Raw genomic sequence first — 71516 nt, 5'->3', positions numbered from 1 at the left:
AACATTTATGGACTGGCAACAACTAATGACTGCATTGTCTCTCAAGCATTACTGTGGTAACTCCCAGAATAAACTTCTCCATGATTTTACCAGGCACAGAAGAGAGATTGTTATCGCCAAGCTCTTCCTTCTTGAAAACTGGTCACCTTCCCATGGCCTGGGACCTTTCCAGCTTCCCACAAAACAGTTCAGGCAGGCACTGTTCATGTAAGTGGTCATGTTAATCAAGCAGGTAAAGAGAACATGAAACTTGGGGTCTTTAATGCACATCTACACTTCACCCCTGGCTCTGTTTGGCTACCAGTCTGTCACCTCTCTCCTCAGCAATGATCAGCCAGATGCTCTTTCCATGAGTCAGGAAGAGCCATGGCTCCTTGCCTTGAAGAGAGGATGGAGAAGCAACCTGAGTGCAGGGAATCCAAGCAACTCCCTCACTGGCAGCACCATGAGAGAGCACTTGTAGGAGCTCTTCTTGGCTAGTGATGATCCTGCTGTGTGTGGTGTGTGGGTGACTTCAGGAAGGTCACCAGAAGTAGACACAAAAATTATATCCTGAAAAAAGTGTTAGTAAATCCCCTCACATCTTTTTTGGTCTGGATTCAAGCTGGTCCTCCTGGCTGTGGGTCCCTGGTCAGACACTTTAGCACAGCTCTTTCATTTCAGTCTTCCTTCCAGGCATAACACTCTGGATTCAGACTCCTCACCTTCTCCCTGCCTGCCACCTCACTAAGCCAATCTCCTCTCAGTTTCATTCTTTAGAGGACACAATGATCAGCAGGTGAGAGAAAAAACACAAAACATTTGGCATGGGAATTTTTTAATTGCGTCACACCACTTTTAGAAAGAACAAGAGATCTACAATCTTCATTAACTGAGACTTTTGAGGGTGCTGTGCCCCTGGGCCAGACCTTCTTGGCATTAGAGGTCAACCAGCAGCTTTGTCTTCAGATTAGCTTACTTGCATGTGACAAACTTATATTATGAGTCTTAAATCTTCTCACAGCTAGTCAGAGGTGGTTCATTTTCTCCATGTATCCAATCAGGAAGCACATCCCTCCCTTCCATGTTGAGTAGGGGAGCAAAATATCCTCAAATTTATGATGGTGATCCCACATTCAACAGCATAAGAAAAATAACAGGCTGCATTAGCTCTTGTGAGGCAATGTTTTTGCAAGAGCAAAATCCTGTGACAAGGAACAACAAATTCAGTACTGCCTGTCACATCACCAGACAACAAAACTGAACCTCCTTTGAAATACAGCAGGTTAAACTGATTTCTCAAAATAATTAGGCTCTTCACTATATGAAAACCATTTTAATTGAAAAGAATTTAATTCAGCTCTTTTACCAAGTGTATTCTTGTGTTTGTTAAACTGGACACATGGGCATGTGGACACACCTCTCCTATAAATTTCATTTTGATCCATCCTTATATTCCCCTACAAAGAGATCCCAGTCAGAATTATGCTAATTCATGAGGACATCATGCAGAGATTATCTTCACTTTCTTGGAAAAAATGTAAATAAAACCTTTGTCCTTTGTAATGCGGTACATGAACATAAAGCAAATGATGGGCTAAACACATAGACCTACCCTGCTGCAAAGAGTAATAATCCCTTTTGCCATTCACAACCCAAGGAAGATAATGTTCTGCCATATCACTCAGCTGGTGAAAGGAATACATGGTTTTATCCACAATTTCTCAGTGATGATCTCTCAACGATGTGGCAGATTGTTTGATCAGGGCACTGGCAGGCTGACATAATTTCAATCTTGCAGTGAATGGGGGGTAAGTATAAAACCAACAGCACAAAACAGAGACTCTGCTCCCAAGCTGGATTTATAAATGGAAAATACAATGCTATGTGTAAGTTAGCATAGAAAATGGAGTTCATAACTTGGCACACATACTTTCAGATTGGTCACATGAATGTCCTTCTAAGAAATGTGCTACAAATTCAAAATGATGAACTCAACACAGACATTCATGGCTGATGTGCTTTGAGCTTTGCTATGCAGGAGGCAGGACTACAAAATCATAGCGGTGTCTTTAAAATCTATAAATACAGAGCTCGCCTTGTGATTAAATCATCACACACCTCCACGAGGAAAGGGACTTATTGTCTCCCCTTAATGGAGTGGGAAATTAGGCACAGCTCTACACCAGTCATAATTATCTTCTCCACCTATGGGTTCATAATGGCTCACTGTGTGGAAAAACTCCACTGTGCAAGCCATTCGTGAAAAAGACCATGACTCATTTTTAACCTATCCCCATGACAAAATAGCCCAAAATGTGTAGTTATACACATGCCCTTTCCCATGTCAGCAGGAAGGCTCCAGAGATGGGGATGGAAGGACAAATGCAGCCCCGGTGTGTTTCTAGGGAGCTGGAGAAAGCAAGAGGGTGGCTCTGTCTGTGGACCCTCCACTGTGCTCTGAAGGATGTAGATGTGTTCTCCCCTGAGCTGAGATGACCCCAGGTAGGGCAGGTAGTTCCTGGGCTACAAGCCTTGCAGGCCTTCAGACCAAGGCATGCTGAGAGGAGCGGTCTGAACATAAGGAGCTGCCTCTCATCATGAGTGTGAATTGCAAAGGGATTTTGTGCTTCACACCGTTATTTCTAAAGAGGGGAATGCTAGCTATATAATTTGTATTTCATATGCCAGGCCTCTGCAGAGACTCTGGATTCTCATCAGAAATGCCTCATAGAAAGAAAGCCTGCAGGGAAGGGCTATTTTACTTGCTTTTGAATTTTAATAGCAGACTATTTTGTACTGTTACCAGGCGCCTTGAAAGCATCTGGATTCTCTAGAGAAAAAGATCCCCAGGAGACATGTTCCATTTGTTCCTTGTGCAATGCTCTGTGGGGGGATGGTGGTCTATAAACTTCAGTATGTTCTAACCCTGGACTGGCCAAAAGTCATTTTAACTGGGTTTCACTTTGCCCATGTTAAATGTCATTGATGACTGTAGTCCATTTATCATGGGACAGACACAATGAACAGTGTGCTATGGCAAGAAAGAGCAAACAGTTGGTATGGGACAAGAGGTTAGGGATATTTGGCTAGAGGTCTTGAGTTTCTGAATTAGATTTTTGATGGAGAGTACTTCAGGCAGGAAGAGGTCTAGAGAATTACAGTACAAAGGGCTCTGGGCAGGAGATACCAGGCATTCCCCAGCTCTCCTGACCTGGAAAGTCTCAAATGAGAACCCATCTCTGTACTGCACTAAGTCCTGCCACCTGGGCAGTGCAATGAGCCTTAGATCTCCCCTGACTGAATGCAAATCATGTCGTAGTGGGCATCCAGTCTAAGCCAGTCCTTGGGTCTCCATCATCAGTGCAGGCAGCAGTGACATGTTCACCCCATCACTCAGCCACACCGACTTCTGCACTGCATCCTCTCCAACACAGCACCCTCTCCCCTACTGCCCAATGCTGCCCTCTACCCAGCCTTCAAGCAGTCTGTCCACCCTTGTCACCCATCAGATCCAAATGAGTGACCTGCCCCAGGGGTTTCTCCCTCAGTGTGTGCTGCAGAATGACAGCTCTTGTGTTGGAATGTGACCTCAGGAGGTGAGAACAGCTGCTGAGCTTGTGAAGTTACCATTTCTTTTTTTCTCCTGGAGCCTGCAAAGCAGCAAAAGGCATCAGTTCTTGTATGATCAGGAGTACAAATAAGGAATATTAACAGTAACATTGTAGACAAATTCTGCACTACAATACTAATACCAGGAAATCCAACAAGCTGTCTTAGCAAAGAGTAAACCTGAATCTTTAACAACTGCAAAGCTTTTTCTCCTCCACTAAACAGCCTTATCTAATTAATTGTCATCTTCCCCATGGAAGATGGGGGAAAAATATGGACTCAGAAATAGAAATAAAAGAAGGGTAAGTATAATGTCTTAATCCACTTGCAAAATTATAATCAAATTCAGGACTAGACTCTGGACCACTTGACTCCAGGCCAGTTCCTAATCCAACCTCAGCTGCAAGCTGTTTGCCTGGTGGTGCAGGAAAAACAGCACTGCTTCTGGGCTTATGTGAGTTTTGCTGCTAGCTAGAGGACTGCAGCCTCCAGGGTTGTCTAAACACCTTTTGCCAAAACTGAATGTAGAGTGGCTTATGCAGTTTTGCTTGATTTACTTGTTCCTTTGATGTGCAAGGATTTAGTGACATGCTTAGCAATACGCTAGCATGAGACTTGTTGCATAAAATCAAATCACTGCTGGGGCAGATGCTTCCAGATTTAAAAGCTCAATTGGTACCACAGACACGTAGCTGACTAACTGCAGGCTGTTTCTCCAGAGGATCAGCCTGTGGGGGCTTTTCAGGACCCCTTTTAGTCCCAAAACTGCAGTAACAAGGCCTAGAAGTCATCCTTTAAACCTCAAGGTGAATGTTTTAGGTCAGTAGTAGCTGATCTATAACATCCAATCTGTACCAGTGTCTCTAAAGGGCTGCTTTCAGCTCTGATTCATCAGCAAGTGTCACCCCTCTCCCCTCCCTTCACCTGCCAGCTGTGGACACGGCCAGGATGACCTAGATACTTGTCACCTCCAGGCTGGATTTTACCTTGACTCACAGTTTTTAAAACAAGACATGAAACAGATGGACAGATCCTAGCTGGTTCACATGGGAACTGCTTCATGCTCTGGGACATGTCAAGTGATGTTCAAGGTCCTCCACTGGTGATGGGCATGCTCCCACACACAGTTAGACTCTCCCAGTGACCCATCAGCCACCACCTGAGCCTGGGGACAGGGCAGTTCCCAAATCTGTGGATGAAGCATGTGACATCAGTAATGTCAGTGGAAATGAAGTATTTGAATAGTTGTTTATGAATATTCCACCTACTGCTGCAGAAGCTTAAACATCTTTCTCAGACTGCCCATGCCATCTCTCTCCCCACCCTTCCCCTCCTCTCCTCCCTCCCCCCCCCATTTACAATGAACTGGGAGGCAGTTCAGTTTATTCCCTAAAAAGCTCCTAGGAACAATTAGAGCTTGAGACCAAAGAAACAACACCCTCTTCTGTCCTTCATCCAGATGTGGGACAGAGACCAAGTGATCAGAAATTAAAATACTGGCTATTTTAGTTTCTCTATCATGAGGCGCTACAACAGGTCCTCAGGGCTGTGATCCTGCATGGTTCAAGTCAATAGGAGCAGAGAGCCCAGGACTGCTTATGAAGAACTCCCAGTAACTGCAGGTTATCACTACTTTTGAGATTATAAATTACACTGTGGGTAAAACAAAGGCAAAAACCGCAACCTCTGTAAGAAACAAAGTGTAAGCTTCTGGTCACTGACAAGAAGCATGAGATACATTTTCTAGTTTTGCAGTATCCGAAAGATTCAAATGGTCTCCGTATCTCCTCTGCTCTCATTTTGACAAGAACAAAATCTTGGACCATGCCTAAGAGCTGCAGGCACTGAAGATTGCTGGTAGGAGGTAGGTTTGAGAATTTTGTAATAAAAATCCTCCTTGTGAAATATTGTCACAGAATCTCCTATGAAACTATGAATAAATCAAACAGAATGTCTCCTAGCGTCCTGGCCTCTCCTACCTTCCCCACAGAATACCTTTGTACAGATCAGAGACCTGGTTCAGTTAATCATCAGACAAGGCCCATGTGCTCATGCAGAGCTCTCTGCTAGACCACAGCCTGAATCAACCTCCTTCATAGCATCCCAGGTACAGAAATCACCCATTTGGTTGACTCATGTCTCAAAAATCCATACCTTTTCTTTCTTGTTATCTGGCAAGGGTATTCCTGATAACAGAATCATTTCTAAGTGATATTTTTTTTAAAAAAATCACCCATTTCACCCTTTAGTTAACCATGTCAGTTATCTGACCTATATTCCACCAAGAAGTAATTTCTGTGCATGCTAAAACCCATCCATCCATCCATGCATTTATCCACCCTGTCTAAAGTATTTATGCCCATATTTAGGTGCCAATTTCCAGTTATCACAGAAATCCCCTCTCCAGGAACCACCTATCTCTTGGGAGCTCAGTTCTATGTCTGACAGTGTTGTACAGAAGCAAGTTGTTGGAGTGTGCTCCAGCTGCTTATACCTGTGACGGTTCCTGTTGGATTAAATAAGATGGATTTGGAGAGTACAAGCCAAGTATAAAACAAAAGGCATCAAGTAAATGTGAGAGAAAAAATAGGATGGTGATGATGGAGGCAGTGAAGCAGGAAAATGCACTCAAGTAACTCGGCACAAAAAGACGAAGATTTGACTTAAATACAGCATTTGTACATAATCTGCCAGATAAATAAGTAGGTAAAGAGTTATTAAAAGTCGTGAGAATGCCTTAGGGCACCCAACCATAAACCGCCTGGCACAGAAATGGTGCATGCCCGGGATTCAGAGCAGTCCTTGATGTGTGTCCTCTGCTGTCATCTAGTGTCAAAAGGGAAGAAGTAAACAAAATAGAAGGAAAATCTAGGTGAAAGAGATGCCAGTGCAAGTTGTGGCTTGGAAGAAAAAAACTGGGCATTTTGAACACCTGAAGCTCACTATCGGCAGTGAGGTCTCACCTGTACATGAAAAGCTAGTAGAGATATTTTTAAGACCTCTCTCTCACATTCCAGGGTGGATCTAACTCCTCAAGGATTGCCTGCAGCCAAAAAAAAGCTCTAATGAGTGTATACATCCAGCCACAAAGGCTTCACCATGCAAGGGTGCCATCACAAGCATTCCTGTGGGCATGCACCTAGGCTATTTTAGTCCAGTTCAGGATGGGACATCTTGGTCCCTAGAGGAGCTTATTTGTCTCCAACAGCTGTGAAGGGAGTGGGAACATCTCAGATGCAGACACATGCATGGCAGTGCTCTAGAGCTAGGCAAGATGACTGCTGTCCCTTAACTAGAAGGTGACTCTCACCTGGAGAACAGGTCAGAACTTCTCCTGAAACCTTGTTGTTCCTACCCTCATTTTTGTTGATTTTGCAGGGCAAAAATCTCCAGCTAGCCAGCCCTCACAGCAACTGATTTTGAGAAGAGACCATGACCTTCACACATAGCGATGAGGTCCTCCAGCCCTTCAGAAAAACATCCTGCATGGGAACATGGCCCCTGTAGGGACATGCAGGAGGCAGCAAAGAGCATAATCGGCAGCTGGGAGAGGCTGGAGGCAGGAAAAACTATCTGGAGTGAAAATGAGGCATGAGAAAAACAAGATCCAATGGTGCATACACAGAAGGAGACATCAGAAGGTCGGAGTTCAAATCCCATGTGTGACCTTGACCTTTTGTGTGATTTAGGACAAATTTTTTCACCAGTGCAGCCCAGTAAAACAACAGGATACTGGTTTCCCATGGGAACACTCCAAAGGCATTAAAGTTTGCGGGTATGGAACACCACAGTGATGCTGGGCACAATAGCCTACAGACACTCCAATTTAAAAGAAAACTCACGTTTCACCAACAAAGAGTTTGACTTTCTCTCTTTGCTTTTTAAATATTATGGATGTATGGTGGTTAGAAAACCCTAGGTTATCTCTTGTCAGCAGACCTGAAGCAACTGAACCTGAATTTTGCCTTTGTTTGCCTTTCCCCCACAGTATTTTCCAGCCGTGTTGCAAAAGTGTGTAGGAAACACACTGTCCCACTCTGCTGGTAACAAGCCCTCTGTTCCTTCTGTACCTCTACGAATCACTCCATTAGGTTCACAGACCTGCCGAAGGATATTTCAGGGATTTCATTTCAAATCTTGAAAATAAAATATTAAGTACAATCAATCATTCCTCATGACAGTTTCTTTGTCCATGAACTATTTCCATTTATTAGGAAACATTTATTTAAAGGCCCCAGTGTGTGGGAGAGGATAGATATTAAGAAAAAAACCCAAAAAAACCCAAAAACAAACAAAAATTTTTGATCCTAACACCAGAACATGGTGTATTTTTCTTTGTTTTCCTGTCAGAGTCACATATTTGAGCCACAGCCATGCCTTGAACAAGGTAGGAGCATTACTGATGCTCAACAAGGTCCCACCATTTAGGGCAGCACGCTAAGGGCAAAGACCCAGCTCTCACAGTGGGCAATTTTTTACTCACACAATCAGCAAGCAAAGCTTGACAAGAAGCCCTGAAATGATTGAGAAATGCCTTTCTGTGCCAGATGAGGTCCCAGTGTGAGCTCTAAAATGATGAGCTCATGCCAGGAGCTTAAACTTCAGGGGATCTGAAGAGCATGAAGCTCCTTGAGACTGGGCAACACTGGAGACCATACTGGGCATCAGGAGGGACACAGGCTCATGCAGCCGAACTAATTCCTCCTGCTACCCCATAAAGTAGAAGAAAACTAGCTGTCATTTCTGTCTTTTCTGGCAAAGTGGGACACAGCAGAAAAAAAAAGGCAACATTTCACAACAGAATATGGTACAGGTAGCTCACCTCAAGTAAATATGGCATGGATGAAAAATAAAAAGCACCCTGTTTTCTTGAAGCAGAGGCTGTCATGGAAATCCTGGCAGCGAATGGCATAATTGAGGGGATTCAGTTAGAAGTGACAGAAGAAAAGTCTAAGTTTCTTGGGAAGCATCAGAATTCAGAGATTAAACACACCTAGCAAGGATGAAGTCTGGGCTCAGGAACTCTTCAGCAGGTTGTGCCTATCCAGACTGGATGTAGTGCTATCTTTCAGTAAAACTAGAAAACTAGTAGCAGTACATCCTAGTAGCAGTACTAGCAAACTGGAGTGGATTTTCCCCATTAGACTTGCTGAAAGGGTGTAAGCCCTGCAGGACAATAAACATCACTGTGTGTTAGGCTACCATGGGAGAGATTCTTTGTAACCATGAAAGAGTGGTTGCTGTGGATGTCCACCATGAGGTTTGGCTGCAGAACCTGAAGAAAAAGAGGTAGAAGGGGTCTGTGTGCCCTCCCTCCAAAATGTGATCATGAAGGTCATGGCCACTGATGCACTCTCTCCAGGTCAGCATCCTTCAGTGCTGAAGGCTCAGGGAAACTCCATGCTTTCCATTTGATCAGAATTAACATTAATCATCTTTTTCCAAAGATGGATTTATCCTTTCCTCCTTGAAAGATCGCAAATCAGGATGCTCATTTTGCTCTGTTCGCTCATGGATATGCAAGCACCCTCCTCCTGGCACTCACTGATGAGGTTTATGTCTTAATTGGCATCCCCTAAACCACTCCAGCATGAGAACAGACAACCTGATAAATGTAAGAAACTGTCCTTCCTCTGGTGCCTTTTCCAGTGTGCTTCCCCTTCCAGACAGCCTGAGCTGTTTTATCACTTTCTCCAAAGGAAAGCACTGCCGAGTCCCCAAACCTCACAGCAGCAGGGCTCTGTAGATAAGGCAGGGAAAATATTTCACTCGCAAGGAAACTGTGCTCATCTCGCACTAACGTCCCTGTCCTCTGGAATCCAAGGCAATAATTACAGCAATTTGTAGATAATTATTTGTTAATTAAAAACAGGCTTTCTGGGTACAGTTACCAATTTCCTCCGCTGGCTGCATAGGGCTGCACAAGGAGACACTGGGGGATTGTCGGTCTCATAAAATCGTTTGCTTGCTCTGTTCAGTAAAAAAGGCCCCAGTGGGTCATCTCCCCCCTCTCCCCATATCCTGGCAGGTCTGATTAATTCTCCTAAGACATCCCCAATACAGATCTGTGCCTAGCTTTCCCTTGGTGATTTCCAAGGAAGGTGACTGCCGCATTCCCCCACTGCAGCCTGTTTTCTCAGCTAATTTAATGACCCTTTGCTCACACAGACTCATTTCCAGACACTTCTAAGTGAGTAGCTCCTAAAGGAATCGTGACTCCAAGCTGAGGTTGTGAACCTGAAAGAAGCTCACCTCCATCCCACGTTTATGTGAGTAGCAATAAGTAAACAGTGTGGAAATGAAGTTACAGCTGAGAACAAACTGAAGCCGCTGGTTTAAATAGTACTGTTGGGGCAATTATTCTGCCCTTCACTGGGCAATGTGGGGCTCATGGTATCTTCCCAGGCATAGTTTTCAGGCCAGCTGTGAGAAGAAGCAATGACATGATTTCAGATGTCCCCCACTAAATACTGGATCCACAAGAAGTGCATCTTGGGATGATGGTCCTCACACCTTGGGATGATGGCCGTCAAGAGGATTTTCAATCTTCTAAGTCTTCCTCTGTCTCTGTTTCTGCTGTGGAGCACACCATCTCCTGGTTCCACTACATCTACCATCCAGCTCCAGGGGAATTATTTAGCCCTGGAAGCAGGAAATTCACATTGCTCCTGATCTACTTCTGGATTGAGCTGGGCATTAATTTCAGATGACACTTCTTCTGTGGCACTAAGGAAACAGCTCATGGAGATCTGAGAGCTGGCTCTGGGTTCTACACAAAAATAGTACCAGCAGCATCATTATAATCCCTCATGGAAAGGAAAGCCCATGGGGAAGTATCATAAGAGGTGAAAGCTAGCAATGTCCTCCCCCTGGTTGCAGCAGAGCATCTTGGAGCCATAGTGACGAGGATAGGACAAAGGAATAACATGGACGTTTTGTCATCACGTGCCCAGAAGCAGATTGTTTCCATCTCCCTTAGCAAAACAGCTACATCAATGAGAACAAACCAGTGATAATGAGGAGGGGAAACAAATTAGGCTGTCAATATTCTCTTTGTGGAAAAAAATCTCAAGGTTGTTAGTCACACAGGGCTGCTTCGCCCCTCTAATTTTCTCCTGTACCTGGGCTTTCATGTTCCTCTCATCACCTTAGCGGCTCAGTGCCTGCACCATGTGCAGAGGAATCACAATTAGGCAAAGTGGCTGGATGTCATGATATATGGGACTACTTCTCTGCTTCAGCAGCACAGAAAGCTAACAAAGAGCTGGGATTAAACACTGGGTTAATTAGTACGTTTAATTAGTTCACAGTTATTAAATCCTTTCAGACCCTTAGATAAATGGTTCAAAGTACAAAACATTCCTTGGAAATGCTACTGTGTACTCCCCCCTTCTGTCTCGCAGGTAGGTGCAGGTCTGGGAAGCTGTAGCCTTCCTCTTGCTGCCTAATGCAGGAGTAGAGTCTCCACCCAAGCCTCAGTGGCCCAGCACCACTTCCTGAGAATACCCTTGAATCTGCAAGCCTGCCAATTTGCGAATTCACAGTTCTTTTGAGGGGGGATGAGGCAGTGCCCCTCTAATGTGGACAAGTTAATAGAAAGGAATAGTAATGGGGAAAAAAGCAGGGAGCAACAGTTTAACTCTGAGAGACACATACAGATTCAGAGGTTTGCTGTGGACTTAGTCACCCAGCGTGTCCCTTTCCATGTCAACTTCCTCTGTGGCTGCAGTAGACAAGTAAGGCAGCCCTGCAGGAAGAAAGAGCAGGAATGAGTGGAGGAACTTCTCACATAGGCTTTGGAGCATTGCCAGTCACTGTGCCAGCTGGGCTGAGGGACAGGAAAGGCTCCTTTGGGGTCCTGTTAGCAGTCTCCCATATTCACAGCACTCAGAGACTACCCCATTATTTCCATGTTCTTCCCAACAATCCATGCTACTCCACATCAGAGAGCTGCTAAGGTCCATGTGGTCAGCTGACCTCCAGAGAGCCCATGGCAGTGGCTGTTCTCATAAAGGATTTGTTTATGGCAGGAGAATCCAGTTTCTGAGATCACCTTGGAGACAGCCAAAGCATTTATCACTTGGATAATGCGGGGTTCTGAACAACACAGGTGCAATGAGCTCAGACTTTGGGCAGGCTGGAAAACTGATACCTATGGAGTAAAATCCGTATGCTTTTTTCATCATAGTTCTCTGGGAAACTGATGTTTGGGTCCAACAAAGGGGGTTATGACATTTTTAGCACCAAGCCTTTCTTTCCCCAGTTATTAATGGCTGTGGAGGTGGGCAGGGAATTCAGGCTCTCCTGCTGCAGGCCTAAATCCACAGGCTGAGAATTAATAGGGACAAAGGGCTACAGTAGATGTGGCTTGCTTAAGGGAGTTTGCTGAGGAAAAAACTAACAGTGCAAGGTTAAGCTGAGGGATATTCCTCATTGCATCAGGAAAGATATCCCTAAACAATGACTTACCCAGTACTTGCTTGTGATTCTAGTAATTATAAACTATTAGAAAGCAGAAAACAAAGGCTGGGATAAGGTACTGTTACTCAGCAAACTTACATTTTGAGAACAAGAATACAGCTTTTTGGAAGATAATGTCTCTCTTTTTTCCCCTGTGCAGTAGCAAAAGAAAGGTATTTAACCCTTCTAAAAATAAGTATGAATGTGTTTGCTTCCAGAGTCTACAAAATACGTCTGCATCAAAGCAATGTGAAGACATTTGGGAATGAAGTAGCTTATTTGATACTCATAAGAAACCATAGCCTAGGATTTTGTCTCAGAGAACTGGGCTGACCTTTTAGCAGCCGAAGATAGTTCTGAAATGACTTCTCATCAGTGAAAGCCCAATCTAACATCAGTTAAAATAAATTAAAAGCTATCACTGGCTTCTGCAGATATTGGATTAGACCACATAAAACCCACTTGAATGCTGGGAACCCAAGGAAATTATCATGGTAAATCTAAATTCTAGTGAAGCCTTACAGGCTTTAAAATATCTCTCTGCAGCTCCATTAAGAATGGGCTTCTACTTAGCTCATGAATAATTCACCTTTCTTTTTCTTCTGATAGTACTACTACTACAAACTAAGCCAGCACAAAGACCAACATTCCGGCCTCCACTTTTTGCTCACAGCAAATCCAGAGCATGTTTCCATTGAAAGAACAGTCCAGAGAGTAAAGGCCTATGCATAGAAACTGCTTCTCCTCAAAATATCTCTTCTGATTTCCTGTCATCCCCATAGAGCTAGGAACAGCTCTTCCCAACACTTTTTCATCTCCCCATTTCCAGTCATTTACCCTGTGCCATGGTGATAGTATGACTTCCAAAATGACAGGGTCTGGAAAGATTAACTTTCCTTTAGGAGCTAGTCCTTATCCACAGCTTTGTCCATCTCCTCCTGCTCATTTTTGAAGCATTTGATCTTCATTTCAGAATGGTAAAACCTTGTTGCAGAACAAACCAGCTAGCTGGGATAGCCCTACAGCTGTTTTCATAGGAAAAATTTTTGCTGCTTTACTAAAATAAGAGAGATGAAGAGTGCTGGCCAGTTCTCAGGAATCACTCTTAGCAACAGGAGGAATGGTGATCATACAGATTACTCCTTCAAGCCATTTGTCATTGCATCCTTTGTTCCAAATGCACTGCCTTTAACATGACCTCATTACACATCTCCCAGCCACATTCACCTTCAAACCTCTTTCCTTCTTCCCTCAATGAAGGACCATCTTAGAAGACAAATTCTGCTTCTACCAGAAACATCTACTAGGAACACTTCATGTCTTCTAAACCCAGATGTAAGTACAGAAGAACCATTATTTCTCATCATCCTTTTAAACCTCCCTCCCTGCAGACACCCTGACAACTGGTGTCCTGCTTCCCAGCCCAGACTGACATTACTACTCTGATCCACAAAGAGCACCAGCGCTCTCTGGAAAGCTTTTAGAAGGGCTCTGCTCTGCATGGCAAGGAAAGAAATCTACATTCACACACAGCCATGTCTTTCCCAACACCTGAAACATCTCCAAAACGCCCAGTCTATGTACCAGAGAGGAACAGTGCTGTGAGTCAGCTTCAGCACTGCATCAACACATATAGACCTACTCAAAGAACCTGAGATCTGGGGTTATCCCTGGGCCTATGGTTTGTGGTTCTGATGTTGCCAAACTGCTGGCTAGTGAGGACAGCATCCAGCAGTGAAAAGAAGATGGGCAGCTATAGAACTGAGGCCTTCAATGCTGAGATATGTGTGGCTAAGGGATTTCCATGAGCTATGCCATGAGATGTGTGGCTAAGGGATTCCTGAGGGCATGAAGACTGGGGTGGGGGGGAGAGGGGAGGGGATAGTTTATCAGGTGGAGGCCGGGTGACCTTCACCACTGCAGGAGCTGGAAGAGGGAGCAATGCTAAGGTGCCATGGTTCTGTTCCACCCTTGCGCAAGACCCACAGCCTTTGTGACCTCTCTCTTTGTTACTCTTGCTATCTCTCATTTACAGGGGAAGTGGCTGCCCCACCACCTATGACAGCAGGAACAGAAGGTTTGACTATGGTCTCACCTCCAACTCCCCCAAAAGTATAGTGATGCCATTTGGTCTTTAGAGAGAAGGACATTCAGCTGGATGAGAAAAGTTCAAGTCCAGTCCAAAAATATGTGAGGCCAGACTTTCCTGTGTTATGCCCTTGCCTTCAGTTACCCACAGGTGGTCCTGGAGCAGATGGATCTGAGGGTCTTACCCCTTTCCTGATGTGTTTAGACATTGTCAGTGGTGCTACCCTCTAATACTTCCTTAAGTTAATTGTTTCTTTGGCCTGAAGAGGGTTTTATGAGTCAAATAACCCTGGAAAAAAATATTCTGGGCACTATGGCAGAACAGGAGATAAAACCTATAGCTGAGAGTAGTAATAAATGCACCATCTGTGACAGGCACAGAGAACATGTAACATGCACTGAGCAGTCATTACATACAGGTTTAATTCTCACATTACACCAGGAGTTCCCTGAACAACAGAGCTCTAATTTCCTACCAATTTACATCCTGTATCTCTGCCTGACACTGCAGCAGTACCAGATCCTCCCTGCACTGTGATTCTCCAAGAAACCACATCACGGCAGTGTACCAACATACAGCAAAGCTCAATGCTGGCCCTTACCGGAGGGGATGGTTATTTGCATTAAAATAAAACTAATTTTCCTCACTCAGGAGTACAAAGACATGCATGCCCCTGTGTTTCTATCCAGCACTGAGGCAGTAACCCATGTGTGTCCAGGCAGTCCCCATGATTCCATGCAGTGGCACAGGGGACAGATACTGGAAAAGCTGTCCTCGCTGCCTGAGGATGTGCTTCTATCCCTCCCTCTACCTACCCTCCCTGTACCACTCCCCTGAGGTCTCCTGTCCTACCTCTCAATGTCTTTCTCATCCACCTGGTTAGGTCTGTGCCCCTGCCCTGCAGATCTAATTCCTCAGGATGGCATTTCAAGGCAGGTCAGAGCTCAGGTCAGGACTGGACCGGAGTGAAAACATCGGCTTACTTGAAGCAAAAGCAGAAATGAAGAAAGGCTCTGGCAAGCAGCTTTGGACTTTGAGGACAAGAGGCTTTTCATGCACAGATAAAAAGAATCACATGGGAAAGTCAAAGCCAGTCATCTACAAATATTTCCTCTCTCTTTCCCATGAGCCCAGCTTGTTTCTTCTAAATGCAGTCTCTTTCCAGCAATTCCTTTCTAACCTGGGACTTTACAGCAAGGTAGGGATTTGTCTCTACACAAGCAGTGTCACTACCAAAGCTGCCTCCTGGCCCTGGGGCATCCCACTGCTGCTCTCTTGTGTCACCCACAGTGCTCCAATGATCAAAGCACAGCAGTGAGGCAACCTCTGACCACAAGCACAGCAGGCATGTTCAGCTGCTGCCTTCCTGCAATGATGCTGCAGAACAGGACAGGCACGAATCAGGCAACTAGAGCAGCAAAGACTTTTGCAGCATGGGGAAGCAGCACTGACTTTACATTTCATAGAATCATAGAATGTTTTGGGTTGGAAGGGACACTTAAATATTAACTAATTTCAGCATTCCTCTCATGGGCAGGGGAGCCTTACATTAGACCAAGTTGATCCAAGCCCCATTCAACCTGGCTTTGAACACTTCCAAGGTTGAGGCAGCCACAGCTTATCTGGGTAGTGTCTTCCAGAGCCTCACCACCCTCACAGTAGAGGATTTCTTCCTTGTGTGCAATCTAAATCTACACTCTTTCATTTAAAAAACATTGTCTCCTATCTTTGCACTAAAGGTTTCTCTGTCTTTCCTGTAAGCCCTCTTTAAGTCTGGAAGGCTGAAGTAAGGAAGAAGCCTTCTTTTCTCCACGCTGAGCAGCCCCAACTGTCTCAGCCCATCTCCATAGCAAAGGTGCTCCAGCTCTCTGATCATCTTTGTGGCCTCCTTTGTACTCAGTCCAATAGGTCCATCTGTTTCCAGTGCTGATGAGCCCAGAGCTGGATGCTCCAGGTGGGGTATCACAAGAACAGGGGGTAGAATCCCCTCCCTTGCCCTGCTGGCCCCACTGCTTTGGATGCAGCCCAGGATACAACTGGCTTTCTAGGTTGCAAGTGCACATTTTATTGGTCACATTGGTCATGACCAATTTTAAGCCCACCTCTGATGCCAAGTCATTCCCTGCAGGGCTGGATGGCAGGGATGACGGCTGCTCCTCACCATCCACTCAGAAAAGCTGGACGGACAGAGGGGCATTAGCCTCAAAAAGAAAGAGGAGAAAAGGTTTATTCGTCAGCAAGGCTTGCAGAGCAGACCCAAGTCCTGCGCCTCTTATCAGGAAAAGCGAGGAATGTCGAGGAGCTATGGTACCTGAGAGAAGCCCAGGGGGACGTGAGAGTGGCTGAAGGTCCCCGAGAACCACCGCACGACATCCCCAGACCGCGCTGCCGCTGAGGTGGTCCCAGAGATCAGCAGGATCCCCTACCCCCGCCACGGGGATCCCTTGTATCCCAACACGGGATCCCTCTCGCCAGAGAGCATCCTCCCCACCTCGCGAGGATCCCACCCCCACGTGTCCCGTTAGGATCCGACGCCCCATAGGAGGAACTACATTTCCCAGGGCCGCTTGCGCCCGGGCGGCGGAACAGGTGGGCTGTGTGGCGCCTTCTGTTCCGATTGGCTGGCCGGGGGCAGCCCGAGCAGCCATTGGCTGGGCGGGCGGTCACGCGGGGCGGCGGGAGGCAGGCCGACTCACGTGGGCCCGTGCGGGAGCGGTGGAGCAGAGCAGGAGCCAGGAACCGGGAGTGGGCGGCCGGGCTCGGGCCGCGGGACTGGGGGAGCGGGCTCGCCAGGCCTCGCCATGCTGGGCGCCCGGGGCGGGTGGCGAGCCCTCCGCCGCTGCGCCTCCCTGCCGCGGGCCGTGCGGCTGCGGGTGCGCGAGGCGCTGCGGGCGCGGGAGCCGGCGGACGCGGTCATGGTGCAGGTGTGTGCCCGAGGTGTGCCCGGGATGTGCCCGAGGTGTGCCCGAGGCGTGCCCGAGGCGTGCCCGGGATGTGCCCGGCCCGCAGCCTGAGCGGGCGGGGGGAGACGTGGGAGCCCTGCAGAGCGTTTTGCTGAACTCCCACATCTCCTCTGCGGTCGTGCCGAGTCCCCCCCATTTGTTCTCCCGTGTTCTCCCGCTGGGCGTGCTCGGGCCGCTGCTGCGGCAGCCAGCGGAGCTTTGGAGTCCCTCGGCACATGCAGGGGAGCGCTGTCACTGTGATGGGTTGTACTGGACGTGGTCTCCACCACGCTGGCTTTATCACCTGTTCTGTTCCCGAGTGCGAGCCATTGACTGCGTGCTGTTGTTTTTAAAGCTTTTTCGTAGTTCTTCTGCTGCGTACATGCAGGTTTAGAGCAGTGTCAATAGAACCATTGATAACACTTCCACTGACGTTTGTATTTGGCTCCCCCTGTGAGCCAAGATAGCCTGGAATTAATGGACATTTTAGCTGTGGAGCACTTTTCATTGGCATAGTATTGTGTGTTCCCCTGTTTTCAGCTGTTTCCTCGCAGAGCATTGGTTGCACACATAGAGTCCCTGCTTCAATGCAGAACTGTGCAGTTGTCAGTATTTCTGGATGAATATAAAAAGGACTGGGGTACTTGGTAACAGCTTTAAGCAAAACTGAAAGAGGATAGATTTAGATTTATAAGATGGAAATTTCTCACTGTGAGAGTGGTGAGGCACTTGCCTAGGTTGCCTAGAGAAGATGTAGCTGCCCCATCCCTGGCAGTGTTTGAGGCCACAATGTGGCTTTGAGCAATCTGGCCTAGTGGAAGGTGTCCCTGCCCATGACAGTGGGGTTAGAACTGGATAATCTTTAAGGTCCCTTCCAATTCAAACCTTCCTGTGATACTTCTGACCCAAAAACCAGTTTGTAGCACACTGGTATTCCTGCTCACATATAGGTGAAGCCTAATAGGGTAGTAAGAAGCTCATCCAGTGTTGGTTCTTTTCAGATATAATTTGATGAGTAATGCAAGATAGAATAAACTGATGCTAAAATCTGCAGTACTGTCATTCCTCCTTTTTCGCTGTCCTCCAGACCCTTGCTGCTTTGCTTTTTATCTGTGCTGGCAAAGTGTGGGGGTTTTGTATTAAAATGGGCTAGAAATGTGATGTGGCTTAAATCCAGCCTTATAATGGCCTGGTTGTTGGAATGTGCAGTCCAGTCATTTCAGTCAGGATTGCCACTTTTATTGTACATTCATTCCAGTAAGGTGTGAAGTGGTCAAAACATTGCTGCCACAGCCTCTGCTGCTCCAATGTAATCCTGTGGTGTGCTCTTACTTCCTATTGCAGGATGCAAGACTTCTCTCCTTGTTTAGTAGTTCCCAGAACAGTGAGGTGGCAAAAAAAAGCTCTTGAGAGTGTGTCATGTTCATTTTTTTTTGGTGGGTTTTGTTAAGGAGTGTTTGTGAGGAGGGAAACTGAGGGAAAATGTCTGCCGTTATACATTGAATGTGCATCCATTATAACATAGATGGTGTGTTCTGGGCATTTCCTGGAATACAGAGAATAAGCACAACAGTTTCAGGCATCTTACTGCATGAAATATCTTTAACCATACAAATACAAGGATGCCCAGATGATCTTGTTTCTTGCATTAGTTCTTCCTTTTGGTGGAACACTGCAAGGGTGGTTTGCCCTGTCTGACTCATTAGATGCATGTCTTTAAAATCTTTCATGGTTCTTACATGGAACAAGCCTGTGTTAGTAGTCACTCTTAAAACTATAACATGCTTTACTTCTGGTGCTGTTTAATTCTTGGTTCGTTCTGTCTGGGTGACAGAAATAGATGGATTTGCATTGGTTTGTGTGGTATAAAATCCCTAAAGCACTTGCACAGTTTGAAGTCATTGGAACTATTTGGTCCCTTCCAGTTAAGATAAGGATGAAGCTGTTTGGAAAAGAGGCAGTTTAGTTGTTTAATCAGCATTGGTTTTGGTTGTTCTCTACCACATTGTTAGAAGAAGAGCTGGAAGGCCCCCAGCAGATAATTTTGCTTTGAAGGCCAGCTTTGTCTCAACTCTGGTGAGCTGAGGAGCAGCTATGGGAGTTATATTTTGGATGCTATTACTATTGCTTGCTGCAAGTAATTAAAATTCATATGTCATTAAAAAACTCAAATTAAGACGTTAGCCTGCACTGTACATGATCAGTTCTACTGTTTTGCTGTTACAAAGAATTTGGGTATTACTAGTTTAATTATTTTCATAAAACTGGATGAAGTATTTCTAAATTCTTTTCTTAGTATCTTTTTTTTTCTCATGGACTCAGTGAAGCAGTCTTGATTTTGAGTTGAAAGGAAAAACATCCAAGGCAATAATTTCTGGTTTTGTTTGCATGAATACGTAGTTTTTAATGTGAATCTATTGGCTGCAACATTGTTTTAGCAGTCCAGCAGTTTAGGGCACATAAACCACTAGTGAACAGATTGGAAGATTTGAAAGGTTGGAAGCTTTCTACAGGGTTACAACAACAAAACCGATACTGAAAACCATCAGAATGGTCTTGAGTGTATTGTAATGCAGACTGGTACATTACTGGTCTCTCCTGTTTCAGTAAGAAGAGTTTGGAAGGGGCATCACTGACAGGAGTACATACTTTGCCAAAATACTTTATGTTTTCAGAGCAGTTCGTTGCTTTCTGTATTCTCATCTTCCCAAAGATGCAGATACATCTTTTCCTTGATCTTTCCTTGATTTGAGAACATTTCTGTTTTCAGGAAGAGACTCTTGCCTCAGAGGGATGTCTGCCTAAGGATTTGTTTCTCTCTGCTTTGAAGTAAAGGGAAAACTGACACTAACTCTTTTTCTCTTTTTGACTTTTTTATTATCATTATTTTTTTACATCTGAAGAAACAGTTACTTTGATTTCAGTAGGAAGCTGAAATAGGCCTGAAGTGGTGTGTCCAACTCAGCTGGAAGAAGAGCAAGAGAACACAGCGTTCCTGCCTTAAAAATAACAAATCTCTTTTTCTTTTACCTCAAGGGCTGGGTCCGCTCTGTCCGATCCCAGAAGGAAGTTTTGTTCCTGCACATAAATGATGGGAGTTCTCTGGAAAGCCTCCAGGTGGTTGCTGATCCCAGCCTGGAAAAGAGGTAGGTCCATTTGAAATAACTGGAGAAATACATGTGCTCAGCAGTGCTTGGAGGGGTCTGCTTAGGCCTCCTTCCCTGTGCGAGGGACTCGCCAACATTTGTTCCCACAAAGAGCTCCTTATAATAAATATCTGTCACTTTTCTCTCTAGCTGTCTAACATTCTTGCCTTGTCCTAAATTCTTCTATAGCTTTGTGGATCTCTTCCCATTCCCACCTCTGCATTTAATAATTTTTCATCAGTTAAGCTCTATGGGTATTAATAATTTTTCATTTCATCAGTTAAGCTCTATGGCTACAGCATCTCTTGTGGTCTTAAGTAATCCAGCTAAATTAACAGGAATCTCTCTTCTGAATGTAGTTGTATTAGCACCTAGTTAAGCTGTTGCTTTTTCTTGGTTTCTTAGAGACCTGACTTTTGGAAGCGCAGTGGAAGTGCAAGGGAAGCTGGTCAAAAGTCCTCATAGGATGCAAAACATGGAGCTGCAAGCTGAAACCATTCGTGTGGTGGGACCTTGTGATATTTGGGTATGTCACTATAGAGAGATGAGTAGGACTGCTGGAAATCAATTTTTAAAGCTCCAAGTATGCAGCAAAGCATGCTTGAAACTGTATTTTCTTTAAGCCTGAGTGTTCCTAAGGACTTTGGTTTGTCAGCCATGTCTGTAGGGTGCATCAAGGGAGAAACATGGGATCACCATGAAAGCTCGTATCTGGGACAGAGCCATGTATCCATGGGAAATGTGCACAGGCTGACAGTTAAGAGTTGTATTTGTCCCACCCTGAAGCACTTACCTGTGCAGGTGGCTTACCTGGTAAGTCTGGCTCAGCTATGAATTGGAGAAACAGTAGAACTGGCAAAATGCTCCAGGCTGTGCAGCTGGAAGAACCATATCTGCCGCAGACGCATTCAGAACCAGCTTGCTGTTGCGGCAGTGAGGTGAACAGATGGGTTTCAGGGGGGCTCAACATCCAAAAGGAGGAGCATTTTAGAATGCTAGTACTGCCTCTTATGTTCATGGCTCTTGCTCTGCTGTAAGCATTGTAAAATACACAAAATAACCAGAAAAGATAGGCAAAAGCTTCTAGTTCTTCTGTGCTCTGTCATGGTGATTGAATTTTGGTAGGGAGAGATGGCATTCCATGAATAACGATAAAACTGCATGGACTCCCAAGTTCTCATCCTCTTACTCTCATTTCCTTGTTGTTTTCAGTCATTTCCCCTGAAAATGAAGGAGAGGCACCCACTGGAATATGTCCGACAGTTCCCTCACCTGCGATGCAGGAACAACACACTGGGCGCCCTCCTGCGAATCCGCAGTGAAGCCACTGCAGGCATCCACTCCTTCTTCCAGGTACCTTCCCTTCTGTACCCACCCTCGAGCAGAGCACTGCACTCAGGCTGGCTTTATGGGAGCAGGTTAGGAGGGAAGGAGCATGGTATCTTGCCTGCAGGGTATGGATTTTGCACACAGTGTTTTTCTTTCCAGGCCTGGGCCAGACTGTTGCTTATGATCAGGTCAGCCCATCTGTGGCCTGTCAGTGTCTTTCCACCCATTTCCTGTTATTTATCCCTTTCACAGAGTTACAGTACCATTGCCTGCAAGTGTGTGGTCTGTGAAACACAACATAATATGGACTTGTTTAACCTATCCTCTGCAGTGACCTTACGGTCCTTGGACAGAAACCTCCACCCACGTGGAAAAATCTGTGATACAGGAACACAGGCAAGCTGACTCAGAGCTTCATGTTATTCTCAGTGCTTGCCTCTTACTGCAGTACAAGTCTGTGTGGATGCTGTTAGCTGATATTAGGAGACTCCTGTTCTGGTGCATTTGAAACTGATGGGTGGGGCCACCTGTGTTTTCTGAATGTGTCACACTCAAGCTGTGGACACAGCACAGGCTTTGTGCAGACAGGAGGGCAATGAATTGACTCACAGAGATCATGTGTGACTAGAAAAAGAAAGGTAGCAAGTCCTCTAGCACATCTGAGACTTTCTTTAAAGCTATTCCTGGAAATAAATATGTTTTAGTTAGATTAGCTGGCTTTAGATAGAATAAAATCACATTCAGAGCATTTTGATGACAAAATTAATACATAATAATTAGTGTGGCCTAAGGAACAGGTTAGAACTGTCAAGATTATTTTCTGCTCCCAGGTTTGCTGGTCTTTGTTGCCTGCAGTGGCAAAGGAGGCTTGTTTGCTCTAAGAACTGTCTGTGTGGAATTGCATGGCATGTGGATGACTTTTGTGGGTTTTGTTGGGGGGGGGGTGGTTTTTTCTTTGTTTTTTTTTTTTTTTTTTTTTTTAAGAGAAATCCCATGTCAGGTGAAGCTGCTGGTTTCAGGGTTGTGCCTGCTCCTAGGACAGAAGCCAGCTCTGTTGGGTATTAGTCTGTGCTGGTGTCGATCCACCAGATGGCATTGCTTACAATGGTTTGTGCTTCCAAACCTGGACACGGAAGGCAGCCGAGATACAAAACTGCCTTATTCAGGCTGTGCTTCTCCAAATCAGCTCCTGCTCAGGCTCTGACATACCTTCCTGTTTACAATGCTCAAGAGCAGAGCTCTATTGAAAAATAGAATCTATCATCGATTTAGCACCAAAAAAAGAGTTCATTTTAAAGGAATAATGAAGATCTGGTCCCAGACCTGATATTTACAAAAACTTGTGTGAGAACTCTCCTAGCACCAGGAATATCTGTGGTTTCATTCCATTTCTAATGGAAGGAAGTCTTAAAATTGCCACTTGCATCATCCCAAGAATATTGCAATTTCCAGCTTGACAGTGTCAGAATATAACATAGCTGCAAAGTATAATTTGAGCATTTTCACTCTGCAAAGCTGTTAGGAGCTTAATGGTGGAAGAAAGTAAGTGGAGCTGTTTGAATACATGAAATTATCAAGACGAGAGTGACTTTAAAAACCTCTCTTTTTTAGCCTGTTAGTTTCCAGGAATGAATGACTAGTGCCAAGTGTCTTTGGTTTGGATGTTGAAAGCTAAAATGTCGTCTTAAAATCTCCTGAGAGCTGTGGTCCATGTGGGATAGGAACATTGTTCCTAGGCACAGTAGGATAGTTGCATTGTGAATGGCAACTTCTATTCTGCACATTAAGTTACAGGTTTGTGAGAGCCAGTAATGCAGCTTGATTTATTTTAGAAGCTTTTATAAGGGGAATTATCGAAGACGGTGTTAGGGGATTCTGTTATTTCATATCTGTGCAGTTGGCATTGCTTTCCAAAGCACACAAGGGATCTTCTGTGTGAAATGTGCTTCTTTACAGCAACTGCTACCACTGTATGAGGAATTTTGCATTTTTCAAGCAGCTCCTGTAGAGCTGGGCTCTGAATATGCAGGGAACTGTGTCAGAGGCCTGCATTTTGCACTGGTTGACTGAAACTTCCTTCTTAAGACAAAGCAAGCAGTGCTGGATCCAACACTTCCTTCTGTGCAGTAACTGGATCCCAGTGAGGAGCCAAGGTCTTTGCACCTGTAACCAAGGTAGCCTAGAGTTGACTGCAGGGACTTTGCTCCTGCTTAGTTGTGTTACTGTACTCCCACAAAATGCATTGCATGTCCATATTAAGTTTTTGTTCCAAATTAATTTTAGTTTGATTCTCAGAGTGGGCAGTAAATACCACTCCTGCCTTCCCAGCCCCTTAATGAGCTGGTGATAAGTACCAGGATCTCTTGTGTGACTGACTGAATTGTATTATTCTGGTAAAAGCTGTGAAGCTAGGATGTATCAATCCACTGAATATTGGATTGTAGCTGTTTTAAAAGCATCTGGCTTCACTGTAGAGAAGTCCAGAGAACAGGGGCTCTTTATTCATTCAGCCTTACTGGTTTCAGAAACGTCTGTTGGATTTATGAGCTATTACATGAATGTGTAATTCTGCAGGTACCTAGAACTTGACCAAGCCAGGGTATACCCTGTCTCTTAAAATCAGCTTGACTTCAGTATCTTAGAAGATGCAAGATAGGACTGACACTTCATTGGTGGTTGGGTGTTTTTAAGGTCTCTTTCATCCAGTGTGTGATTTCTGTCATCCAACACTTTGGATCACTTCTCTTAATCCAGCACACAAAGAGTGTCCTTTGCCTAACCACTGCCTTCCATAAAGCCGAAAGAAACAAAGTGTTGAGGTCACAGGGGTGAATTTGGTCAAAACTGCCCAAAAATATAAAAATGCTAGAGGAAGTGAGAAGAAATAGGAATGGTGTGGAAACAGACCATTGCAAAAAATCTCATAGTAATGCTATAAATCTCTTTTGGTTATGAAACCTGGAGGTAGATGCACATGCAGTAAACACTGATTTGTAAATCATGCTAGTATTTAGTTTGTCATCTGTGCCTATAAGGCTACCCAAAAGACTACATGTGGTGTCCTGGCTGGGGGCTAATGGCCTAGTTATGTGTGCTGGTTGATGTCATCCTTCAGGGTGATGTTTGGTATCTTTAACTCCTCAACTTTGCTGTTCTGTCTATTCCAGGATAATGGATATGTACATATTCATACCCCCATAATTACATCCAATGACTGTGAAGGTGCTGGGGAACTCTTTCAAATTGAGGTAAGTTGGGTTGCCTAAAGTTTGTTTCTTTTTTCTTTTTTTTTTTTTTTTGCAAACCAATTCTTGAGTTATTAAAGGTTAGAGGAAATATTTATCTTTATAAACTTTTATGTACTTCTGTGATTTTTTTTTAATATAGATCCTTTGTTTCAACAAATAATTTAGGCAGTTAAACAAAAACATTATCTTTTATTTTATTGCTATTTTGTGCATTAATCAGCACCTCTTATACTGATGAGGTTGTTTTATCACTGGTGCTGTGGGAAAAGTTACAAAGAATAACAGAGGGAGGTGGAATACCTTAGTAAACAGAATGATGTCATCATAAGAGCCCAAGAGATGGGGTAGGTCATTCAGGACAGACTACTACACTCAAATATTTCTTAGCTTTCAAACAAAGAATACAATTAATCATGAGATAATCCTTAAAAAAAAAAAAAGTCAACAATACTTGAAACTCCTTTTCACTGGTGTGTACATACAGGTTCCTCCCTACAGGCTGCTCCTGTTGTATGTCAGAATTCTCCCCCAATATTTTCAAACCTTCCCATAACCACTAAATTGCTACAACAATCTGTTATTATAAGAGTACTTCACATCATGGGTCAGAACCTCCTGTGAAACTGAAACAGCCATAACCACTAACATCTCCCCCATAGGTTTCTCATGATTCCTGACCCCACAGGCATTAATCATATGGAATTCCATCTGCATTTTATACTTCTGTATCTGAAGTTCACTCTTCTGTCTCAAACAATGGCATTCATTGCCATTATGTGTAGTGGCTCCAGCTTTGCTGGTGATTCATCTGTAAGCAAAAGAAAAACTGTTGAGGTAGCAGTTACTTGCTGTGGGATCGCGTATTCCACTCTGCACAGCCTCGTGACAAAAAAAGCTTCTGTCTACTTGTTCTTCAGGATCTCAAGGTCTAACCTGTGTTACCAGTTATTCCCTTCCAGACCAGTACATGTGTCTCAGCTTTTTGCTTGCTGGGACAATAGGTCTGATTAGCTAAACTTTATTTAGCTAAATTGTTCCTGTTTAATTGAGATGCCTTAATACTACCCAAGGTTCACTCCAGGCTGTTGCATGCAAATTAAGATGTGAAAACAAGTAGCACTTAATGATGGAAACATTATGCAGTTTGCAGCTGTACAGTGTATTGCGTCTTCTGTACAAATTGTATCCACTTGAAAGCTGTAGAGGATGCAGGACTACAACGTAGGTGGCTGGTAGTGACAGAAGCCCTGATGCAAATGTTGAATGAGGTGTTAAATTGTGAGCCTGAAACTTGCATAAACTGGATCTTGTCTAAGTGCATGGTTCATGGCAGATATTTTACTTCTCTCCAGTGGGATTGCTGAAGTGCAAATAGTACCTGTCTGGAGACATGTAACTACAGCTGTGCCTGAAAGGCGTGCTCTAAGTGCCAAGTCAGACCCCATTAAATGGCCTGTGCCATAAAGAAAAGGCTTCACAAGCCCACTTGCTGCTGGGAAGAGGGAAGTTCTCCCTGATTTCCTGTTTCTTCTCTGAGTAAGGCGTCATTATCTGGCCTCATTTAGGACTTAGTTTTGTTTCAGTAAAGCCCTGTTCACAATTGGTCCTGGCTAGCAGAGATCCAACACTGCATGCTGTCCTGCTGGGATCACTTCATTCCACTGGAGCAGCGACACTTGTCTTTTCACAGTGAAAACATGGGGGAGATTAAGCCTGCCTTGGGCCATACATGTGATGCTGTCAGACACAAAATAAGAGTGACAGAAGGGTGTCAGACATAATAATAAGGGTGTGGTATTTGCAGCAAAGCCCAAATATTTGTGTGCTTTTAACCAAACTAACTATCAAGACATTCTTGTCTGCTGTCTTCAGTCACTTTTAAGCTAGCCTGTAATTCACTGTTTGAACAGGACAAGAGAAAATATAAATTCATGTTCCTCTCATATTTGAGGAGGAGCTAAGACTTCTGGTGATGGGAATTAATGAAAGCAACCTTCAAATTAGATTGTTCAGTTTAAACAAATATTTAAATCCTGTTCCTTAAGTTTTAAGACTTCACTTCTAGCTGCAACCAGAATTGGTGTCCTATTACTCCTGAATTTGTAGTAGTTGCAATACAATTACTGTTAACAGGTTGTATTTTTTCTGTCTTTTGGGCTTTTTGGTTTTTTGGTTTTTGTTTTTAGCTCCCTTGGGCATTGTATAGAACTAATAGACTGACCAGTTTAGCAGACCTGCTGCAGGTGGAGTAAGTTGAAAACTTCAGTTAAATAGACTTTAGGACCCAAGTGGAAGCTGCTTTTGTACCCACTGTGAACTATTGCCTTTAAATAGCTGTTTTCTCTTACTGGCACAGTTTTAGTCCTCTGACTAATGTCTGAATGGCTGCTCAGGCCTGTGCATTCTTTTGAAGTGATGGAAAGTGAAGAAAGTAGGAATATGTTTTTACATGTGATTTGAAGAGATGGGGAAAAGTGTATCTGAAGTTAGAATGAAAAGGCTTTTTGAAACATGGTCTTTGATTCCTAAAAATCTTAATCCTGTAGGATTTGTTTGTTTATATGTTTAGCTTCCTCATTATCTTTGTTTGGTTTTGGATGTGCTGGTTAGTCTGTACACAGCTTTGGTTGGGATGCTCTCATATTAGGACTTGGGATGGGGGAGAATCCACATTCCCTCTCTGCTGGGCAAATAAACTAAATGTTTTTAAAATAAAGTGCTGTAATGGTAAAAAGAGTGCAGTAAGCAGAGGACATTTTAAAGAATGAATAAGTCACACGATGGTAACAGCTCCAGAGGAAACTTTTCTACCTGAAAAGTGTAGGTTTGAGGAGAAACTACATGAAGTGTGAAGATGACTAGGCAGACCCTAACCCACGTGGGGAACATCAGCAACACCAACTTGTGGCTTTCTGCACTGTTGACAGCATCTTCCTGTGGTGGGAGCATATAGAGGAGAAAGCATCTTGTTTGTGCTTCTTTCTTTAAAGTAAATATATTGAAAATACCAGAAGAGCTTTGAATGTTGAAACCAGTGTTTTAGTATCATCCAAGCAGAATGAGGTAATTCTTGAAATAGGGAGAATGCAGATCAGCAGGGGCAGATAGCCCTTACTCTACTTTAATTTGAAAATAATTCCCCTATATAAGCAGTTTTAGCACCTCCACTTGAGCACAGATTCTTTCCTTTTTTTTTTTTTCTTATTTTTCTTTTATTTCTTCTGAAGTCTAAAATTCTCAGCAGTTTTGTATAGTACAAGAAACTTTACCCAGTCCCTTTCTGTGGCTGCATCCTAGGAAATCTACCTTACTTTTGTCCTTGTGACCTAGCTGCATGTCTGTCCCTGATATTTCCAGTAGCCTCCCACTTTGTCTGCAGGTTTGAAAACTCCCTGCTTTCTGAGTCTCTTGCTCAGTTTTTCCACTTTTCTCCCTGGAAAATTTTCTTTGTATGGATGCTCTCAGCTGCTGTGGAGAAGGTGGAGGCTCCTCTGTGCTCTGGAAGAGCCTGTCTGGCCCAGGATACTCCAGCTGGTTCCATGTGGGTCTCTACAGCCACTTTCCCTGTTGCCCAGCTGCAGCCTCTTAAAAGAGCTCACCATGCAGTGAGTTCCAAAGCATAACAGCTGTATCATGCATTCACAGCTCTTTAAAGTATATCACATGCAGTTTGTATGGCCTGTATTCCTTCCTGGGACCACTCTCTAAGTGTAAGGAGTACATGTAAGGAGTAAGGAGTGCTGCACTCTACCTGTTGGCTCCAGCAGAGGTAAAATGTACTCTATGTGAGGCTTGTCTTTTCCCCCCACACACACCTCATGGCTCCTGGATGGTGTTTGGCTGAGCCCAGGCTCTGGATCCAGCCATTTTATTACTTGAAAGGATATTTAACTATAAACCTGAAGAGCCATCCAGGTATAGTTCTTCTCTAAAATGTAAATGGAGATTGTATGGTGTTGGGGTTTCAGGGTTTTTTTGCTCCTTGCTCACAGACAGGTTTTAGGTTCCTGAAGGCACAAGTTTATGGCTGTGTCAGCTGTGGCACCAGCAATATGTACCTGCTGCTAAAGATGCAGAAACTTATTCTTGCCATCCCTTTGGTACTTCTGAAAAATATCCTTATCAGCACCAAAAAAAGCTGGGATCTGCTGGGGAGAATCACAGTTAAACACAACAATATTAGTGTCTGTAAGGTGTTTTCCCTTTTAGAGATGTGTGACAGTCTAGGAGGCAGCCATTTCCTGGGAGACTGGTACTTCAGAGATGTGCTTGGCAGGGATTGGGGTAGGCTGGACCTGTGCTGAGGGACAGCTTGCTTTTTCATGTTCTAGCTCTCCCAGTTTCTGCTCATTTCTACCTGATTCATATCCACCTGTCCAGTCCGTATTCATGAGACGTTACACATTCCGGTATATATTTATGAGATGTGTGTCTCAGCAGAACCAGAACCAGCTGCTATTGCTCAGTGCAAGTCCAGCTGATCAGAATTAGGACTGGAATTGTAAGGAAGACCTCTTGGAAATTGGGAATTTTGCAGGGGGTGTCTAAAAAGGAAAATGCAATTACGTTTATAATGGGGTGTCACAGAGGGCAAGTCTGGATTAAACATCCCAGTGTTTCTGGGAAGCTGCAGCAGCATGGTGGTGTAGGCCTGGGCTTAGAGGTACAGCAATGATTTCATGAGCTTTTAAAGTCTTCTCTGATCCCTTCATGCTTTTAGCTTGCATAGAGTGCAAGAAAGAATCAAACAGTTTGTACTCTCCTGAAGCTAATGCCTCAAGGAGAAGTTAATACAAGACTGACATCAAAGGGAATAATTTTAAATTAAATCATTAGACATTTGAGGAGATGGAGAACAAAACAGGTACTAAATCCAGTCATTCTTGTATTTAGAATGAGAATAAAAAGCCTTTGAAGTTGATGTCAAATACTAGTGTGTTTATAGCACGCTTACTATGAGACACCAAGATGTCTCATATCCCAGATGTTTCATACAAATTCCCTCTCCCTTTTCTCCCGTTGTAATTTGGGTAGTTTTCAACTCTGGGATGGAAAGAGCTTGAAGGGAAGGCCATAATTCCCCTCCTAATCTTTTATCAAGTCCGTGTTTTGAGGTTGGGAATTGGGAGAAGCATCCATCTAATTGAAGTAAAAGCACCACAGCATTGTTGCTTTGTTTTGCTAGTCATGGGCATGAAAACCAGTCTCATCCAGTGTCAGCAGTGGAGGGATAGTGTTTGTCTTGTACCAGTGGCTGTGGTTTCATATAATAAAGAAGCCATCTTGATCTAAAAGGCTGAGCATGAATCCGGAGCACAGGCACTTGGGAATATTGGCCTGTGCTCCAATGTGTAAAGTGGAGGAATCACCTCCAGTGGATTAGCTGATACTTGTACCTGTGAAATGTGCAGTTGCTAATTATGGGATGTCTCCTTGCTGAAGGTGTCCCTTCTGAACAAAAAGGAAGGCATTCAATTTTTCCTGCATAGGAAAGTTTTCTGTATGAGCTGTGTTGCAGCTCATGACACCCATTGTATTGAGTATTGTGCCTTAGGATGAGGGAGTGCAAGTGGGCAGCTGTGGAGAGGGGAGGTGATCAGCTGGTGATGGGGCAGTAAAATTTTATCTAAATATTGCTGTGTTTACTCTTCACCTTCTGTCAGAAGCCATGCAGGGGCTGCTTACAATGCAGACATAAATAATGGGATCTTTCAGTGACCTCTCAACCAGGCTGCAGGTTTTCAGAAGCCCGGTTGAGTTGCAGATTGTCTCACTTTCTCCAGTCATTTCCTATGTTTCTATTTTCCTTATGTGTCTCTGAGATCACATCTGATTTGGAGAATGAAAAATGACACAAAGTCGTTATAAATAAGTCAGGCCCCAGCTCCTGGAGACAGCTGTATTCTGTTTGTGGATTTGGGGGAAGCATTGAGATTTTGTGGCTGGTTTCTTGTTCTTTTCTTGCTGCCAGATTTTGTCTCTGTCATTGTTTAGAAGCTGCATCCTACAGGATTAGGTGAGATTTTTCACTGGTGAAACAGGGAATGTCTGAACTAAGCTTGCAGGGAAAGAGAAACCAGAAACCATGGCTCTTCTCCTTAAATGTTCTGGTCATGGTTCTGGGGCTGCAGTATGTGAATGTTTGATGTTTATTAATATCCTTATTGTTTTTGAGCAAATGCTCTGGGTTTATTTCATGAAAACAGTAGGGATGAAAACAGTAGATGCTTCTGCATCCTTGGAGTTTGGTATCTGTTTTTTTTTTTTTAGAACTGCAAAACCTCTGAAACAAAGGAAGCAGTCCTGGGGTTGCAGCCACAAATTGTCATATTTTCATTGATCTCTGTGGAACAAGGCGAGCTTGCTCTTTTCTTCAGTGTGATGCTGTGAAGAGATAAAACTGCCTTGCGATCTGAGGTTTTTGGAAGTCACTGTTTTATCTTTGTGATGAGCAGCAGAGCTTTTTGAGAACAAAAGCAACACCTTCAAGCTCATTGAAAAAAATGGCAGGTTGTAGACTATCAAAGGCTGGTGAACAAGGCTCCCTGTGGCAGAGCAAGTTGGGGGAGTGGGGTGGCTGGAGGCAGTGGCATACTTAGCTGAACTCTCAACACTTAGCTTGACTCCTAGGAGCTACACCTTCAAAAGTGTGTATTTCAAACTTATTTCAGAGCCACGTCTTCGTTTGGAAGTGAATGTAGATCAGCCAGACCTCTGATTAGCTTTGAAGTTCTCTTTTTCTCCTGAAATCTTTGGCTCCTCCGAAGTTTAGGGATGACATTGAAATACACAAGATGTTGAAACACAGTATCATTTATCTTCAGGTTACTTTAAAAGTCACTGAGTTGTGACCTCTAGAGATTATCTAATCCATCTCACTGTGCTCAAACAGGGTCAGCTGGAACAACTTGCCCAGTTCTCTGCAGCTGAGTTTTTTATATCTCTCCAGATGGAGACTTTACAGCTTCTCTGGACAACCTGTTCTAGTGCTTGACACTTGCAGTAAACATTAAAAGTTATTCTTGTTTTCAGATTAATTTTTATGTGTCTTTTTTTAAAATCTGTGCTTATTGTCTCTTAGGACTTTTTTTTTTAAGTTTTTCATAATGGAATACTGAACTTGCTAAATTTTCTATTACTTGTAGATTTTTATGCTTAAAATATCTGATGACCTGAAAAAGCATGCAAAAGCTGAAATGAACCATAGTTTATTTTTCACTGCCTATATAATATGTAAGCTGTGATATCTCCGAATTAATATTGTTTCAGTTGTGATATTTTTGAAGATTGAATAACAAATCTTAAGAGAATATTGCATTGCCCTTTTTTTTTATTAGTGTTTGTCTTCTTCCAGTGGAAACAAATTCATTTCCCCATGAAAAGAAAATAACACTGTTTTTAAAGTTTTTTTCTGAAAGTCAGTGGGGCTGACACAGAAAAGATTCCTCCATTTTCTCATCAGGTTTGAAATTGAATTTTGAAGGCAATGCTGTGTGAAGGTTCAAACTATAAATGATAGAGATTCTTCTCTTCCTCCTCTCTGTTCGTCTTGGTAGGAAAGTGAAAGTCCATGTTTTGAAAAGAGGGAAAATAAGTCAGGTGCTGTGCTTTTTATTTAAACACGAATGGTCTGACTTGTTGTTCATTGCTACAGGCATCAAGAGAGGCAAAGGACTCTGCAGAAAAGACCCATTTCTTCAATGTGCCTGCCTTCCTGACAGTTTCTGGCCAGCTCCATTTGGAAGTAATGGCAGGGTGAGCAAAATTAGTTGTTTTCATCTTTGTCTGTGGGGTGTTCCCAACTGGTCATTTCGGTATCCATTAGTTATCTGCCATGGTTATCTGCCAGAAATGGACTGAGTGGTAGTAGCTGGATGATGGGTGGTGAGAGACCAGCCTAGACAGAGGGCTGGAGCACTTCTTGTATGGATACAGGCTGAGAGAGCTGGGATTTTTCAGCCTGGAGAAGAGGATGCCCCAGGGAAACCTTAGAGCCCCTTCCAGTACTTAAGGGGCTACAAGAGAACTGAGGAGGGGATTTGGACAAGGGCATGGAGTGACAGGGCAAGGGGGGATAGCTTCAGATTGAAAGAGAAAAGGTTTAAATTAGATATTAGGAATAAATTATTTACTTGAGAGTGGTAAGGCATGGACACAGGTTTACCAGAGAAGCTGTGGATACCCCATCCCTGCATGTGTTCAAGGCCAGGTTGGATGGGGCTCTGAGCAACCTGCAGTAGTGGAAGGTGTCCTTGTCCATGGCCAGGGAGTTAGAACAACATTGCCTTTGGGGTCACTTCCAAAACCATTCAATGATTCTATGCTCTGGAGGGTCTTACAGCATCTAGAGAGTTAAAGCTGTGCAATGTATCAGTGCAGTGTTTTTGCATCTAGAAGAGCTTCATTTATTTTTGAAGACTGAAGGGATTCAATACCACTTGAGCTGCAGGCCTCAAAAACTCAGTGTACTTAAAGAAAATAAAAATAAAGGGGCAGGTTCCCAGAACAGCTATGCTCCATTATGAATAAACACTTCTAAATTTAGATGGCCCTGGATTGATTCAAAATGCCTGTAAGAACAACACACTACTGTTAAATAGGAACATGAAGCTGTAATGTACTGCATACTGAAGAGCATTGATTTTTTTATGTATCCATCCTTAGAGAGCAAGGTCCATCTGAGTGATATCAATGGAAAAAGTATTTACCAGACAGGTAATCTGCCGGGTTTAGCTTTCTGCTCTTTCTTAGAGCAGGCTCTCTATTATTTAAGGGGTACAGTCTGATGTAATAGAGTGATCATTAGAAGTTGATCATTAGAATCCTTGTTCTTTCTTTGGACTTATTTGAATTGTAGAATTACGTCTTTCAGTAGAGGTCACAATGAGTGACAGTCAGTTAAGTCTAACACATATAAACTCATGTTATCCCATCTTCCAGGAACCAAAATCTCTCCCCCTTCAGTTAAACAAACCTCTTCCTCATTAACTTTCCCCAGCTAATACCTGAGATGACGCCAGTGTTTGGTTGCCAAGTGACCTGTGCTTTGGCCACAGCAGACAGGGCACCACTTGAGAAACAGCCTGTCTATCAAGAATGTCTAGCTTGAATATTTCAGCATATTGCAGACATTGAGCTGGTCTGAGAAGAGACACTGTCAGGGAGAACAAACCAGGCAGAGAAGAGATTTCTGAAAAAATTTATATGTTTTGATTTGTATGCAAAAATTGCCCTTTGAGCAATTTCACTGCAGCTGTTTATCAGAAGCCAATTAAACTGTGCAACAGTGATTACATAAAAAAAGACTCTAGCACTGATTCTCAACATTGCGTATGAGGCATGGACAGCAAATACTATTAGAAATACAGGTCAGAACTCCCAGATTAAAAGGCCAGTCTTTAAAGTTCACATTTTCCAAAGCCAGGATTTTATCCCTCCCATTTTTAGAAGGTTTCCACTCCACTGATCATTCAAAAGTGTTTTTAAAGTCACCATAAGTTCATGATGAACTCCCTTGGTGTGCGGCAAACAACTGCAGTGCTACCTGCCTGAGATCTGGTCTCTGACAGGCTCTATCAGCAGTCCAGCTGGCCAGCAGTGATTTGGCTGAAGTACCATGTCTGAGGAAAATCCACATTGCAACTGCTCAGAAAAATGTGCCTTCAAATAAGGATTGTTGTGCTGATTTCATATCAGCTACTCAATGTACTAATTTAGTTAATTTATTGGGAAGATTCAGTGTAGATGAAGACCAAACCCATTATGAAAGAGAGCTCTTTCTTTGACATGCTTTACACTTTCACCCTTAGTCTTAGATTAGTAAAAAGTGAGTCTTCCACCTCCAAAATGGAAATATTCTGGTCTTCCCAATAAACAAATCAAATAAAACAGCAAAGATTTATCTGTTTTGGATTTGATTCCATGAAATTTACTCGTTGTTTTAGCCGGACTAAATTCTTCATGTCTATAAAATTATGTAGTCTTCAAAAATTACCTTTAGCTTAAATATAATGTTGAGTGTTGCTGTCTTAAGGCTTTCAAGAACACTTTGTTCCTGAGAATTTGTGGGCGGAGACTGAGATAGAAATGCTGAGGAGAACCTTCCTCATCCAGACCATATTCTCTTGTGGCTTGCAGGACTTGGGAGAGAGACAGATCCTGCAGAAGTCCATTAGAAAGCAGAGGTGGAGCAGGATAGGTATGAGAGGCAGGTAGGAATTTGTCCTTGGTGGGAGTGTTTGTAGAAGGGGAACAGAAGGTCAAGTAGGCAGTCATGTAAAGCTGTGGTTAGCTTTTAGCTTTGTAGAGCTCATGAGCAACTTCCAAGCTGTGCTTGGAAAAGGCTGGAAAGGGAGGTACGGATAAGACTTACCGGATGAGTCCGGAATCACATCTCTGTCTTTACAGAGTTCATCTGCAGACCACAGGGTGTCACCTGAATGCCCGTGCTTGTGTGTTGCCCAGGGCTTAGTTTCATGGCAGGCTTGCTTGGGATGCTGTACCTGATCACAAGAGAGAACAGTGAGCCATTTATAGTTGGTGAGATTTTTTTCTTTGAGAAAAAGTGGGAAGAGAGATGTTCCTGTGTTTATTGACAGTCTGCTGTGCTGTGTGTGCTTGTTATTGAAGGCAAGGTCAGGGGAGTTCATCTTGTCTCTCAGTGTGATACAAATGGCCTGCTTGGCACAACTTCTCATTTCATTGTGCCTCAGCAGTGACGGCATCTAGGTTGTCTGCTCAGTGTGTCTGAATCATTGTCAGCTGCTGTAAATCTATGGGCTTTTTAAGGTCTCCAGAAAAGTCTTTATTCAGTAGTACAGCTCTCCCCTCCAGTCTCCTCAGTCTCTGATGAGTCAGTAACCAGTGTGTGTGGTAGAAGTGTAGGGCTGTTTGTGTCCTGATATCTGGTTTTAAGTGTCATTGGTTTGCTGTGAAGTCCATGTGGTATTTCCTTGCCCCCCAATCCTCTGGTGAGGACAAAGGCCCCTTTGGGGACCTGAACTGGGCCGGAGGGTCTGTGACAGCTGAAGATGATTCAGAGGCATACTGGAGACAGCCACAGCCAACTGAAGTACAAGATCGCTGGATGCAGTTACTTCTTTTTTTTTTTTCCTTCTCCTTTTCCACAGGCTGTACCTTCTCCTCTCTTTTCCGCCCTTCTTTTTAATAGTTTAACATCAGTGTTTTTCCCTTGTGCCACATTTCATCCCAGGCACTGTCTGTTCTGCCTTTTGCATCATGAGCTTAAATAAAATTGGATTTCCTAAAACTTCTGGGAGGCATCCCCTCGCTAAATGGCAGCATAAGTTATCTTGTCATTCCTTGCCCTCCTTTGCTCTGTATCTTTTCTCTCTTATCAGGCCTTCACTATGTTTCTCCTCTCTTGTTCATCTCACATTCTCTTGAAGTTCCCTGCAAATGGGTAAAAGCTGAGGGGCAACCTAATAGAAGCCTGTTAGGACCTGCAAGGACCAAAGACAGGCCCGCTCTTTGCAGTGGTGAATGACAGGAGGACAAGAGGTAATGGGGATAACTGGAAAAAAGTGAAGTTCTCAGTGGACATAGAGGGGAAAATAATGGAGAAATCAGTCAAGCATTGGAAAAGATTTATGAGAGAAACTGTGCTCTTCATCAGAGATGTAGCTAGGCGGAGCCTTGAGCTGGTCTGGCCTTCTTGCTGACCTGGCTTTGAACAGAAGACTGGACCAATGACCTCCTGACGTCCCTTCCAGCCCAAGTAATGTTCTTCTTCTAAGGTTTTTATTGCTTTTGTTCTCACTGTCCTTTCCACCTATTTCAGGCACGGTACCATCTTGGTGAATTATCTCTCTAGCTCAATTTCAGTTCAACATCCCCAAAACTTGTGTTTTCCTGCTAACTTAAAATCTCAGCCTTTCATTCTGGCTTCTGCCTGCTAATAACTACTTATCAAACTTGGTTTAGATGCAGCATAATTAATCCCCCTCTCCTCAAGCACATCCCCTTGACTGCTAAACCATCATGTATTCTGCTGCTCTTCTGCCTCATCCAGATATTCTCTGCAATCCTCCAACTGCTTTTGGAGGTTGCAGAGAGGGTATAAGAAGTATTTCAGTCATCCAGACTGTTTTGGCTGTGTCTGCCCGAGTTTGTAGAGAGCTGAACTCAGTGAATTTCCTGTTGTTTGCAGGAAGTACTAAAATCACACTGATTTCACTTTTAAAATGACAGTACTTCAGTGTTTTTCAAAGCATGGAGGATGGAGAATGAGACCTGTCATTTTGATGTTCAAGAGAACACTGCAGAGTTCAAAAGAGATGTGTTTGGCACTGCCTTCCATAAAAGAGGCTTCATTCTCAGCAGTCTGGCAACACACGCTCTTAAAATTTGATTCCAAAATGACTTGCTAATGATGAAACAGATTGCATTGTCCTTAAACAAATATTTGCTCTACACTGTACAATTTTAAATTCTTCTGAATGCAGCTGCAGGAATGATGTCCAGTTGTGTAACATTCCTGTTGCTAAGAAGTAACAAAAATAAGTGTAATTATTTATCTTGGATGTCTGAAAAAAATTTCTGACATCTCTCGCACAACATTTGTTTGAGTCTGAGTCATAATGCAGACTCTTATAATTAGTGCACTAACTTCCATTAATTAGGGTGACACTTAATTGGATCTATAAAAAGCAACCATGACATGTCTGGTTTTAATCAATTACTGCATACTTCAGTCTGGTTCATGACTGCTGCAGTGATTGTTAATGACTGCGTATTACTGGGAGGCCAAATACATGAACTCTGTAGATAGAACAGAGTTGCTTGGCTAGTTGGAGATTTACAGTCCACATGGATATTCTGTTGGTCCTTTTTTCCTCTCCACCTTTTTGGGAGGGCAAGTGGGTCATCTGCTTACAAGCATGGTGAGTGTGTGCTGAGGATAGCTGCAGTTCAGCCCTTATTCTGGGATCCTTACATGGAGGGCTGAATGCAATCCCAGCGTTCTTAGACTATGTGCTCTTTGTGTTATATCCTTGCTGTAAAAATCAAGTGCAGGTAATGCTCCTCTGGTGATGCGTGTCCTCAGCTGAAATTCTTGGTCCTCATCTTACAAGTAAGCTAAGTTGAACCAGTATGTTTCTGTCTTGAATCCAGTGCGTAGTCCCTTTTCCTTCTTTGGATACCTCGTCATCCCTATTCTAGTCAGTGCTAGTCAGTGTCTGGGCAATGCTGTGAGGGCTGCAGGGGTTTAAGAAGCTGTGGCTTTGTGAGTGGCAGTAGGGCTGTCACAACCCTCTACCCACATGTTCCTGTGCCATAATAGCCACACTCATGGTGACTTCTGCAAACTTATTTTTGCTTCGTGACTGAGGCAAGCAAGAAGCCTGTGGGCAGCTCAGCTGGCCGTTAGTGGCAAAACAACGCTGTGGCAAACTTGATGGCTTATGAGAGCATGAACCTTCCTTGTGTCCAGGCTGCTGCTTCTGCTTCTCAAGGAGTCTCTATGCCTCGGGAAGTGGCTCCAGGATGAGATGTGAAGTCAGGCAGCTTCATCTCTATTTGGTCCCAAAGCTTTCCTTAAAATAGATGCACAAATCCATCAGCACATGCCCTGAAATTCTTCGATTTGCTGTCGTTGTACTAAAGTAGAATAGAATATAGTTATATGTTGTAGTCAGCTGAAACATGTTGCATTTTATATGGATTTTAGTAATTTTTTTGATAAAGTTGATTACTTTGTTTAGTTACTGTAGAATTTGAGGCTTTGCAGGTTTTAGATAGTTAGACCCAAACTTTGGTATGTGGCCTGAACCATGACTCCCTTTGTTCAGTTATTCACCCACTGATGCTTTTTCGTGTTGTGATTGATATTTGCAGAGTTCATAAAAACAATGTTCATCTGAAAAATGAAAAAAAACCTAAAATTAAATATCCTCTTCCTGGCTGTTTTAATGCAGTTTCTAAAGAGCATGGGGTTTTCCCCCTTTGAAAGGAAAAAGATGTAACCCAGTTGTTTCCCCTGATATGTTGGTAGTATATTTTAATGCCTTACAGTAGGAGTCAATAGGATGATTAAGTTTGAAAAAATCTTAGCTACCTGTTTTATTTAAATCTTTGAAGCATTTTGTATTGCTCCTTTGTAGAATATCTCTTTGCTAAAGCATGGGAAATGATTATCTGAATAAATCCTCAACTACTCTGGTGGCTTTCATCAACCCAGCAGTTTTCATTGAATTTTCATTGCTAATTGGTTGTTTTACTGACTTTAATTAGAAACAATAATATCAAAACTAGGACAAAATAAGACTCCACTGATGATTAAGTATGACACTGTTGCATAAAAGGGTGGAGGACCCAGGCTGATGAGGTCTTTGAATCTGGAGCAGACGACTTATATGGCTCTGAGTAACTCTTACCTCCTTTGTCTCAGTTTCCCCCTATTCTCCTGCCATCTGTAGAGTAACAATCCAGTGTCTAGCTCTGCTGTGAGGTTTAATAAACAAATTTCTGGGTGCTTTGCCAGATTAGGATATATGGGTTACTTTGTTGTCAATTACTCAAGTGTGCCTGGATCATATTCAAGCAGAGGGCGATGACCTGGGAAGGATCCTTGTCCCATCTTCTGTTTTGTGCTGCTGCAGCCGGAGCAGAGGCTGTGGCAAGGGGAGAGCAGGTCCTGGAGCGTGGCAGGAGGGCGCTGTGTGCAGGTGACCTCGCAGGCATCGTGGATCCCTGCCCTTTGGAGGTTGCAGCAAGAGAAGCTGCTGTATTGCTTCAGTCTGACTGGCTGCAGGGGGAAGTTGGCACTTCCCAGTCCCTGTCTGGGAACTTAGACAGCTTTCTTTTTTTTTTTTTTTTTTTTTTTTAATTTATGTATTTATTTTTGGCTGCTAACAAAAGGAAGTCCCATCTCGTCGCAGCATGAGCCAAAACCTCAGCACTCAGCACACCAGCTCTGCTGCCCAGCAAAATAATGAGTCTCACATACTGCTGAAAATGTCCTTGTCAAGATGCAGCTTTTCTCATCTGCATGTCCCCAGAGGGCAAGCAGAAATGGCCTAGGAGGAGTCTTCCAAAACTTATTTTTCTGGATAAAATTGAGTCCCTTCTGCTGCCTTTTCAACAGAAATGTTCATTGTCATTGGGTAGAATCCAAACCACCAGATAATAGTAATGGGAGTATTATTTTTACACTGAGGTTAAAACCCACATATTCTGTCCAACTCTGGCAGGTGTTTTTTAACATGGTGTACCCAGCTCAAGGATTTAAAATACTCTGCCTCTTCTCCACACTGCTGGGCATCTGTACCTTGTTATCATCATTAGGAGCTCTGGGCTTCCAGCTTCTCCAAAAACTAGACCCAGGAAACATTGGGCTGATATTTTGAATGGTTGTCTGTGTGTGTGTGGTTTTGTGCACAGGCCAGAACATCTTTCAACATACAAATTTCAGCATCTCTGAGCAATTCGATTTGTGTTCAGGTCAAGCACTGCAGCCAGCTGGTGCGTCCTGGCAGCTGAGCAAAGTCGCCTGCTTATTTCAGTGGAGTAGGCAGGTCCTCCATGCTCAAAATTAATATAGTCATGCCAGAACAGAGTGGAATTAAATCAGGTGGCTCACTTTATTAACTTCTTCCCTTCCTAAGAGAAAGGACAATGGGTAGATAAAGCTAAACTCCTGGGCTTTTGGGTCATCTTGCTGCTGACATCATGTGTTGTTTTGTATTTGGGATACAAGTTACTGTTTTTAGATTTTCTTTCAATCTAGATTGTAGTGTGTCTATGGCAGGGAGGGGTTGGTGGTTTATGGAGCGGGGGAGCACACTGTGTTGAAGGGTTACATCTTGTGTTCATGGAGCATGGCCAGAGATGACATTTGGCACAAGTCACTGTTCAGATTAGCTCGTCCCTGCAGATCTTGCCAGAGTAATCAATATATTTGTGTTTATATACGCATATGTTGTATTTTGGGGTGACAGGGAGGGCGCTCTGAAAATTAATTGTTTCCCCTCTGCCATGTTGGTATTTTTATGGCTTACAATAGAAATCACTGGGGTGATGAAGTTTTGAAAAACATCTTTGCTCCCTGTGCATGCTGGTGTGGTTTACTGCTTAGCCCTGAGTCACAGGAACCAGCTTCTGCCTCCAGCTGTGTCACTACTGTGTGGTGTGACCTTGGCACTGGTTGTAAGCTGACTGTGCAGGGATTGCATCTTCTTGATTAATAGCCTTGTTCAGAGTTATATGCCCATGGTTCAACAGCACAAATAAGTCTTTATTACCTCGGTAGCAGCATGGAGTCCTGGCTCAGAAAAGGAGCACAATCCATTCCTGGCTTGGGAACCATCAGCACAATTAATTCTATTTGGATTGCACCATAAAAGTTGCCAGTAAGGCAGAGACGCTGAGGCCTACAAACATTGCGTGAGTTTAATTAAAAGAATGATTTGAAGCAGCTTTGGGTACGGATACTTATTACTTCTCTATTGGTTCTTCTCACTTCCTCTGTAATGAAATGTCAATGAACTCAAACAAAATGAGCTTTCATTCTGTGTGGCAGAAAGCTCCCAAAGGTGGCTGCTTCTGGAGACTGTTTTAGTGGTGTGTGAAATAAAGGTGAAAGGGGGGAAGTTTCTCCCTTCCTGGCTGTTCATAGGGTGGAGAGCTCAAGTGTGGTCTGTCGACAGTGAGCCTCCACCATCCGTGCAGAGGATGACTGTGCCCCAGCAGCACTTCCAGGTACTGCTTCCATGTCCCAAGGGACTCCCGGCAGCTAAAAGTGGCTGATCCCTTCACTGTACTGCGGTGAGCAAGCTCAGCGTTTTGCAGGATGGGGCCCTGGCTTTTGATGCATTTCAGTGTGTTGGAAGGAGTGCTGTGGGTATTCTCTTGGCCTCTGCATTAAGCTCTCAAATTTTCCCAGAGAACTGGGCAGAGTGAAATACAGTCACAGAAAGGGAGCAATTAATTAAGCGGCTCTGTGCCTTCTTGTGGTGTCGACCCTGGCAGTGCCTGTGAACTGCATAAATGCACTCGGGCTTGCTGTCCAGAGCTCTGATCTGGGCAAAGCTGACTGCAAAAGGACTCGTTTCAAAGCCTCTCTTGTATTCTTTGGTAGCACGTACAAGGACAGTGTTACAGACATTACTGCTCTGCCTGTAATGGCTAAGAAAAAAGGCTCAACAGATTAGTGGGCTTTTTTTTTCCCCTCTCCTGTGTGTATGCTTTTGTTAGAGATGAGGAATTAGCACTACTGATTTTTTTTTTTTAAAGACTCTTGAGTGCCCACAACCCGAACTGACCTAGGCACTTCTGGAAACTTAGACAGAATTTTCAAGTTATTTTTAAATGCAGGAAGTCTTGCAGAGGTCTGGGAATGTTAAATGATTGATTATTTGCATCATAGAGCATAGAAGTCACAGCCCTGCACTGAGGCTCCATTGTGCTAGGTGCTAGAACTGGGTTTGCTCTCAGTACCATGAAATCAGAGCAGAGTCAGCTCACATCCCTCTTTTCTGATATATCTGTACATGCTCACTGTGATGCAACAGTGTATCAAATAATAGATATGTTTTTTATAGCAGATGAAGTACAAATAAGGGCTTGATTTGTGTAGTGGGCATTTGCTTAATATCTTGAATGACAAGGCACAGTAAACAGTATATAAATGGCTGGATGGAGAAAAATTGTTCACACACGGAGCTGTTAACAGTGGCTATATGTTTTTAGCTGTGTTTCTCTGTTACATCCAGGCCTCTGGTCAGTGCTACGTTGCTGTTACCATTTACTGCGCTCCTTTGATTGCTTTGCCAGCGTGACATCTGGCTAGTTTCCCTTTGCCAGGGTCCCAGGATCCTGGCAAAGTTCTCACAGTTGCCTGTGTCTGTCTTTTCCCTTTAGAGTTAGCCTGAGAAATTAATGATTCTTCCCCTCCCCGCAGATGGGGGTTTATTTGATGGGGAGGGGGGCTAGGGGGTGAGTGTTGTTTTTCCCTTTTCTCAAGGGTCGGACAAATTCAGCCCCACACCTGTGATGTTAGGTTCTACAGGGTATCACAAATCCCTCACTGTCACCTTGGGATAGTGCATAGAGTTGCAGTGCTAATGGTTTGTTTTGTACCCATAGGTGGTTCTTTGTGTACAAGTGCCTAGAGCTGAGGGAAGACAGAAATTGGTTCCTGTGGGAGTTGTTGTGCACTTGCATTCCTCAGAAGCTGTCTTGTGCACAGAGAGGCTTTATTCCTGCAGGACAAAATTGATCCCTGACTATGAAGTGTTTCACCATGGCTGACATCTTGGACCAATAAGAGTCTAGGGGATTTTTTTGTTTTCTTTTTTTTTTTTATTATTGCTTTTAGGTATCTTGCAGTCAGCAGACCCCTTGAAAGATGAGTAAGTAGTCATCATGTTTGGGCTGCGGATCAGTAGGAAGTAAGAGCAGTTCAAAGTGCTCTTAATAGCCTGCATTGCTGGAGACTGTCTTGCCACAGTAACCTACAGTAACTGAAGTGTCAGTGCCCGTGTGTGGACAGCTGCTGAGAAATGTCTCTCCCTGAAGCCAGGCTGTTGCTCTGTGGTTGAAAGGATCTCGTGCTCGCCAGCAAGTGTCACACTTTGGTTTTCAGTGTTACTTTGAGGCCTTCATGTCAGCGAGACATTACAGACCTGCGCATCAGATTGAGCAGACCTGAATGAGTACTTCAGCAATTGTAAGCTTTTCACAATATTTTCATCTTGTGTCTGATCCTGGCTCAGTCAGACACTGAGCTTGTGTCTAAACTCATGAATTTAGGAAAAAATCTTTCTTTAACTGAAGGGCCTCAAATTGAAACATTTTAGCAAAAGCCTGTGACGTGGAGGGGGCAGGTAGAGCAAGAATCTGCCTCTAACTCCTGTTTCCCCCTGCAGGCCAACCTCCACAACCTGGTAAAAAAAAGCTTTTGACCAGTTCTGCCTTAAACATAAAATGATTTTGACTTCCTGACTCACTGTTTCGTATTTGTTGTTTGTATTGCTATAGCAGTTGCGGCTTTTAAGCTTTGGATCCAAGACCTTGTTGTGCCAGGTGCTGTTAGGAGCATGGGAATAAAAACAAACCAAAAAGGCCATGTGAGGAAAACCATGAATTTCTGTTGTAACCCAAGACAGCAGGTGGCTACAGATGGGGGATTACAAGGAACTCATGATATAACAGTGAATGACCTGTGCAGTGAGTAATAGTCTTAGTACATCACTTATCTAAACATTGCTGAGGTTTTGTAGATGCTACAGCAAAGGGCAGTTTGAAGGAGGATGAAGTGACAGAAGTTTACAGTAACATCTCAGCAAGTGAGAAAGGCAACAGAGGGAAAAGTAACATGCTGAAAATGGTGCTTGAAGGAAGATGTTTGCTGTAAAATCTAGTTAGTTGGTTGTAGATACTGTGGTTATATATGAGAGTGCAGGTACAAGAGCAAAGCGGAGACAGAAAGTATGTTTTTTGGTGGAGGGCAAACAGAGCCATGGGGAAAAGAGACCTCCAGGCAGGCTATGTATTCAGAGTCTTGACCTGCAGCTTTCTTCTGGTGTGTTTGCTACTAGCAACTCAAGGAAAAAGAAGGTGCTCTTTCTTTGGATCATAACCTCAAACCAACATGTGACATGGGGGAACAGATGAGTGAAGCAGAATGTGTGTGTTCCTTTATTTGAAACGCAGATGTCTCCATAAGGGGCAGAGGAAAAAATGCTGTTTTTTGTAGTGTTGTTTATTTAAACTTCAGTTTAACAAAATTAGACTGTTCAGAAACTTCAGTGAACATCCTTTTTAAGTTGAAAGCTTGCAGAGCAAGATGCAAGTCAAATACCAGCCCCAGCAATTAGCAGATATCCTTTCATGAGTGTCAAACTGTGCCTAATCTCTACTGATCAGGTTCTTTTTCTCCTACCCGCTGTCTGCAGCTAAAAATAACATCAAGTTAAAGATGTACCAAAGATAGCAGCTCCCCAGTTCATGGTTCTTCTAAAGCAGCTTGCTCTCTTCCCCAGTCATGTTTTTTTTTCCCATGCAGGATGAGGGGAAACACAGATGTTACAGCATGTATTTGGGAAGCTCTCACTGGCTTGAGGGTGCCCAGGGGCTCAAGTGCTCATAGATCACAGTGTAAAAGATATTGCTTGGAGTGCAGCTTCCCACATAAAATCAAAACTTGTAAAGGTGTGTTGGTGTTTGAGAGGCAGGTTTCTCACGAAGACAGTGGAAACTCAGCATGACATGACTGCAGAACAAGAGGGGATGTATTTAAATAGAATCCACAGAAGGTGGCTGGAGGAGAAATGGCTTCATAATAGGAAATGCGTTGGTTGCTTCAGCATTAAATGCTCTCCCAGATGTGTTCTCTGCAGCAGGGACTCCTTTCAGCTGAAACATTTTTAGCTGTGTGAAACAGCCCAGTTCTTTATCTCCATGGCTCTTTGAGCAATGAACTTCTGTCTTACCACTAGAGGGGGACTGCATCCCGTACACCTCCCATCCTGCTGGGTGTCACTGGCCACCCCTCAGTGCCTACCAGCCCACTCTGCTCTGCTGAGCACTGGGGTCTCACAGCACCTGTGGAGGTCAGGCATTGCAGCCAAAGAAAGGCAAAGGCAGGTGGATGAGGATAGCATGATTGGTATAGTAACTGTATGCTTCTCTAGTTATCAGGTTCTGCAGAATGTTGGGTTTCATTCCCACACAGTTACAAAAAGTGTCCTGAGCATGACATTCAGAAAAAGCTGAACAGTGTGTGTGTGTGCAATGTCTCTGAGTCACAAGATGTGAATAACCCCTCTCCATGCCTGGATGAAGGAACATAACAGCTGCTTATTCAGCAGTGCCACTGAACTGGTCAAAGAGGAAATGGAAACATGATTGTTTCTAGATGCTGGGAGAAAAGTGAGGGCTTTAGGCATAACAGACCCAATTGTGTGCTGGACCTGACCTGCCTGTTCCTTGCTGCCTTGCAGGGCTTTTACTCACGTGTTCACCTTTGGCCCGACATTCCGAGCGGAAAACTCGCAGAGTCGCCGGCACCTGGCAGAGTTCTACATGGTGGAGGCTGAGCTGTCCTTCACTGAAAGCCTTCAGGACATCATGCAGGTGGGCACTCCAGATGACTATGCAGGACTGGTACCAGAGTTTCTTCCTCCTCCCTGAGTTGTGCTCCCTGCCCTCAGCTGAGGTTACAGCTCCTCTCACCCTGTGTGAGCCAAGTAGAGGTTGCACAGGTATTTCCCAAGGAGGAGGGATTGTTCAGCAGAGATGAGGCCATAGAGGGGATTTGGACGGGTAGCTGTGCACACAGCCCTTATCTGAATGGGAAGCTCCACAGTTGCTGTATTGCCAGGGAATGTAAATGTACTTGATTAGTGCTAATGAGTGGCACCCTCCTTTTCAAAATGTTCAGCACCTTTCTACCCAGTGTGCAGTGTTTAAGCAGTGTGTCCTTTGGTGTGCTCTGTAAAGGCCTCCTTGAAATCTGCAGGAGAAACAACAGTTTCTGACATATACTGTTCACTGTGGCTTTAGCAGAAGACTGGAGGAAATCCTTAGTCAGCCAGCTTTTGATTTTTCAGGACTGACCTCTTAGTTGTAGTTTAACCACATGATGGATGCCTATACACTTTACTAGTCTCAGCATAAGCCAGCTTATACCCAGTAGGACTTGTGAGTAAACATCCACACACACTCTCATTTATCAGACAAGCTCTGTGAAAAGTGATTGGAAAAATAGCCTTATAAAGAAAAATACCCGAGGCACTGGCTGCAGATTTATAAAATAACATCCAGGTGGTGGTTTCTTTAGCATGGGTCATACACAGTGCTGAATCAGCATGAAATTCTGAGAGCAGAGCTGACGGGCTCTGTGTGCTGCTTCTGAATCTGGGATGTCTGGATGGTACTGGTCTGTGGGGACTGACCCATTAGGAGTCTGTGCTCCATCATGAATAGCACCCTGCTCTTTCTTTTGTCTCTCCTTCTCTCCACAGATGTGTGTATTCTTAGAGCACAGCAGGTGTATAGGTGTATGTGTACATACCTTAATTCCTGAGTCCCCTGTTTCTCTGGGTAATCAGGAGTCAATTGAAATCTACACTACTTTTATCTAGTATAATAAGCAGGGTCTTCTGTTAAGTGGTGTTTGAGCCCTTCAACACAGGGCTCAAGATATCTTGTGCAGAAAACCCTAATTTCCTGGCTTTTGAAGAAAAGACAGCCAGGTCAGATAATTCAGAGAATTAGATTTGAGAACTGTTCTGGAATTTGTAGGCTTTTATTTTTAAGGAAAGGAGGAACTTTCCCTCTCAATTTTGCCTTTGTTGTTGCTAAGTATCTTGTGAAGTCTCAGCTTGTGCTCTGTTTTAAATCTTCCCTCTGTCCCAAAGTCTTTGACAAACACCTTTCTCTATAACTGAAAGTCTCCTAGCAGCCATTATTTTACATTCCTCATAGTGAGTTTTTACTGCAACAGGCTTAATTTTGTGGTGTTCTTACTTGGGGAAGTGGAGTTCCCATTTTGTTTATTTTTAAATCATTGGGCAATCTCTCTTACAATAAAACAAACAAACAAAAAAATCCTAATTAACAGAAAACCCTGCTAGTTGCTCTAAAGCCTGTGTATCTTTCCTGGTGTAACTGACCTAAATTCAGTGTTTTCTTATGTATCTGCCTATTGGGTATTTTGTCTGTTTGTTGTCATCTGCAAGTTCTTTATTCTTGGTGTAACTTGGTGCAAAACACCAAGTTGAAAGCCTGGGGCTCTTGGCTAGGGTTATTATCTGAACTTTGTCCTCACATAAGGAGCTGGATTGTTAAAAAATTATTTTTAAAATTGCTATTCAATATTTGGACTAAATATCTCGCACTTGAGCAAGTTGTTGTGCTGGGAAAGCTCAGCATCTTCAGGGACATCTTGAAGTATTTGCTTATATGCCATTAAAGAGCCATGCTACAAAGATGTGCATGTTTACCATTCACTGGTGAGGCTTGAGATGTTTTGTCTAAAGCTCCAGAAGAAACACAGTTTTCATTATAAAATAAAAGGAAAAAAGGGGATTTAATAACCAAGCTACATGTATTTGGGAACAAAGGGCCTGAAGTCATAGAGCAGCAACCTTTTTTCCCCACTGTAATTGCACAGAGTAGTGCTCAGTTATTCCTAAATTAGTAGCACAGTTCTTGTGAAGTCTCATGTGTCTTAATCATGCAATCTAAATTTCTGTTGTGTGCCAAAATGTGTTTTAGTGCTACAAAGAAGCTTCTACTCTCACAGTAACTGGTTTCGCAGTGCTTTCTGTGGAAAGTCCCATGTGCTCAGTGCAGTACTTCAGGCTGCATGGCTGGGTGATAATATTTCTGCTTTAGTGTACTGGGTGCATGTGAGGGTATCTAAGGAGGGACCTCTTTTTGTAAGTCAAGTTAAGAAGTTGTGCCAGGTTGCCCCCAAGGCACTTCTCCTTCAAAATGAATGAGAAGGATTTAGAAAAATTTCAGGTAGACAGTAGAAGAGGTCCAATCGTGGAAACGTCTGGACTCCCTAGAGCCATCAGCCCTCCCAGTACCTGAATTGGTGGTCCAAGGTCTCCAGTTTTATTTGTCCTGTGAGATGCCTGTTATCACTCTCTCCTTCTCTCTTCAATGCTGTGTCATGTAGTTGTATTTGTAGGCCATTATCTTCTATTTTTCATTCCACTGTATCAGCAGTGCAGTATATTTAAAGGATCCCACTTCACTTGTGACATTAATGGAGTCTCAAAGAGACCATATGATACAGTCATTATTGAATTTCATCAAAAGCACATACAAAGCCATGCTAAAAAAGACATTATTTAGGCTGTAAAGTTAGGAAATGCAAGAAGGAAGTTTTCCTGAGGGCACTGTCAGGAGTTTATGCACAGTGTTTGTCTTCCTTAACAAGATTATATCCTAGCACTACTGTCTCTTTAAGGGATGGATAATATATCTCTTTAAGATGGAGTATACAATTTAGCACTCAGTATTTGAGCTGTGTCCTGAGGGCAGGAGTATTGTCTTCCACTGGCTATGTACTTCATCAAAATTAATTTGCTGTCATTACAGCCTAGTGACATGGAGCATTATTACCTCCATTTTACAGAGGGGAGTTCAGGCATGAAATGAAATCAGTAGCACTGATTCTGGGTGTCAGCTTTAGAGAACTTGGATCTAAAACATGTATGTGATTTGATTTCCAGACTAGTTTGCACTCAGCATTCTGTCTTCAGTACCAAGGCTGAGGCACTTGGGCAGGTCTGATTGCAGTCTTGAGGGAGAAAACTCTGGTAATCACACAGGAAGGGTTAGTTCTAAGAGTTTTACAAAACACTCTTTAGGGACACTGGGGTATGTGCAGAACTGTAGGTTCCTTGTCTGAAGTGGCATCCAGCTGCCATAGATCAGGCTTGTTCTCTTTCCTAACTTTTATCAGCATTCAGCTTTAATGACCAGTGGAGCAGTAGTCTGAAAGCAGACAAGTCTCTTTCTTGCACGGCAGCAGCATCTCTCCAAAATGGGGCCTGAACTGTTGGTTGTGTTGCTGAGAGAGGAGATTTTATGACCAAGTATATGTATATGACATATACAGTATATGACCTGTATATGTGCACACAGAGTGGGTGTGAGCATGCATGGAGGCAACAAAGTGGTCTACTGGTGAGTGTTTCCTGTGTAAGTAGCCTGTGATCTACACTGCATCCATATGCATGGCCCAGGTAAATACATACATAAAAATCCTACTGGCAGGTCATGTTATTTTTCTTATATAATCTTTCTTATATAATAAAAGTGATGATTTTAACCTTTCTTGCTGTGCACAGCACCTTCACTTGCTGCTGCTGACTTTTCCTGCTCTTTTATTGATGATTTGCTCTGTTTCAACTCTGGTCATAATTTTGTTTTGAGAAGAGGGTAAGTTGCAGTATCAAAAGATCCAGAGTAATATTAAGCAATACCCTTGAGAGCTGCTTCTAATCAAAATTGAACTGTTTACCGTGAAACAACAGAGCAACACTGAGGAAGGCCAGTGTTGATACTACTGAAGTTTCAAATGTGAAAATCAAAAGAGAAAGGCTAAAAGGGTTGAGGGAAGGGAGGAAGCTTTAACCTCTGTCCTTCTTGCCTGCCCCCCTACTAGCACAGTTTCCACATCATCACTGTGAAGCAACCACATTATTGGGCTTTTGGGACCTCTGGAGTCCCACCTCTGAGATGAGCTACTTGCTGTGATTCCAGTGCCTTTTCCCTGTGTAAGTCTCCTGTCAAACATGATTTTTTCAGAATATGTTCAGACCAATCACTTCACCTATATCTCACACTCATGTTCCCTTAAACCAGTAAGCCAGTGATTAGACCTCTCCATTCATTTTTCCTATAGCATACTTTGCAGTCTTCCATTATACCATCTTCTTAAAGCCATACATTCTCATTTTGAGAGGTTTTTTTCCTCCTTTTCTTTTTTTCTGTCTACTGTTTGTGCCTAGTACTTGCTTGGCATAAATAAGAGCAGTGAGGAGGCCAGTGTATGACCCACGTGTCTGTCTTTTTTGCCAGGATAAAACCTCAGTCTCAAACCTGGAAATATTTCTCAGATTGTTTTTCCCATACCACCCACATCTTTTTTCCACAAGAGGAAGCTGCTTATGTTGAATGCTGTGGGAACCTAATTGTTACTTTATCGCACAGTGAGGAAAAAAGTGCTAATTAAACAACATGCCTTTCCGAAACCAGATGATACTTTCATTTTCTAGAAAGAGGAAGCTTAATGTAAAATCCCTTCGTCTCTGCCTGGTGAAACCAGATGAATTGCTAAGAAGTTTTCTAATTTCATTTGCATAAGCCTTTTTCTAGCTACTTTGAAGAAAGTTCAAAGCTGACTGTTTGGTTATTTGCCACTCAGCAGCAGGAATGCTGGCTTTTCATTTCCTCTGTGTTTGAGTACCAGGAGGCGTAAAACTGTTCATCTGCATATGATAATGCTGTTCCCTTATTTGCATCTTCCTTTTTCTTAAAAGGAGAGCCCAGGTTGATGCAGGAGTCTTGAGTCTGAGTTTGGCTCCAGAGGAGTCCAAATGGACTGCTTTACTGGCTTCACTAGGCTGGTGGGATGCAGTGGTTGTTCACCAGCAAAGAGCAGTGTTTCAGCAGCTTGGGGCAGGTGTGAAGGATGTAGATCTAAACATAAGTTTGAGCAACATGCCTGAAATCTCATCTTGGCTGTAGCAGTAGCCCAGCTACTTTGTTTCTGTGCCTTGTGTTCCTCTTACCCTGGATCTGGTTCCTTGTAAGACATTGACCTACTGCATCTTCTTGAGTTCTTCTGGCTGAACAACAGGTTCATCTTTCCGTAGTCACCGTCTTTGTGGTGTCTAGGGGCTGCTGCTTACCTAGATACCATTAGTGGAACCTTCACTTTTCTCAACTCTGCAATTAATTAAGCAGTTGTTACGTTTAGGAAAAAAAAAAAACAAACAAAACCCTAAATCAAATAAAAACAACAAACAAACAAAAAACACCACAACCAACCAGGAATGTGCCAGAACTTTGAGATGCACTTTGTTAGGAAAAACCTTGTCCCATCCCAGGCTGAGATGACATGCAGCCCCAGCTGCATTGCTCTATTTTTACAAAGAAAATGAGCAGGGGAGGGTGATTTTGAAGAAGAGGTGGGATGATCATCAGTTGATACCACCAGTGTCAACTATCTGCTTTGTGCTAGTGTAAGGCTACAGAGAGCCATGGGAGCTCTCAGTCTGCACAACAGCAAGTGTGTTGGATGGTCTACTTTGCTTAACCAAAAGAGAAAATTACTCTTGAAATGGGTTGATGAAAATGCAGCAGCATCCCATGTGGGGACTTTTAATGGCATTTTAATTTCTTAATGAGTGAAGCCCGTTTTACTGGATAAGTATATCCAAATTGGATGATAATGTCATTTAGTTAATCCACATTAGTTTAGGGAAATGGAACCACATCTTTTTAGTTTCTCAAACATCCTGCATTGATGTGTCCTCTGCTTTAGCTCTCTACTCATCTTGTACATGTTCACTTTGCCCTTATATACAAAGGATCTCTCTAGCTGAGATCCATTTGATGGGCTTGCTCTGCACACTACATGTTTACTATCTTTCCTTCAGCTTTGCCTTTTCTAACAACAAAGCATAAATCCAGAATTGTTCATTACAGGACAGATGCCTCACTAAGAATTAATCTGAGACTGAACCCACAAATGGTTGTAACATGTATCTGTGGATAGCCAGGGTTGCTGCTTGAATATTTTAGCTGTGATTTTTTTCACTGGAGATACCTGACTAAAGATACTGAGGCCATCAGCAAACATTAAAGCCCTAAACCCATAGCAAAAATAAAGGTTTCAGTCTTCAGTTATGTTATAGTTTAGGTTTGCCAATTGTAATACATTTATCTTTTGTTGTGAAATAGAATTAGGAGTAAAAGTAAAGCAGGCCTAAAACTTAAAAGGGAATAAAGAAAAACTTCATTAACAACACAAAGAAAAATAATAAAAAATTCAGAACAGATCTTCAGACCACTCCCTTCTTCCTCTTTTCACAGCTTAACAACATACAGAGACACTTCAGTCAATTCCTTACTTAAGTAATCTTTTTCAGTTCACTTTAGGGAGAGGAGTTTCTTCTTGTTCAGCTGTAGGGATCTTTTTCAAGAGAGGAAATAACCAGTTCTCTCCTGACTTCACTTTTTTCATAAATAACAGCTGCCTGGGATCTGCCATTATGAAACTCCTCTCACCTTCACAGCCTTCCCAGAGCTGTGCTTGTGGGCCGTGTCAAAGTCATGGGGTATTACTTTTTAGGATGAGCTACTCAAAGGCAAAAGTTCTCTTCAGCTCACTTCTCTCTGTTCATACTTCATTCCCAGGAACAGAGATCCCCCTTTTTCCCTCGGGGCAAAGGATCTCCCAAAACACTTTACACCTCACGCCTCCCCCATGTCTTTCTCCATGGTTTAAAGGAATTTTTAGTGTAGCACGGTCCACCTCTATAACTTACAAAAAGATTTTTCAGCCAACCTTCATGGTGTCTCCTCATTTTCCTTCCATCTAGAAACTTAGTTTTTGCTTCATTGACTTTGGTGTATCCTTTCTGTTCTTCTTCCTCTCACCCAAGGAAGGATGGAAAGTCTGTAAGTCTTATCTGAGCATTGGTAAAAAAGTTAAGATCCCCCCCAGAAGTTGCAGGGGCTGTGCCAGGCCATGCCGGAGCTGTGTCAGGATCTCGGGGTGCCCAGGCCACGCTGGAGGGGCAGGACAAGAACTGCAGAGTCCATGCAGAGGAGAAATGGGTGCCAAGGCCGTGTGTCCATGGCTTTCCCCCGGCGCTGCCCGCCCCCAGCTCCAGCCGCAGCCCGGGGGTTCTCCCTCTGCCCTGCCCAGCACACAAAGCCCTGGGGGCTCTCCCGAACCGGGCCCGGCTGCCTCCCCCCAGCCCGTGAGGGCGGCCGGGCGGGCTCGGCCACCCCAGGGCTGCTCCGAGCCGGGGCAGGGCAGGGCCCCCCGAGCCACGGACACACCGGGAAAAAGGCCAGGATCCCAGCAATGGGCTCGGCTTCTTTTGGTTATCGGGGCTCCTGGTTGGAAACGGGGCCCGGCAGCTCCCAAGCCCAGCCCTACCTGGCCCGGGCCCCATGAGAGAGGGTCGGTGTTACCTTGTGAAAGGCTGGAAATGCAAGAGAGATTTCCCGGGGTTTACTTGCTTCAAATGTGATTCACTTGGTTTCTCAGGCTGTCAACAACTAAAGCAGCCTCCAATTGGTCCCATCAATTCACAGAGGAAGTTCTCATGGAGAAAAACTTGCTAGTGTGCCCAAGGTAAAACCAGCACAAGCTGCTAAGCAAGCCTGCTAATTAGGAGCACTAGTGAGGTGGTTCCCTCTTATACAGTCTGGCCATGCAGAAGGACAGAAACTCCTCCTGCATTCTTTAGCTGATGTGTGTACCATGTTTCACTTACAGTCTAAGACACCTAAGCAATGTTCGTTTTTCATGTGTTCCTTTTTTCTCTATTAGGTTATGGAAGATCTTGTCAAGACAGTGACAAGCACTGTGCTCTCCAAATGTCCTCGTGATGTTGAGCTTTTTCATAAATACATAGCTCCTGCACAGAAGGTAATGCATATGACAGGAAAGAATTGCAGTCCTGTCGTGTGTTTTGGGGGTTCTTGGCTATAGGAAGGCCTAATTTTTAATTTTTTTTTTCTTACTGTGTTGTCCTGTGTTAAGAAACTGTGAAAAGCTAAATATCATCTTGAGCTTAAGTGATTGTTCAGGCCAACAGAGAGAGGATGCACAACTTTCTGTAGCTGGTAGCAAGTGTGGTAGAACTGTAGTTGTCACTTCACCTGGTAGCCTCTGAATCATTAGCTTCAATAATTGGGTACCCTTTTAGTACTCAATGGCCAGGAATGGATTTTGACCCAAATCTAGATCAGAATGCATTCCTACAAATTACAATATAGTGGGAGGTCACTTTCCTGAGTTTGCCCCTGAACCCTAAAGCGTAGCTTTACATGTTTATGTTTTTCTTATTTTGACCAAGGGCAGGTTGGAACAAATACTGAAGCACAAATTCATGATGTAAGTACTATTTCAAAATGATCTTGCAGAGAGCTTTTGGGGAAAGAGTTCCTATTTTGCATATGTTCTTTTTTCTTTCACAACTCAATGTCTTCTGGGTTAGCATAACGTCTCTGAAAAAGCATGAGTTGCAGTTCCTTTTTACTGCTTGTCAGGTATACCCTTTCAGCTCTGCATGAGACTGACACCTGAATCTGCTGGCCTTTGGCTTTTGCTCCCCTGGACAAGATCCTCAAAAGTATTCTACTTCTAGCGTGTACCTGCACAGTGTTTGCTCATGGTCTTGCTTGCTTTTGGCTTTGATGCTCTGCTTTCATTCACACATTCACTCCAGTAGCTCTCTTTTTATGGAAGTATTTTTTTATATTTAACAATCCTGATTGTTTTTCTATTCCAAATTGATTGTGTAGCTCCTAATCCCTGTTCTCTTTGTGATAAAGAACTGAAGGGTTTGGGTTTCCCTCGCTTGGGTGGCCCCCAAGAGTGCCACCTCCTCCCTACTCCTGCTTGTCTCTTGAAATGGTGGAGCTCTCCATTTGCCCCACAGAACATTGCAGGGCTGCTCATCCCAGCACTGGCTGTCTTGTTAAGCAGCTACACCTGGGCAACAGGATCATGATGGATCCCCCGTGTCTCTGCCTGCATGAGAACCGTGGGAGTCCTAAGTAAAGTCCTCCCTATTTCAGTCCTCTTTTTGGACCTAACTGATACTCCTGAAAGGTCAAAGTTGCACTCAGTTTCTCCCATGCTCCAAGGAAAAGGAAAGAGAGACAGACCATTTCTTTCTCCCTCTGTCTCTCTCTTCATCAGCTGCTGGCAGGTCTGGGGCATTCCTGGCTTACACACATTGGTTACATGTGTTGAATCTGTGCCAGTGATGTACCTCATTTGGTCTGTGGCCTCACATAACCCAAACATATGGAGCAATATATTCCTTCTTGAGGTATTTCCTCCAGAAGCCTTCCCTGGTTTAATGAAGCCTTGTAATGGGGTGTAAAGAGCTTGTGCTCCTTAGAGAATTTGGTTTTCAATTGGATTAACCCGTGATAAAAAGATGAAATTATTGTGATTGTGTTATTCTTTCTTCTCTCTGTCCACAACATTTGGCTTGGTACGTGGAAAACTTAGCTGCCGCGTTACCTTCTATTGAGACTTGATTTCCAGTTACCAGACCTGTAGCATTGTTCACTGCAATTTTTCTGTTTGCTTTGCCATGATGCTGTTCTTTTGTGCTGGTGGAAATTGGTGGAGAATCTGCTCTCAAATCTGCCAGAGAAGGAGAGAAATGTAGCTGCACATAAATCTCAGGGGTTTTGCAAAGTAAAGTGGAAACATTTGAGCTATAAGCCCTTTGCACCCTTCGCTGTTATTTTTGCCTAGCACACCCTGGACTAGAGCTATGTTGTTGTAGCTATGCTGATGAAGACATACTGTTGTATTTTAAAAATCCACAAATTTCTATGAAGCAATTCCCTGCAGAGCTCACTTCTGACTAAAATGCAATATTGCAATAATGCAGAAGTGTTGAGAGCTTAGCACTTCCTGCCCTGCATGTAGCTGAAGCACAGGAAAACATAGGATTCTTGCCATATAAAATGCTTTTTGGTTTCTGTCCAAAGAAGCATTGCTGGGAAGTCTGACATTACACACAAGTTGGCATAGTGGTGGGGAAATGCCTCCTTAATTTACCAGCATGGCATTTAGCCAGAAAACTTTGTTATTCCTTTCATAGTTATCTTAAAGACTTTTCTTCCTCTTGCAGCATTTCCTACAGTGAAGCAGTGGAAATTTTGAAGCAAGCTCCTCAAACTTTCACTTTCAAGCCAGAGGTAGGTCATTGCCAGCTGGTTTGTCCCTCTGCAGAGCCTGAACTTTGTAGACTCTTCTTACTTTGCACAGATTATCTGCCTCCTGGGGTGTTTTCTTTGCTGGGTTATAAATCCAATGTAATTTTTGCCCTTTGGGTTTAAAATGGGAGCAATACAAGGAGTGAGATCTGTAGCAGAACATGTAACACTTGCAGGGAAGGAAGTGATGAGATTGCAGTTGAAGGACCAAGGCTTAGCAAAGGCACTTCTCTTTCCTGTATGTGAATAGTGCTGAGAATGTTGCAGATTCAGTAGCAATCATCTAAGAAGAGTTGTTGTAATAATTCTCAAGAAAAGGAAAGATAAGAGGATAGCACCGTAGGTTTGACAAGGATTAATAAACCAATACCATGTGAAAATACCATGTAATCTAGATGCAGGTAAAGGGAGTCCCTTGTCTTTCCAAAGCATAGATGTTGACTGGGAAAAAAGAGTAACATGCTAGTCTTTCTACAGCTATGAGATTACAGTTTTCTAAAAGTCATGTTTTCCCCAGTTTCAAACACACACCCACTCCAGTATGGGACAGCATTTGTGGTGGTGCTCATCTTATGTCTATGTTGTTTAATCATTATCTCATTATGATACTTTGAGAAAAATAACCCTCTGGCTGAAGCCAGCCTCATAGCCAGTTAGGTAAGTGTCTCATCTCTGTGCACAAGTGGATGTAGAACCTCAAATCTTGTCTCTATACTACCTAGATCCCAAGACAGCAAACTTGGGATATTTTAGTATGAAGAGAGTCTGGGAGAGATCTGTTCCCCTCTTCCCCTTACATTCCCCCAATATTCTTTGCACATCCTATAACCAGATTTGGGGTCTCAAGTAAAAAGCCACAGGATTTATAACATCCCTGTTAAAAAGGAAAAGTGAGGGGCATTGTAAAGGTCCAGTGTTTCTGATAACAAAGAATTGGTTAATAGGGTGCTAGGTTTTCTTAAGTTAGAATTAATATAGCATGTAATAGGACACAGCAGGGAAGAGAGTAATCAGCCTAGGAAAAGCTGCTGTCTATACACCAAGGATAATACTGAAATAAGGCTGGTTTGCTGGATCAAGTAAGCTGGCTTTGGAGAGGTGCCTGCCTTCCTTTAGATATGTGGAACATGGTTTGGGGTTTTGGGAGTTGAGATTTTTTTGCTTGTTTTGGGTTTTTTTTTCTGATTTAATACTAGATGCTTGGGCTTGATGCAGGGACAATCCTACCCTGTTCTGTTAAATTAAATCATATTATTTTACATACTTTGCTCTGCCTGTAAACTGTCTATTGTTTTTCCCAGCAACCTGTATGAGAAGTTGCTTTGTTTGGTGTCATGTTATTCAAAGCAGCTCATCTCTTTACATACAGGGATTTTGCTGGGTCTCTTGCCATGGGCAAGAGGCACCAAAGCAGATACCCAGGCCCCTTTTCCTGTCCTTACAGTGGGGATGTGACCTCCAAACAGAACATGAGAAGTACCTGGTGAAGCACTGTGGGGAGGTTCCTGTGTTTGTCATTAACTACCCATACAACCTCAAACCTTTCTACATGCGGGACAATGAAGATGGACCTCAACACACAGTGAGTCCATGGGTCACACCTCCACCACTTTTTTGTCTAGGAGCATGTCTTGACCTCCTGATAGACATCATCTGCTGGGCCTGCCCTCAAGAAGTTCAAGATGAGATGTGACCATCAGGTGATCCTGTCCATTTTTTCTCCTGTTGTAGAAAAAATACCCCAAGTGGGAATAACAGGAGGAAGAAGATTTGGAAGTTGGGACAATGTTAACTTTTTACTTAACTGCCTTAAGATAAGTTTGGCATAGTTTATTTCTTTTCTTGGTAAACTTCTGTACTGTTAATTGAAAGACCTAGAATTGGATGGCTGCAAGTAGTCTATGATTCTCTTGTCATCCAAATGTAGCATCCATATAATGCTCAAGTAGAAGATGGACACAAGAAATAAGCTCTTTATCAAGTCTTACACTTTGAAATCGTAATTTCTCAACTGAATTGAGACAACCTGAAGCATTGCTTCTGCTAAAAAAGAGCAACACCACCACCATTCACCACTGTGTCTTCAGTGGCTTTAATTCTAGCATCATTTCAGCTGTGGGTAAGAAAAATAATCCTAGAAGACAAAGCAGAGAAGACAGACAGCCCAAGCCTAACAGTGGTAACACTTGGATCCAGCACAAGTGCCATTGCTACCATATCCATTAGAGCTGGCTCAAGCAATGGGGATGGATAGATAGAGGTGAACACAAGCTACAGCATCGGAGCAGGGAATCGGCTTCAGAAAACTTGCCCATATGTCTTTGCTGTCTTCTGAGCTGCTCTTGGGTTCTTTATAACCCCACACAGGTTGTCACCAGAGTAACTTGGTGAGATTCAGTTCAAACCACTTGCAGTAGATGTCCTCAGTCTGGAACATTACTGCTATCATTTAGGTTTTCTATAAATTACTGATGTTTATACTTGCAAAATTTCCTCCCAGCCTTCTGTCAACAAGACTTTTCAAGTATATGCAAATCCTTACTTAAGTGTCCTGGACTCTGGAAGAATTACAGTAGGGTTTTACAAAAAAACATCAGTGTCAACTGTTCTTCTGCTAATCACTGTGTGGCTGTGTGGCATGACTTCAATTAGTTTTCTTTCTTTGAAGGTTGCAGCTGTTGATCTCCTTGTACCAGGAGTAGGGGAGTTGTGTGGAGGCAGTTTGAGAGAGGAGCGACTGCCCTTCCTTGAATCACGCTTACAGAGGTATGGAAAATCCACAGATGCCAGTAGACTAGCCTGAGCAGGAGAGTGTTTCAGCAGCTCTCTGTGGTTGGCAAGACAGAGGAGTGGAAGGGCAGCTATTAGTATTTTAAATAAGCCTATTTTTCTCTTTGTGATATCTTTTTATCTGAATAGGTGACTGCAAACTGGTGAAGAAGTTCTTGTGCTTCTGTTGTAGGTGTGCAAAGGGCCTCTCTGTTTTAGCTCATCAGAGAAGAAAAATTTTCTTTATGCTAAGAGGCCAGGGCAGTAGAATGCCTCAGCTCTACTGCAACTGTCTGGAGCAGGGTCTGCTGTGGGACACTTCATCCTTTTCTTCAGTTTCTGTGGCTGAAAGTGGATTGTGAAGGTGGAAGTTGTTACATATACAGAACTTGAATATCTGCTTGTCATCATGTTGTGTAACTGAGGAATTGCAGTTTTGGTCAGAAGCTTTGCCAGTTATGATGCAGGTGGCCTCAGTGACTGGCCTGATTTCAGAGAATATCTTTGCTAAAAGTTTCATGGGGAGCTTCACTGGAACTGCTCAAGACCTGTACTGTGTCATGGGGGCTCTTCTTTCCGTGGCTGCCTTAGTCTGCATCTTGTTACCTTTGGTAATTTTAGGCTAATTTCAATGTCAGAATATCAAAGCTGCTTTTTAATTAATAATTGATGTTATACATTGGGTAATTCTCCATAGACAGTTGTTCTCTGGATCCTGTCTGTTTGTTCAAAAATGCTGTAGAATCAGAGAATGGTTTGGGTTGGAAGGTACCTTAAAGGCCATCTAGTTCCAACCCTGCTGCCTTGGGCAGGGACACCTTCCAGGTTGTGCAAAGTCTTGTCCAGCACTTGAACACTTCTGTTTGGGCTAGTCATACACTTGTGCAAAGCAGTGTAACACCATTTGCATATTGGGAATTAATTTGTTGCTTAAATCAGCCACATGCTCACACAGATACATCTAGTCAATGGAGAAGAGCAAAATCTACTTCAGCAAAATTAATCCAAGAGGCACCGGCAATTAAAATCACCAGAACATTAATCCTCAGTTGTTAGCTTAGGGTGATGATATTCCCTGTACTTTCTGCTACCCTCCCTGTAAGCTCTCTGAATCAGGCATGCTTCAACTCATGTAAAGTACAATGTTGCCTGCTGCACTTTCTCAGTCAAAACTTTTTGCCCCTATCTGAGTCCACAGTCCTCAGGAGGAGGAGAAGGGTCCATGTGGAGTTTGAAGCCAGACTTTCTTGTTCATCAGGAAAGTCATAGAAAGCATTTCAAGGTACAAATGGGGTGTGTCTTCAGTAAATCACACCTCCTTTCACGTTTTTGTCAATTTTGAGTCCTCGGGATCTGACTTTGTTAAGCCCAAATACTTTAGACCTTTTAAGTTCTATTTCCTGCAGAACCAGCATAATAGAAAGAAAAACCAGGATTCTTGTCTTCTTATGCACGCTTCATACAATAGTTCATGAGGCTTTCCCTTTTCTTGTAGCATGCTCTTCCAGGCAAGTGCTGCTTGTGCAGAGTAACTCTGTTCCTTCACTTACAAGAGTTTTCTTTTTGTTTCACAGGTTAGGACTCACAAATACCTATCAATGGTAAGATACCACCTTGCTGTGCAAGCTAATTTTCTTCTTTTGAGACTGTTTAAGTGACTGGAGTTTTTTGGGTTTGTTTGTTTGTTTGTTTGTTTGGGTTTTTTTGTTTGTTTGTTTGGGTTTTTTTTGTTTGCTTGTTTTTTTGTTTTGTTTTGTTTATTTTGGTTCTGAGGGAGCAATTTTTGGCCCTGTTGCCCTGCCATCACTGCCAGTTTAAATGAAATAACCAGTTCATTTAAGCAAAGGTTAATCTAATGCTACTTAGTTTATGCCTCCAGTTTGTCCACTCATGGCACAGGTCATTCCATAAGGATTGCATAAGGTGGATTACTTTACAACCCATAATGATTTTTTATATTAAATCATTAGTCTGTGTTTGAAATTGGGTATATTCTGACCACCAAGCACAAGATAAACAGGTTACAGAACCACAGCAATTTGTGACCTTTAAGAGGTCTATGAATAACTCCCTTTGCAATTGACAGGGCAATTAAGTCAAAAAATCTCTTAACAAAGCAGTTAAAGCAATTAAAACTGTCTGCGAAGGAGACAGATCAACCTTTGTATTAACAGTTTAACCCATTAAAATGACAGAAGGTTGTTAGTGTTTCTTGGTATGTACTTAATCATAGCTTCTGGGAGAGTGGTAGTGCAGAGGATTTTGAATTAGAAGAGTATTTTCAAATATTCTGCAGAATCTGCATTGATCATTATGAAGGCTGCCTTGAAAAAAAGCGAAGTATAGGTTCTTCAGTCTACTCTTCCCACAGTGTGCAATCACTGAGGAATAACCCAGTGTATGGCAGATCTTCACATCATCCATGTGCAAACAGGGTGAATTTAATTTCTTTCTTTGTTGTATTTGTGGGCTAGAGTGCACCATATCCCTTTATCTGAGGGAAGGATTATCCTGAGTAAGGGTGGTGAGTTGTGTGGTTAGATGCTGAGATACAGCCCAAGGATGTCTGGTGTTTAGAGGCAGAGCATTCCAGCACTACTGGGATAGCGCAGCCCTGCCTCGTGCTTCCCGCAAAAAAAGATTAGGACATTGCCTGTGACCCCTTTGCATTTTCATATGATGTGTAACAATCACATTCTGGAAACTCTTCCTGCTGTAATCTTGTTTGGAGGCTGTTTCCTCCTTTATACTCTCCACTCCATCACAGTCAGTGTAAATTCCTGGAGAAGATAAAAGCTGTTGTTTCCCCCTGCCTGTCTGGTGTCCTAGGAAGGTGCAGGATAGCAGTAATTCTAGATGCTTCTGGATCGCAGTCCAAAATCTCCCAGAATACAGGTAGGTGGCTTGCCAGCATCCATCTTTTCAGTAGAGGTGGCAAGAGAGACTAAAATTAATCTCCTCCAATTTAATGATTGAATTGAGTTTCCAAAGCTGGCTCACAAACTCCTGGAAGAACAGTTGAGTCATTCCTTTTTAAATATAATATTTGCTGACTTTTGAATGTGATCACCTTTCAAGTTCCTTAACCATTGCCATATCTCTGATTCTGCCAGTTTTCTTCCCTACTAAGCAAGAGGATATTGTGGAGTCTGACTGTTTCTAGGACAGTTTCAGGATTGCCTTGTTTGTGGGTGAATCATAAGGCAAAGGCCTTATGATCTGAAATACTGCTCTCCTTCTTGCCATTCCTACCTTTTAGGAAGTTTTTCAAAAGATAGATAAAGTGGCATGGTCAAAGTCTATGAGTCTTCAGTACACTACATCTTTCCTGTTATGCAAGTTTCTTTCCATATAGAATATGAGTTGGCATAGTACCTTGGCTTGATTTTGTAGTTATTTTGTCTTATTTTCACACTTTTTTCTCTGAATTGTATACAGACCATAGCTCAGAGCTGTAGATGATCTTGGCTAAACTGGAAGTGATCTGGGAAAAATGAGTGATGAGAGTACTGTAGGAGTTCATTGATCTCCCTGTGACCAGGGCGTATTAGGTATATTGTCTTTTAAACAGGGGACTTGATCCTGTTTGCAGCCTCCAAGTGCCATCTTAAAAGCAAAAAAGCAAGTACTTTGTAATGAGCAATGTGTTCCCACAATCATCAGTGTGAGTAGTATTTTGGACGGTCTTCCTACGTGTAAGGCACTGCTTTTCTTATTCTGATTATCTCCATGTGCTTCAGTGGAGTCACTTGTCTCATACTGAACCCTTTATAGTCCAGGTATCTATTTGATCTTCTGGTGTAACACTGGTGAAAGTACACAGTAGCAGAGCAGGTATTGTCTGCTGTCTTCAAGTGGATGTTAGTGTGTTGTTTTGGCCCTGTTCCTGCTCTGGATGAAGAAGATTGAGCTGTGTTAGGCTCTTTAACTTCCAATAATCTTTGAAGCTTGAATGTCAGAATGTTCTGTTGCAGCCTCATGTGGCAGGGTAAAAAGAATGAATTGGGCTTAGGGAAAAGCAGCATTGGTGAGCTACTTGCAGCCCATGGCCTGTGACTACACTCACCTCATCCTTTAACCTTCTTTAGACCCTAGTGAATACAGGTAGCCCATCACTGTCCTTGGCAGCCACCTGGTCCTATTACTCCTCTTTTGAGAAGAAACTGGAGTGGTGTGCTGAGCCAGATGGAGGCAGGCAGAAAGTCAGGGTTTTTTTCTTACACACACATACATACACACACCCCCAGTAGAATATTCAGTTTCATAGACTATAGTATCTTTGTTCTTTCAGCCCTACCTTTTTCAAACTGGCCACAGAACCTTCAGCATGGCAAGGGGATTGCATAAAAGATTGAGATTATATTTGTTTTGAAAATAACACATTCTGTTTAGGAATGGTCACTAGGAGAGCACTGCTCTTCATAGTGCCTTGCTGTGCAGCACAGGGAGCTCACGATGATAATAAAAGAATATAAATCTTTAAAAAGGATGAACGGAAATATTCTTCTAACATGGCACGTAACGAGCTCCTGGAATTCCTTGCTGGGCAATGTTGTTACAGCATACACTTTAGTAAGATTCAAATTTCTGAAGACCTACCAGTGCTCAGATCCAGAGCTGGAACACCTGGGCCAGCTGGGGTCACAGAAACTTACTTCCCCTGTGGAATAAAGCTGCACAGTCCATCAGTTGCCAAGAGAGTGCTCAGCTCCCCTCTTAGGTATGAGCTACTAGCAAAAACAGCTAGACTAGTTCACAACTCTTTTTGAGGTGAAAAACATCCAGTGTCTGTAGACTACTGAATGAAGGAAAACCTCAGGGAGTATTTTGCAGCCTAAAGGGATTTTTCTCTTCATCTGCAGGCAGTTACTTTTTCTTTCATCTGTGAAGAATGGAAAATTTCTCAATTCTTCTGCTTCTTCTATGCACTGTCATCAGAAAGGATTCGCAGTCTTGATTCTCAGCACATTTAATTCAATGGACTTTTTCCATTAACTTTGATGGGTTTTGTTTCGCTCCTTTTGCCAAAATGGCTTCTCAAAGTGCTTTGGGATCTACAGATCAAAGTCCTGGATAAGCAAGGGTAGAATTTATTATTATTGTTCATCTGGAAATAGCTGAGTTATTTCATCTTCTTACAATGACTTTATAAACTCTTGCCAGAAAAAAGGGAGAGAAGATGCTGGGCTTAGTCTCAACTGCCTTTGCACAGGCTGATGCACTTACAGACATCATCAGAAAAGTTTGTGCTATTGTATTTCTGGTTACAGCTGAAGTAGTTACCAGCTGGTTTGGCAGTTCTGCTCAGAGCTCCTGAGCTGTGCCAGACTGATCTGCCACAGCCAGCACCGTATCCCTCACATTTATGAGGTCTTTCCTGTTTCACGAGCCACCACCCTCAGCATCAGATCTGCCCGTCACCTCCCTTGCAAACCCTCATAAAGTTGCACAGCAGAGCTCCCCAGGAGCAGTTCCAGGGCATTTGCAGAGACTCAAATTCTTCTTAATGCAGTCTGTGTAAAGTGGATAGAGATGAAGACCACCATGCTGTTGCACAGCCCACATGTTCATATCCTGGGCATAATCCTCATCACAAGATGTGGGGTGCATACACCAAGCTTTGTGAGCCAAGCTAACACCCAGCAGCACAGAGAGAAAAGCACATGGGTCCCAGTCATCAGAAGACATGTCCCACTCTTGGGCCTGGGCCTGCTGTTCAACTTGGAAACTGCACTTTGTGTGTCAGTGCTACTAGAAAGAAGCTCTGCTTCTCTTTTTGCTATTTGGGCAGTGGAGGGGAGGGGAAAAACACTGGGGAAGAAAAAACCTGAATATTGGATTAAGTGTAATAAATGGTTTCCCAAATTTTAATTACTGCTAATGAGCTGTAAGGAAAAATAATATTTCATGGTATGAAAAGCATGCTGTCAAACTGAGTGACAGGGCAATCTTCTGCAGCTGTAGAATTTGTCAAAGAGTACTTTTATTTTGAAAGTAAGGGTGATCGTGGGCTTTAGTTTTACTTCACTCTGTTAAAATACAGTCTTCAAGCCAAGAAAGATCTGATGTCCAAGCAACTACACTCAAATATATATAATATATATTTTACATATTTATGCATATATAAGTATATATACACACAAATATTTCCTTGCTGTTCATTAACAGTATGTAAAATTTGGGAAGCCATTTATTGCAATCAATCTAGTCTTAATTTCTTTCAGAGTGTTCTACCCCCCCCTCTGCTCCACTGCATAAGCAGTAAAACATATGCATTTATATTTAAGTGCACTTGATTTTTTTTTTAACTGGGATGATGAAATATTCATACACCAAGATTGGAAGCAAGTAATACATCTGGAGTCACTCAATCCCCTACTAGTGCATTCATATAAAGAAGAGTAACTTGGTGCCCTCAGCAAGCTCAGAAGTGGCCCCACAAATCAATAGAAGCACTGAGATGTTTTTCACTTCTATTAAAATAAAACCATTGGTGACAATTTATAGCTGCAAAAACAATATCACATCAGCCACAGTCCAGCTGGGAAATGGGTGACTGTAGAAGAGCATCATAATCTTGTTGACACCCATATACTCAGAGTATCTCCTTCCAAACATTTTCTGAGTTTTCTGTGCACAACAGGTGCTGTTCTGCAAAATAAAATATCTTGCACCAGATCTCATTTTTAGAGAAGATATGTTCAAGGGTTTTTTTTTGGTTTACTATGGAAATAAGTTAATCAGTCTCTAACAGTGATTGGGGATAAAGGATCAAAAAGCCATTGTAACTACCTTAAAAAAAACCAAAAAAAACTAAGCAATGTTAAGCACAAGACAGCAAGACCTATTTTAGCTTCTGAAGAAATTACTGGAAATGAAATTACTTAGTTGAAAACCAAACAGAAAGTGAAAGAATTTGCAGGACAGATTTCCACACCAACAAGCCCAAGCAGAGGTCTTCACCTTCAGCAGTGGAAGTGTTTTGTGATTCTGTAAGAACCAGGGCTTGTTCCTCTGCTAGGAATATTTTAGGTGCTAAAGCTACACTAAAAGGTGTGTTGAATATGAACAGAGCTGTGGTGCTCAAGCTGTTCTTCATACCCAAATATATTCTTGCTCCTAAAAAACTATGCTGTAGTGTGTTGCCAAAGCATAGCTAAGCTGGTTTAAACTTGAGGTTTCTGCTGTTGCGATTCTGCCTCTTCAAACCCCTGACCAACACAGAAATCACAGTGGTTGGGGTCAAAGGGAAGTAATTAAGATGGAAAGCAAAACCCTAGATGAAAAGCTCACTTTAATGACATCAGCATAACCATGTTGCAGATGTAACTGTCTGTTTAAATTACAGGTATCTAGACCTCCGAAAATTTGGATCAGTTCCTCATGGAGGCTTCGGAATGGGGTTTGAACGCTACCTGCAGTACGTCTTGGGAGTTGACAATATCAAAGATGTTATACCTTTCCCCAGGTTTTCTCACTCCTGTCTCCTGTAGCTCAGCAGTTGACTCACGTGGAGAAAACCACTGGTGTAACTATGTGTATATAACATACCAGAATATGACTGAGTGTGTTGTAGTGGGAAATCAAGATAACTTTTATATCAGTGAAACTCTTGGTCAATTTAATATTGGGCTATTGAAAATAATATATGTTCTGGTGAGACTGTGGAAGGACACTGACAGTTAATTTGATAGCAGCTCATGTTTTCAGTGCACTTCAGGAGTATTAATAAATCTCACTTAACTAAAGGGTTACGATTCTCATGAGACTAATACATGCCATGGAAGTACTGAACAAGCACAGAAGGTAGCAGGAGGTTTATGTGAAATATTAATAAGGAAGTATGACCTAAAATATTGTCATGGCTGTGATACACTTGCTACTGCTACAGTCAGGAAATGGCTGCTGTAAAGCATGATTCTCCCCACTCCAAGTTAAAAGCAAATATTGTTTACCTTGGAACAATCAGCCAAACCTAGCAAGGAATAATGTCATATTGGAACTGCTGGAGTGAGTTTGTTGAATGATGTTTGATTTTGTGAATCATCAATAAAGATGTACACTGGGTTGTTTTATAACTATGTATGGTTTCTTCTTCTCTTGTAAAACTAGCTCTCAGCATGAGTGTTTCCTTCAGTGTCTTTGGTTGAGGTTTAATTTTCTGCATAACCAGATTCGTTGCACCATTTCTGCAGAAGGTATCTGTTTTCTGTCTCCAAGAAAGTACATATTCATAGCAGACAGAAATGTTCAGTTAGATGGGAGCTCGTCCATCCATCTATCCATCCATCTCTCCAGAGCCAAATTGCAGTTCATGGTGGGGTTTTGTTGGTGCTTTGCTTTTCTGTTGTTCTCATGTCAGACCAAGCAGTTTGGTCTATATTGCAAAACAACCAACAGATGCTCCCAAGCATTGCTATGGATTAATTAATTGCTTATCACTATAGGATCTGAACTCCTTGGCAGTCTCTAATGGGTTTATGCTCTCAGCTTCTCTGCTGGGTAAAGAAATACTCATTTCTGTTTTGAAGACAGTATTATGGGAAGACCAAATGACTTGCCTAAGGCAACTGGAAACCAGTAATTTATTTGGGATTTGAATTGAGGGTTTCCAGCACCCTTCTTCCCTTCCAAATTATGGCAATCCAGCAGATGATTATTTGCATATTGCTTGCTACTCTGTAGCCCACTAGGGCTGGAGTATAAACAATGTAAGTAAAGAGAAAAAGCAAGGTAGTGGCCTATACTGCTGATGTACCCTGTGTATATTGGCACACACTATACTGCAGGACAGCCCTGGAAACAACTTTTCGAAGTAGATGGAAGAGATTGAAAAATAGTAATCAACTAGCATTGCACTGGTAATACTGCATTATAATCCATGTATCCATCCAATTATATAATAATACTCTCTGGTAAGGCTATGTAGTACTGCACCTGCAGCATCTAAGAATACCTGTTTATGTCATGGGGCACTTGCCATGTCTCGGTGTGCTCCATGGCTGGGGTTTTTACCTGTTACGATCATGCAAGCAACATCACCATGAGGTCATTACTCTGGGGGTTTCCTGTGTGCACTGAGACATCTCCTGCCTATCAAGACTTTTTCATGTCTCCTTCATCCACTTGATTAGGCAGGTGTTAGTTGTGCGTTTGCTGGTTTGCATTTCCCAGTACAGCCCTGAGTTGGCAAGTCTGGTTCCACAAAACAGTTAGAGCACCTGCCTTCCCTTTGAAACCACTGAGAAGTTCCCACATCAGACACTCATGTATCTTCCTGCATTTGGACCATCTCTCCTTTAGTATGTTGTCTTAAGTGTTATTGCTGGCCTTTATGTATTGGAATTACTTCTCTGCAGAAAGAAGGGGAAAGAGTACAGCTGCCAAACAGCCCCATCCACAGCATGTACCCTAAGTGGCTTGCAATGAGCAGGTGTCCTTATTGAGATCCTTACTCACTGATTCTGTCACAGTCCCTGTAAATGAGAGTGCCTGAACTGGAAGTCCATCTTCTGAGAACAGAGTGGGGTGATGGCAGAACATCTCCTGTCCACTCTGCTGTCCATCCCAAACAGCAGCTCTGGGCTGCCTGTTTTTTCATTTTGGCATCAGCGGGAGGTTGTTGATCCTGCTCTGAGATGCCAGATCTGATGGGCAAGGTGGGGCTAAACAGGGACAGGTGAAAAACAAGGCGTATAAAAGAAGACAATGGAAGGTGCCAAAAAGTTCTAGGCTAATGTGGCATGAGTCACAAGTTAGAGGGAAGGACACAACTGCTTCAAACAGGTTTGCAGGGTGGCTGTCAGAGTGACACACAAGAACAAAGAACTGGTCTAATCCACCTTTGCCCTTTTCAGGGGCTGCTGCAGGACTGTAGGTAAAGGCTGAACCTTTGATTTCCAGATGGGTAGATGTAAGTAAGAAAGAAGCAATAAGGACGCACTGTGAGTGGTTTTTGTGTATTTCCAACCAAGTGTCCATGAGGAGCAATCTCTCCAGTTCTTCTACATGTCCTGATTCATTTCAAGGTGCTTGATGAGCTGGGTATCCAGTGAGCTAAGGGTACATTGCCCTTGGGTCTGAAAGCTTGAGAAAACTACCCCTGGTAAATTGGCAGAGGAAGCAGGAACTGAGCAGGGTTGTACCAAGAGAGGTAACCAGATGACTCATGGGGAAGGAAAGGTTGTCTGGTCTTGGTAACAGCTTTCAACATGTGCTGGTTTTGCTAGTGGTGAGAGAGGGAAGAGGCCTAGACCCTGTGCATTATGGCACTGCTCAGGGTTGACACTGAGATTGGCATTCTTGAGAGAAACTTAAATTTATGGGTATCCAGCAAGGGTGGGAGCCGCTAGTTTCCTCCAGGCTGATATTGTTCACCTCATGCTATGTATATATAACATGGACTGATATTGCCAAGGAATGTGATATGTTTTTTTTTGGGATTTCCATGTGGAATGTCATGTATTTCCTTTTAATCTCCCTTCCTAGAATGAAACGGAAGTTAATCTGGAGGATGGGGAGTTCATTTCTCTTGGACATGTAAGTAGGGAAATGCACCAAGATTTTCTGAATTTTAAGCAACTTTCCTTGCAGTATCTTCTCTTAGAATCTGTACCCTGACAGTGATTAAAGCCAGATAAAAACTGTGACATTTCTTCAAATAAAAAGCTGTTACTCTTTGCACACAGGAATCACCTCTTAGGCTGACCATGTAGTGCAGTAGCTGACACTGGGGTGTTTTTTAGTGCTGTAAGCAGTCAGCTCTCAAGCCCAGGTGACCAGCACTGTCTTTGCTAGCATCATTTTGGTAAGTATTTCTTTAAGTTTCAGTTCCTCAACAGCCTATGCTTGCCTCTTTTCAAGTTTGTCCTCGCTTTGAGCTTCAGAGGAAAGAATGAGTGTCATTGATTACTGTGTCAGTAGCTTTGCAACATTAGAACTGAGTGATGGGAGATAAAAGAGCTACACCATAAACTTTGCATAACTAAATGCCAGCCTCTCAGAAGAGTGTTTAGAGGAAAATGTCTGGTTTTTTCACTTCAAGAATATCAGATAATCCCTTCACTTAATTTTTTAATGTCTAAAATCAAAGTATCCCAAAGTACTCTATTTCTAATTGAAAAAATAATACCTGCAGAACTAACACCCTGAGTCTTCTCATTTTTAAATCCACAGGAGAGCAAATGCACGCTTGGAAGCTAGAAGTAGATTGCTGTTCTCCCTTATGATTTATGTTGCGATACTGTGGCAGTGCTCAGATCCTGGACTGTTTTATCTTCTGTATAAGCAGAGACAAAAAGGTACATGGGCCAAATGTTTAAAAGTCAGCAGTCCAGTACAGGATTTAGCTGAATTACCTGCGTTCAGGGCCCCAGACCTGAGGGAAACTCAGCAAGGTCCCCATCTCAGCAAGTTCTCTCTCTGATTTATTTGGTAGTAGTTGTAATTTATAAAGTGTCACTTGTTGGAGGAAATGCCAAGACTTTGATGGGAAACGTAAAGTACAGTTTTGCTTGCTGGACTAATATTGATTGTTTTGGGAATAGCTTATAGATGTGTTTTTCCTCAGGGGGTGAAGGGGACTAATTTGCCAAGAAACACTTTTGTCATTGTTTCCATTAAATGTGTGTATAGAGATAAACGTGGTTTTGCTGTTGCTGAAACCAGGAACAGCCATTATGACTGTTGTTTTAGCCTTTACCTTGCACTTAGGGACAAATAAGAGATGGGTCCAAAGGAGAAATAAGACTTTAAAGATTGACAGAGTTCTAATTTCCTCAGATCTAACCAGAGCTGCCGAAGCCACAAAAATGGTGGTCTTGGGGGTGAATTTATTGTTTTGTCTTACTGTTTGTTGCAGAGCCATGACCTTCAGAAGGGTTGTAAAGTTTTATTTTATGATCCTGCTGATAAAGAGACCTATGTAATTTACTATACGAGTTCTTACAGACTTGGCTAACAAGAAGTTTGACCCAGAGTTCAAAGAAATTATGGCTCCCGTTGTTTTATGGCTGCTGTGCTGCAGTGTCTGCTGCTCAAGGTGTACGGAAAAGATGCTGTAGAGGGAGAGCTTTCACATAAAGGGTGAGAGAGGGACAAGATTGTGCGGCCATTTAAAAGTCATGTACCAGCTACATCAAAAATTGTAGACTCTATTGTGAGTGAAATACGGATGAAATTACTTTAGCATCCATGTTGCTCTTACTCCTGACACTATTTTACTGCAGGAAATTGAGGCACAGAGCAATTAATCTGCTTGCCCAAGGTTATGGAAGATGTGTGGCAGAAGCATGGAACTGACCCAAATCAACCAAATCCCTGCTTGGTGCCTGCTCACGAGACTTCCCTCTGTTTGCCTTTGGGTGTACTGCCACACCAGAAGCAAGGCAGGATGTTTGCAACTGATCTGGTTTCAAACGCATTTTTGTCATTTCTAAGATCCTAGACTGTGCTTCAGTGATTTTTATCTATTCCT

General features: G+C 43.1%; 1 protein-coding gene across 3 annotated transcripts; it reads left to right on the top strand.

Annotated features, from left to right (window-relative positions):
• The first annotated feature begins 16941 nt into the window (after positions 1 to 16941).
• On the top strand, positions 16942 to 66534 carry NARS2 (asparaginyl-tRNA synthetase 2, mitochondrial). 3 transcript variants are annotated; one of them, XM_062514105.1, is made up of 14 exons: positions 16942 to 17064; positions 20119 to 20228; positions 20634 to 20754; positions 21441 to 21581; positions 24725 to 24805; positions 32460 to 32560; positions 45769 to 45901; positions 53859 to 53957; positions 54388 to 54425; positions 56188 to 56254; positions 57717 to 57854; positions 58941 to 59038; positions 60616 to 60642; positions 66390 to 66534. In XM_062514105.1, the coding sequence occupies exons 1-14, from the start codon at positions 16942 to 16944 to the stop codon at positions 66532 to 66534; spliced, it is 1422 nt and encodes a 473-aa protein (XP_062370089.1). The 3 variants fall into 3 exon arrangements, with proteins under 3 accessions (XP_062370089.1, XP_062370082.1, XP_062370096.1); XM_062514098.1 differs by having other exon boundaries at positions 57642 to 57854; XM_062514112.1 differs by having other exon boundaries at positions 24725 to 24809; positions 32470 to 32560.
• Positions 66535 to 71516: the final 4982 nt, after the last annotated feature.

The sequence above is a fragment of the Cinclus cinclus genome, chromosome 2, assembly GCF_963662255.1.
Source record: "Cinclus cinclus chromosome 2, bCinCin1.1, whole genome shotgun sequence".
NCBI classification, from domain to species: domain Eukaryota; kingdom Metazoa; phylum Chordata; class Aves; order Passeriformes; family Cinclidae; genus Cinclus; species Cinclus cinclus.
Note: the sequence above shows the minus strand (reverse complement) of the source record. Positions and strands in the feature narration are given on the sequence as shown.

What these genes read in the sequence shown, in the direction of transcription:
- NARS2 (XM_062514098.1), top strand. Translation starts at nt 16,942, where the DNA reads ATGCTGGGCGCCCGGGGCGGGTGGCGAGCCCTCCGCCGCTGCGCCTCC. An exon ending in TGGGACCTTGTGATATTTGG is followed by an intron (nt 20,755 to 21,440) that starts GTATGTCACTAT and finishes TGTTGTTTTCAG; the next exon opens with TCATTTCCCCTGAAAATGAA. An exon ending in CTTGAATCACGCTTACAGAG is followed by an intron (nt 59,039 to 60,615) that starts GTATGGAAAATC and finishes TTTGTTTCACAG; the next exon opens with GTTAGGACTCACAAATACCT.